Consider the following 71,670-nt stretch of genomic DNA (forward strand, 5'->3'; position numbering starts at 1 on the left):
AATTAGCTGGTCAAAACCAAGGCAACTTTACTGCCTGGAAGCACTAAAAGTAAGTCAATGGAAGTCCTAATGTTCCAGATGAGCTATTTTACCTCTGAAGGCTGTGGGCCATGCAGGGCAATCATTAACATTCCTGGGTGACAAGTCGACAAATGCAGAATTGACAAATTCCAGCCTCCAGCCTTGGTTTTGCATGCCAAGAGGTGACATTCACATGGGAGCAAGGAGGAGCGGAGTCTTTAAGCTTTGGGATGTGACCCCCCTGTGGAAAGTCAGGGCTCCCAATGGCTCCCAGTTATAAGATGGAGCAGCGCCTGAGCATCTCTAGCCTGCACGTGGGTCATCCACACAGGCTCTATTCTGGAGGGAACCAAGGACCACTCTGTGTCAGAGGCTGTGAGTGGCAGCTCTTGGCGATGCTTTCTAAAAAGCATCACCCCCAGGTGTGATGCAACTCTGCAGTGAGGACAGGACCGCCTCCTCTCTGCTCCAAGGCCAAGGGTCCCTGGGAGAGTGTGGGGCTGGGGGTGCTCCCAGCTCCTGTGGGCTGTTTGGAACAGGTGATGTGGCACAGAGCAGTCTGGTGGCAAAGCAGTGATGCCAAAGTCCCTCTGACTGGTCACTGAAACACTGCTGCCACCTGTTTAAAAGTAGAGTTTAAGGGAGCCAGATGCTTTTGTGGGCCTGTGAACAGAGCAGGATCCCTGTGGGGATGTCTAGGAGAAAATGTGGGGAAGAGGATGGGAAGAGGCAGGAAGGGATGGGGAGGGAAAGTAAAAGAGGGAGGAGAGAAGAGAACATGATCGAAACAGGAGGGTAAGGGAAAGAATAGGGGTGAGAGAAGGAGGCAAAGGGAGACAGAAGTTTGTTTGGGCTTTGGGTTGTTGGGTTTTTTTTTCCCCCTTGCTGGACTTGATAAAACCTCTTTTTGAAGCTGCCTCTCTCTCAGCAGTGAGGTGCCAGAGAGGTTAGATTATGGGGAAGAGAGAAATGTCAGTGTGAGCTCTGGGTACTCTTCACCAGTCCTCCTCTCCTTTTCCTCCTGCCCCAGGAAAAATTCATGGCCAGAGCTGGAGTGGTTCTGCACACCCCTTTACCCCCAGCATTGCAGTTTGCTTGGCTGACCCTCATACAGATCATGACTCCCCCACCCTTCTTCTCCCCATTGGCTTCGTGCTCACCCTTGCTGGGCATTTCTGAGAGCAGAGAGAATCTGAAACACATTGCAGAGGGAGGCCAGTGCAGACATCTTGCAAGAGATGCAGAGCCTGGACATGTGTTATGGACAAATCTTCTATCCCACCACTGGGCTGGGGGCTGTTGAGGTGGTGTTGAGGATGCAGGGCTCCTCTTCTCTCTGGACTGTGATGAGCTGGCATCCCATTTTGGTTTGTCTCATCAGCAGAAAATCTGGATGCCTCTCCAGAGCTCATCTGAACCCACTCAGTTATCTTGCCTGATAAAATTTTTGTCTGAAATTAGTCTGATGAGACGGCTTAACTGACATCCTGGGAGACTCACACTTCCCTTTCATCACCCCTCCATATGAAAGCTCCGGCTGCAGCAGAGCAAACATAACGTGCACCTCTCTCCCTGGCTGACCATTTCTAGGAGCAGGAAAGAAATTCATTCTCTGGCCTAATGGGTCCTTTGCCCCTTGGGCTAGGGTTGCCAGCAAAAAGGGGAATTAGGTCCAGGTTTTCGATGCCCATCATAAGCCATAGCACCAACAGGAACATGAGAAATGACTGGCCCATATCTCACTGGGCACTGTAGTAAAAGCTTTTTGCCACTAACTGTGTGAACTGCAGGTGAAAGGCTCCCAAGCCTTGTCACCCCAGTCTGTTTAACACTTTGACCCAGGGAAGAAATAGTTGAACTTCAGCTAAACAGAGATCTATCTCTGTACTGTGCCCATTTCTTACTGCAGTCACACTGGTAGGTTTCCAGCCAAGATACAGAGCTCATAAATTACTGAGACATCAATAAATGACTCAATGATTTTGGAGTGACTAAAATGAAACATATCTTATTTATGTTAATGAAAATGACTGACATCCCCAGTGCCTGTCATCTTGAAGAATCACTAACTGCTTTGCAGACTACGTACACAGCGATCATTCAGCCATAGCTGAAATGCAGTTACCTCTGGGGTGGAGTGTGACAGATGCTTAATAAAGTCTGGAAACCCAGCAAAGACATGTACAGAAGGAAGCAAAAATAACACTTTGCATGGAAACCAGTAGGGAGAATTTGAGGTAGCCAGTGTGTAACAACAAACTGGAATCTGATGAGATTCTAAGCTTCTTTTTGAGCAGTGCCTGGCACTGAAATCCCAGGATTTTGCTGTTGGGAAGTTGGAGAGTGCACTCCATCACCCCTGGGGGTGGAGTGTCTGCTTGTGAGGAGTTGCATGCTTACTTTATGCGTGTAATGATGGCAGCTTTGCATTCAAATGAAGCTGAATAAATAGCAGTTTGCCCATGTAAAATGCTTGGTTTGTACAGGCAGCTCAGCAATTGCAAATGCCGGTGCAGGATAGGGCATGCAGAAATGCATGTGCCTCTGGGCTCTGTTTCTGCAAACCTGAATGAGCTGTCATGAGCAGGCACTTGGCTTTCCATGTCATTCAAAGCCAGTATGTTGCATATCTTCCCTGTCTGCTCTTACTCAAAGCTGTGAAGCAAAGTGATAGAAAACTAAAAGCTTTACCAAGTAATTTGAGATGTTTATTGGTTTGCTTTCAAGTCACCTCTATGAGCACCACCTTAGTAAAGCTGTAGATTATTGCAAGGTTAAACAAAGGATGATGCTTGGTACTTGTGGGTGAATCGCATTGTAGGTGCTGGGGTGGAAAGCCTTCTCAATTTCGCAGTCCTGCCATTTAAGGCAATGCAGAGCTCTTCATATGAGGTCAGTTACGCCCCTAATTACAAAGGAGAGAGAGGTTCAGGAGGTGTAAATGACTGCAGCACTGTCCAAATAAAGGCAGATTGGCCATTTTACACCAGCAGAGTGTGGCTGGGGGATGCAGGGGTCGAAGGAGCAGAACCAGGACACCAATTTGAGAACTTCAGGGATAAATGGGAATTCATGCAGGGAGGTAGAAGGGTCTCCTCTGTGCCTGCTGCTGGGGACTCCAACATGCGGGTCACTGTGGACAAGAGGCTGCATTTCACCCCTCAGCAGACCACTGGCACAACCTATTTTCTCCAGCCATGCCCACCAGTGCCAGGACATACTCCCTCTGGAGTAAGGCAAAAAACTACCCCACCTTGTCCTCTCCCAGAAAAATGGATAAGGGAAACAGCTGTGGGTGTGTAATGTCCTTTTGATTCTGTGAGCAAAGAAATGGCTGTTCCCCCAACACCATGCTGAGTCAAGGGAAAGCCCACCAGTGCTAAGCTAGGCACCTTCCCAACGAGAGAGATGCAACCATTTCCCCAGAAACAACTTGCTGACTGCAGCATACACTCTGGATGGATACATACAGTTGCTTTAAAGCAAGCTCCCTCCTTCTTGTATGTTAATGCCTTTTGCTCAGCAGATGCCCTCTGGAGCATGCAGTATACTGAAGGGTGCAGACTGCGATTCAAATAATAGGGGTGTAAGTGTGTGTGTAATAGACCTAGCGTGCTTGCATTCCTAGCTGCATGTTGTGTCCGTGGCCAGCCCCTAAACCATTTCCCCCTCCCCGACACATAGGTACACATTGCTGCGTAGTTATAGACTCCCAAGCATGGCTGCACTCTGTTGGGACAACGCCTGCAGAGCAAGTTCAGAGGGGTCTGTGATGCAGAACTGGCAGAGCTGCAAGTCAGGAGAGGGAAAAGGAGAGAAAGGAAGGGGAGGAGAGTTGCGAGAGAGGCCATCCTACCCCAGCTGCAGTCCTCAGCCATTTCTTGATTTGTAGCCCAGGCAACGCACAGGCTTCACCTTACACATGTTTATCACCTCTATTTATTAGTCTGCCCAAAATTATTGCAGGGAAGACAACTGGGCACTGCTAATAATTAAGACAGCCAAATGAAGGTAGCAATAAGAGGCAGGGGAGCAGGGGGAGAGAAATGTCAATCCAACGAGCGGAGTGCCAGGGTCTCTTAGGCACACTATCTTGCCCCATCACCCCATCTCCTTGCAAACACCCATTAAGAGTCAACCTGCTGTCTGTTTTCTGACTCAAAGCTGAACAGCTTTAGCTCTGCAGGTATTGCGGTGGGAAAAGATGCGCTTGCCAAATTTTTGGCTGTGTAAGTGTCCTGGAATCCCTCCCTCCCCACCCCTGTCATACTGGCAGCCTGAGAGCTGGGGGCAGCATCCTGGCTGCATCGTGTTGCCACATCTATGAGTTAGATAGCACTGAAATTTTAGTGCAGAGGAACCCTGACACCTGAAAAGCACCCTGAAACTCAGTCTGTGCTGGGTCAAACACAGCCACCTGGCACATCACATCCCGGCTTAAAGTAAAATGCAGCGAGGTGGCCCAAGCACTTTAGACTGTAAAGATCAAATTGCCTAATGAGGGGTGTGAATGAGATAAGAAGGAAGATGACAATTATGGGTCTATAAACTTCAGTAAATAAGGGCTTAAATGGATCTACTGCCATCAGTCAGGAATTAGATGAACTCCTGTCTCCCCCCTTCCCAGATGCTTTCATTTTCCCCCATGCAAGGTGGAGGGCTGCCCCACAAATCATTCCTGGAGGGCTGTAGTTTCTAGATAATGCCTGGCTTGGAGAGGCTCAATAAAGAATAGCAGAAAAGCCTTCTCCTTTTGGCCAAAGGAGTAAGGATTGCTTTCAGTAACAGTGCTTTCATACTCATTTACTCCTGATTTACACTACTGTTCAGGAAAGCAGAACTGCAATGTGAGCACTGGTTCCAGTGCCGACTGCATTTGCAAGGGAGGGACTGAGCATGGTCTGCTTGCTCTGCTGTCAGAAACCTTCTTCTCTGCTCCTTTCACCCAAATCAGCAGGGTGCTGTTGGTTGCCTTTTGAGGGGACCACAGGAGCAATCCTCCTCAGCCAGAGACTAAGTGTTTAGCTGCTGCATCTAAGCTATAGAGCTAATGTTCCTATTGCATGTAGCTTATAGGGGCCAGGTAAGTATTGCTAGACTGTCCTTGCTAGGCTGTGAGATCTGTGTTTTCTGCAGCACCTGAAGGTGTCTAGTCAAGGGGGGCCCTTGCTTTGCATCTCTTGCTCACACTTGGGATTTAGGTCTGCAAGCTTTTCCTGCTGTTCAGACATTAACTCACTGAAAAGCCTGGAGAAGGCAGCAAGGCAGGTGGCGAGGGGAAGAGATTTGTGCTGGAGTCAGAGGATAATATATATTTTAAGACCATAGGGAAGCTGTAGGGCATATGACCTTTAGTAATCTCCCTGCTTTCAGGCTCCTTTCCTCCCCATTGAGAGCCTCTCTCAACTGTTCCCCAGGGGATTTCAAGCATTGCTATTATATATAATTGCACAAAAAAGGAGAATGCTCTGGCCCATGAAAGGAATAAGAGGGATAAACTAATTAATTCCAGGCCACAGAAGTGGAAAAGAAAGCAAATACTCGGCAATTAATCAGGGGCAGCTGAGCCCTTCTCTCCTATCAGATATGGCGGGAAGTGCTAATTGCAGAAGATAAGCCACACAGTGGGATGCGTGAAGCTGCCTTCTGAACTGGGGAAAAAAATAAAGCATTCAGCTGGCAGTACACAGAGGAGAAGGAGGGGGGGCAGTGGGTACCCTCCGTCACCGCAAGCCGTAGTGCGGGAGCTGCATGTTGTAAGGGGTCTGGGCCGCTCAAAGGGATTTGGGAAGGGCTGGGGAGCCAAGGTAGTAGGCATTTGGATGGGGGATTTGACTGTGAAATTGTCCACCTCTCCATGCTTCACTCCTCTCATCTGTGAAGTGGGATTTATGGTTCTTTCCCTGAGCTGGCTGTGGCCAGGGAGCGTGTGATGCTGAGCAGAGCTCATGGGAACCCTCATAAATCCCCTAGTACAGCTGGCTCCAGTAAGTGGCTGCGAGGCCAGCAGGGATGCTGTGGCTCGTGGGACGGGTAGCGTGGTAGTGGGTTTGGTAGGGTTGCTTGAGGCACGCAGCTGCACTTGGGCAAGCATCAGGCTAGCTGCTGTTGCTTGCATTTGGCTTCTGGCTGAGGGACTTGTGGGGGGATTTTCTGAGGTCTTTAACCACTTAAAAATGCAGACAGTTGGTGCAGAGGACAGTTAGGTTTAGAGGTGCCTAATTTAAAGGGGTTGATAGCATTAGAACTTGGTAAATTCTTGTTATGCTCTTCCCTGGATCTGGAGAGGCCTTCATATCTGGGGAAAACCAGGATGCTGTACTCATTTGGAAGACTGGGAAAAGCCTTTTAGCACCTGATCCCTTCTCACTTGTGCCTTTCCTCACTGTCATCATGCTTGAGCCTGACCACTCTGCCCCTGATGGAGAACATAGGTTGCCTCCTCAGATGCAGGGGTTGAGCAAGCACATACAAAGGGGTCAGTGGCTCTTTTGGGCAAAGGCTGTGGTGTGGAACCTCTGTATGCAGGGACTCTAGAGGCTTTCTAGCTCCATCTTTTCCTACCTGAATGCCAAATGATCAGAAACAGCCCCAGCACTTCACTTGGAGGTCTGCACACAATCCTCACCTCTTTGATGTTCCTCACTCAGTGCTCAGAGCCCGATTATGGAGAGACGAACAGGCATCATCACTTTGTTCCTCTGAGAATGCAAAGAAAAGTGCAGCACCCTAAATGTTATGGGTTGTTGTTGGTTTTCTTCTTCCAAGTGCTCAGATCCCCTGGGGACAGATCTTTTACATTAGACCTGGAGGGGATTGATTACCGAGTTGTTATGCATGCTTTATTCCTGCCAGAGCCCATGAAAGTTGCACACGTGCAGTAGTGCCTGTGATGGCAGAAGGCACTGTGGAAAACTACATGTATAAACCCCCCTGATGGGAGTGTAAATCTGGAATAACTCCCTTTTAGCTTCAGTAGCCACAGATTTACATCTGTGCTAAGAGTAGCTTGGCCCTCCCCTACAATTCAAGGCATATCTTCTGTGCAGATAAGCTTCCTACTTGGGCAGCATGTTTCTGCCTCTTGCTTGGGGAACTAGGAGGGTCAGCGCTGCTTGGGGCAGCTTTTCTGCCCTGCTACTGTCTGTGCCCGTGCACAGAATCAAATGTGATCTGGCAGCTGCTGCAGCAGCCCTTGTATTTTGCTGTCCCATCCCTCCTAGGATTTCAACACATTTGCATTCCTCCTGCTCTGAGGATGAACTGCAGGCTTCTTCTCCAGCAAACCTTCATTTAGGGGAGCAGAATTCATCAATATTTCATGCTGAAGGGGGAGAGGAATATGTATATGTGCATATATACTTAGAGAAGGAAAAGGTTAGTGCAGTGAAAAGAAGCAGATAAAGCTGAGGAAGGAAGGAGGGAGGGTTAGAGGATCTGTTCCATCATTTATTTGACCTCTCTTTGGTTATGCATAATCCTAGGGAAGGAAAAATCCATGTGGCATTGAAGAATCCCTGTTTAATCGTTCTTTTATTTGTAGACATCAGTGCTGGCAGTAATTTCATGATAGCCAGGCAGAGACTGCAGATCGAGATAGGGGAAGGGAGAAGGAGAGACAGAACAAATGACATGGAGAGAACAAGAGGCAGCGTGAGTGAGTAAAACACGTGCGCACATGGACTGGGGGGATTTTCAGCAGCAAGACTCCTTCCACTAAAGCCCCTGCAGCCCTTACTCAGCATAATGTGGCCAGTCGAGTGAATACTATGCTTTTAAAAGTCTCTGGCAGCTCTTTCATTAAAAGCTTGACCGCAAGGCTGGGTTATAAATAATTTGATATTAAACACACACGTCAAAGAAAAGGGTGGGGAGGGAGGGAGATTGTTTTCAAGCCACAGAATAATTATTCGGGTGTATAATTTTAGCTCCAAGCTTCTTGGGGATGAAGAGGCAGCACAGGGCGGGGGACTGGTGAAGAGTAATGGTTTCAATATCAGGCAAGGCTGCGTTGGTGCTGGCTGCAGCACAAGGTGGGGCTGCCAGCTGGCTGAGGTGCTCCCATGTACTTCACGGGCAGAGGCTCTGCTGCCCACGTTTTACAGGATGGGCTCAGAAACAAGTGCCTGGGCTTTCAGTCACTGCCACAGAACATCTGTTTGTGTTGTGTACCTGTACCTACCCCGAATGCACATACACACAGAGGGTTCACACCTGGGTCTAGCTTGCGCGCGCACACACACCCCCCCCCCCCCCCCTACATGCTGCAGATGCTAAAGGAGACTCTTCCAGCCAGGCATGCTGATGCCCAGGGCTGTGCATCACAAAAGGGGTTTCTGTGGGGTCCAATGTAGCCTGTGCATGAGGACAGCTACCTACTGCAGTTGCTTTAGTTTGAGCCACTGAGGCTGTTGCACCCTGTCTCCTGTGTCCCAGGCACACTCACTCACCCACAGGCTTGTTTACAGAGGTTCCTTCATGGGGCACTGGCCTGTCCCCTGGCTGCAGCCCTACAGCACACACATGTGCTCACGTGTGTGCACAGATGTGCCTCCCTCTCCCTCCCTGGTCTGGACTCTGCATACAGGCTCTTCTCTGCTCATGCCATCCCTTGCAGCCCTGGCTCCATGCTTGTTTCAGCACTGCCTCGTGTCCCAGTGCTGAGCTTTTCCTCAGCTGGGCTCAGTCCAAACTCTCATGACAGCAAGAGCCAGAAGCCTCAGCCCTGGAGCAGGGTCCAAAACCCCTTCCAGCCTGGGCAAGCTGTGGTTTGGGTGACGTCCCCTGGAGATGGGACCAAACTGCCTTGTGCTTGGTCATAGCTGGGGACCAGGCTCCCTTTGGGCTGTTGGTGCTCACTGCCTTGTCCCTAATGCACATAAAACATGGGCACAGAATGGCCTGGCCCCCAGAACACCCTGTGCAGACCTGCACCTCGGTTCATGCCGCTCATGAGCCTCAGCTCAGACCAGTGGATCCCCATCTCTAGGTACCTCAGCTGTCTCATTTCAGGCCTGGAGAGTTTGAAAGTTCTCCTACAACTAACTCTTATTGGTTGTACTGGGGACTGGCCACATCACCCAGCAGGAGAGGACAGCCCTTGGTTTGACCTGGAGATCTCTCAGCCATGTTACCATGAGGCTCTGTCCCACCTCAGCCCTGGGATGGAGCTGCTTTGTCTGTGCAGATTCCTCTTTGTATCTTGCCACCACGGTAGCTGAGCCCTGGAGAAGGACAGGCTACAAGGGTTAAAAATATCTCTTTGGAGCCAGATCTGCAGTACGGGACTGTGAGGAAGGAGACAGGCATCTAGGGCTGTAAGCAGCCTTTCGAACCTGGGTGGAGGAGGGAGGAAACTGTGGGATTTGCAGCGAACCTCCGTACTGGCGTGCTCCAGAGGGTTTCGCTGCACCTGCGTGCAGGGAGCAGATTGCCCGTCATCAACCCTGCAGGGAGCCCAGCCATCTCACTGACCCACATTCCTGTCCCCACAGGATGGGCTTGCTGGAGTACGGCCCATATGGGGCCTTTCCTTCAGTTGGCCTGGTGCAACATCGTGCCTCCTTGGTGCTGCGTGGGGCTTCTTGTGGGGGACAGCACTCGCCTGTGTGCTGTCCGCTGCCTCCCAGCTGTTCCCAGCAGCTGGCTGTCTCCTGCACTGCCCGAAGCGCTGGGTGCACGGTTACCTTAGAAACTGCTTTTTCTCTTCTTCCTACTGCTGTGTGCAAGTTAAATAGTGGGTAGCAGGAGGCATGCAGGCTTCTGCCTCCAACTGAAGAAAAGACCCAACACTCTGCAGAGTGGTCTTATCCCTCCCTGTGAAGGGGCTCCTGGCTCTGCAGACTGTGTGAAAAGCCCTGGGTTTCTGCCATAGTTTGGCCAAGTGACAATGTGGAGAGGGAGGATGGGCTAAGAGTCTTTGGGGTGATTGATACCGTTGTGGATGCTTTTGTTTCTAAGGCAAGTATTTCTAGCCTGGGGCAGGCATTTTTAACTAAATTTGGATTAACTGAATAAACACACTACACAATGTTAAATAAACCTGACTCTGATACTTTCTGCAACATGGAAACACTTTCTTCCCTTGTCTGAAGGCTCCTAGTCTAGAAGAATGGGATGGGAAGGAGTCAGATTTGCTCTCTAGGTGGCATTTGGAAATCTGGGGCTAGGTAAGGTATTCAGTCTTTATCACCTTGGAGCAGCCAGTTTCTTAAACCCTGGGGTAGTGGCAACAGTGGCAACAGGTCTCCCTCTGAAGTAGGCTGGTGGATCTCAGGTTGGTTTCCAGGCAGAAAGAATGGGACCATATCAAACTACCATTTAATACCTGAATGCAGTCTTAGCAGGAGATCAGGGAATGAAAAGCTGTGAGCACTTGATCAATATTCCTCACTAGTTTTAAACAGGAGTCACCTTAGTCTTTTTAGAAAATGGATGAATAAGCAGAAAGATCTCAAGTCCATCATGTGCTATACTGACGTTCTTATTCCATACCAAGGTTTAAAACAAATGTTTATTTACTACCAATTTTTCATTTTTTCACTGGCTCATTCACCCATGGGATTGGGAATAGGCGTCTATGGATTCTGGGAAGCTGCAGGAAGAGTGGGCTGTTGTCATTTTGCAGAGCACCTCTTGATGCCTGTGGTAGGCAAACTGGAGGGAGGGGAGCCCAGTGCTGGGGAATGGCTTTTTCTCAGATGCTCTGTGAATACCGCAGAGCTGTTTGTTTGTTTCAGGTTGGGATTTTATGTTTGCTTTGTGGGTGTTTTTCCCCCCAACCCCCTTGAGCAGATTTCAGCTTCTCCATCTTAGCTGCGTGTGGCTTCAATTACACTGAGCGTTTGTGTGGCTCAGTGTGCAGGGAAAGGCTCCGGATCATTACTGTGAGATGTGTTTGATCTCCTCTCGCCTTCCCATTTGAAATGGAAATAGCTGCTCTTGTCAGCTCCTCAGGTCCCCAAGTAATCGTCCCACCAGTTCCTCCGGCAGCCTCCCTCCCCATCTGCCACTCGGGAAAGCTAATGACCAGCCTACTCCACCTCAGCAAGAGGCTTTTTTCCCTTTCTCCCAGGGTCATTTTGATCCAAATCTGATAATTTCTTGTTCTTCCCATTGCCAGCGAGCTCCTCGTTTCAGCGATCCCCTCTTTTGCCCTCCTTCTGCCCCTCAGGGCTCACTTAGCTTTGGCACTCCTCGGAGCAGAAACACAATTTCCTTCCTTTAGGTTGTGACTCCTCCTCAGGGCTGAGTGAAGAAGTAAGAGATCACCTGGAAGTTCACTCCCCCATCCTTTTACTCAGGTCTTCCTTTCCCTGGCATGACTGGTTGAAGGTGGTGGTTGGTTGGTCATCCTCTTCTCTGCCTTTTTGTCTCCCAGCCAGAAACTGGCACCCAGCAGGCACAATTATTGTATTCCTCTAGCTCAGGAGCATGGAGAAAGTGTGTTTCTGTGTCAATCTCTCCCCCTCAGGCAACCTTTCAAAAAAAGCCTCCTGCCACAACTGCAAGCCAGGTAAAGAGCAGGGAATGGGTTTGGGGGGCATGGAAGGAAAGCTCGATTTCTCCCATTAACATTTTTAAAATATTTAATTGCCACAGCATTTGAAAATGTCTAATGCAAAAAGGACCCTTGGCATGGGAGACCAGCAGCTGGGGCACAGGCACCCCGCAGCCTGTCCCCAGCTCCGCAGCAGGTCCCTGTGGAGGGTTTCCTTGGGCATCAGTGCGGGGGAGCAGCAAAAGCTCTGCCTCAGGCACGGGAGCAGAGAGACCCTGGCTGCCACAACCCGGCAGCCCCGTATTCACCTCCACAGAACATAATTAACGCTGCTCATGAACGCTCTCTTATCTGAAACATGGAAGAAAAATGAGCTGCAGGGAAGGGAGATGGGAGAGGGGAAAAAAATCAAAAAGGGAAAAAATCTCTCTCCCTGTTTTTTGTTTGGCAGTGTAGCAAAGCAGCAGATGGGCAGCCAGCATCCCGTGGTCCTGGCAGGTCCAGCCCGGCCGCCCCATGCTGCATCCCGAGCACTTGCTCACAGCCAGGCAGGGTCAGGCCCCCCGCTACCCCTTAGGGGCTTGGAGAGCACGCTGCTGCTCAGCGAAGCAGGTCGGGACTGATGCCTTCTTCCTGCTGGGAGGCCCTGGCTGCATGCAGCATCCTCCTCCTTGTGTGGGAGACCATCCCTCCCTCCTTCTCCTCTCAGGACAGCCCCCTCTCTCCTAGGAGAGGAGCTCTCCTTTTCTCCAGAAATGGGTGTGTTCGCCTGCCTGAAGGACACGTAAGGATCTGCACACTGCAGTGTCGTTTCACATGCAAGATGCTTTCCTGCTCAGGAGGCACACCATCTTTTCTGACTTTCTGGTGTAACTGCGTTGTTGAACACAAGGCCCCACCAGCCATTTCTAGCAAACAAATAGTTTGTCTACTTTTTGAAAGAGTATGGTCATTTTGCTTCCTTTCCCATGGCTTTGCATACTTCCTCTTTGTGGTTCCCCCAAAGCAGGCGGTTCCTCCTCCAGTGGCAGCGTGGGGGTGCTGGTCCTTTCCTCTCCAGCACGCCCGCTGCGGGATGGGGATGAGCACCAGGATGGCTGAGCCCCAGCACGTGGGGATGTAGCACTGTGCACCCTTCCGAGATGTTGCGAGCCAGTGAGCACATCGTCCCCCCACCCGCTCGCTGTCTCAGGCTTCTCAGCTGAATTCACAGGAGCCTGCTGTGGGCTGCCCCTCCAGACCAAACCAAACCTGATAATTGATGCAGTAATCCTCTGGATTCCCTCATTAACAGCTGCTAATGGCTGGCGTGTTAGCAATGAGCACTGCGAGCAGGACCAATTCAATTAAGCCTCTAATAAACCCATTGTAAATGGCAATAACCGCGGAGTTCAAAGGCAGGATTACAGAAACTCTTCGAAATGGCTTGTGACAGCAGACGGGTGTGCGACTTGCTCTGATTAATTGACTGCAATGGGCTGAATGGCTTTCTCGGAAACCCTTTGCACTGGCTGGCTGGTGATAAGGCTGGGTAGGCCACCTGAGGAAGGAGGCAGGCGAGGCTGTGATTCCTGCACAAGCTCCACGTGCTCCCATCCTATCTCCAAGCGAGGCAGCAAAACAGGGTCAGGCTCTAGTGTACCCAACGCTCTGGACTTGCAGCCATGGGCCCAAATGCATTGGCCCAAGTCTAGTGCCTTTATCTTCCCATCTCAATGTCCGCACAGCATGTCCATGGTGACCTCCGTCAGTCCCTTCCCCTCCTTCCCAAGGCTTCACCCCCCTTTGCCGGTGCAGCGAGGCTCAGCGCTCGCTGGCAGCTCCCTTGCTACAGCTGGGCAGTCACGGATAGCAGATAGCAGAGGTGACTCTGTGAATTATTCAAGAGCACATCGTGGTTTCCTTGCACACTTAATTTGAAATGATTTGGCAGGTGATTTCTATAGATAATTCGTGACCTGTCACTCATCCAGAAAGACTTTGCAGTGAGCAAGGCTAGGCAGAAGGGTTTCATTGAAAACTTCTTCATCTCGACAGTTGTGAGTTTTGTTTCTTTGTTGTTTTGCTAATCTCTGGATAACAGTTGAATTGATTTTGTGAAAATCCTTTTGAGAGGATGTGGGAAAAGAAAACTTCAATATGAAAAGATTTAATTTCAGAAAATGCTAGAATTGCATTTGAAAATAGTATTTTTGATTAGAGAGTCTTCTTCACTTCTTTTTTCACATTATTTTATGATGTGAAGTTTACATGTGCTGACATCATCAGAGCATATTTTAAAGCTATAAAAGGTAACATAAAACTGGAAAATTAGATCAAAATGAAATATGAGAACTGAAAACATAATTTTGAAATGTTTAAATAATTGAAACATTACCAAGTTCTATTTCTTGAGAAACACTGGCATATTAATTTCCATTTCTAATTGTTGTAATTAATTTCATTCAGCGTTTGAGCTGATTAGACTGGACAGGTAGGTCACACAATAGGTCTTTGTTCTCTTGTTGGATATGTGTAATTCCTGGAATCAAGTTTCTCATGCAAATCCTGACTATAGAGCCTGAAATCTCTCTTCTCACATCTCCTGGAGGACTCATTTAAATGTTGCTGCTTTTGCAAACACACTCACGAGTGAACTCATTTCCTAGAAACCAGGTGAAAAATGACCATAGATTGGGTACTAACATGCAAAATGATTTTATAATTGAAGTGAATGTTTCCAGCTGATTACTTCTTGCCTTTAATTTTTTTTTTTCATGCTCCCTTTGGTTCTACAATCTCATGGTTCTACAGCCTCCAGACTTTGCAACACCTTGCAGATACACCTTGAATGAACCAAGAGCCAGAGCTCAGCCGAACACAGAGGCAGCCCAGGGCCACATGCATCGCAGAGCTCCCAGCTTGTGCCCAGGCAATCCCTTGGCTCACAGCCATGTTGGCTGAAGCAGAAGGTCAGAAGATGCAAGGGTTTAACAGTAGGGTTTGCCCAGCCATGCCCAAGGGTGAGTCAGGCAGGAGCTGTTAGCAATAAAGAAGAGTAGATGGGCTTGGTCTGCAGTCAATCTCAAATGCTTCTGAATCAACTGGACATTCTCCCAGCCCAGGCCAGGGATTGCAGTACCTATATGGTCATGGGATGGGAATGCATCATCATGCAGTTCTCCTTCCAGGCATGATAAAACAGTCATCTTCTGTGGACAATTCCCAGTACCCAGAGGGAGGTAGGAAGAGCTGTTAGCTCTTGGTGATCCTGCTCTGGGTGGGATTTCAAGGTAATGGCTCTCTGACACCTCCTTTGTGTCGCCAGGAGAAGCAGCTATCTACCACTCCATCTGACTCAGCCCAGGAGTAACAGCAGCCTTTTATTCTCTGCTGGTACTGCCCCAAACAGAGATTTTAACGCTCTTGTTAATGCGTGTAAATTTAAATAGATTCCCTAAGAAGCAATGTAAGTTTTCCATAAAAATATGGGGCCTGCACATAGCAAAAGAGAAAGAGAGAAGAAGAAAAGAAGACTGGAAGGAAAGCAAGCTGGTCTAAACCCAGCAGCAGGAACCTCTGCTCCATTTGTCACAAAACTTAAGGATACACTCATGAGAAAGTGAAGCTTGCTCTCTCTCACACATGCTCACACTCTTTCTTTCTCTTTTCCTAACACTCCTATCTTTACTCAGTCATTCTGGCTGCAAGTTTCTTTAAATTATAATTGGATAGTCTTCTAGATTCTGGGGGACCCCTTTGTCAGAGGAATTCCTGTGGATATAGCCCCTATTTGATGAAACTGAGAGTTGAGCAATTTGATGATATTGAGTAAATTAACAGAAGACTGGCTAAAGATATGATTCTCTATTCATAGTAGAAATCCTGTTTTACCAGTAACTATTTTTAAGGAACTCTGTAACCAAATATGTATGCTTGGACATCCACGTTCTTTTATTTTATTCTCTGTCAGATAAGATTCTGAATTTATGAATATTGTGATCTGTGTGTGCCTCACTGGGAATTTGGACCTTAGCCTGTGTGCTCGCTGCCCTTGACCTTGGAGATTCCACACGTGTAGGCACCATTTGAACTAACTTCTGCAAATCTATGTCATTTTTGCACTCTGAGTGTACATGTGGCTGTTAGTCACATACAAAAGCCCTACACGTAACACACGGGAGGCAGGGCTGCAGTGCTAAGCGAAGTTCTCCTTGGGTTGGAAAAGCTCAGCCTGCTGTGTCCACCCCAGAAAGATGGCCTGGGAGCTGCACAAGTGTATCAGAAATCAGGGCAGAACAGATCAGGAGGCCAGGCAGGATGAGGACAAAGCATGGGGAGGCAACTCTTTCTTAAATTATACCCTTGGAGTGCACGTCAGCAGGGACAACACCGAATAACTCCGAGTGGTAACCTTGCCTCTGGGTGCCTGTCACCACCTCCAGTTTCTGTCTTGTCTTTTTTCCCTTTCCCTTCCCCTCACTTCCTGCACCCTTTTGTTCTCTTAATTCTTGCATATGAAGAACACCCCAGCATTCATATGTAAATTGCACCGAGGGCTGCAAGGGGGAGTGCGTCTGAAGGAGAAATACATGCCATCCTCCTCCTGTTGCATTTTCCACTCCCCGGTGGGCTCCTCTCCCGTCTGGGAAAGGAGGCAGGGAGAGCACATGAGCGGGATGGGGAGATCCCACGCGTGGCCTCCTCCTGCAGCTCCTTTGCACCTCTGCCTCCGCGGTCCCCGTTTCTGCAGTGAGCAATTAAAGCTGTCATCTCTTGTAGTGCCCACAGTGCGCTGGGCAGTCAGTCCTGCAGGTACTGCCCTGCACCAGGGTCACCCCAGGTACCAGTCTGTCATAGCCTGGAGCTGCAAGGCTGTCCCATTCCTTTGACACAAATGTGATGGCTGCCATAGTGCCGTTGTTTGTATAGGTCTAAGACAAGTGGAAAAGTCACATACAGACACACACATGGAGTGATTTTTTTTAATTATTTTTTTTCACCCCAGGAAAGGGATTTTCAGGAGAAATCTCCCCCGGGGGACTGGAAACAGAATTTCTTCATGCGTAGGCAGTGTGCTGGCAGGTTTTTGTCACTTTCATTCACTCCCTAGATAGGTTACCAGGGGCTGAGAGCTAGTGCTTCTCTCTTCCCTGTCATCTCTTAGCCAGCTAATCAGCTCCAAAAATCAAAAGATTTCTGTCCTGCAAGTCAATGGAGCAAAGCCATGTAGTCCAGCCTGAAGAAGGCATGGAGATCTACCTGGACAGTTTTCCTATTCCACTGGGTACTGACGCATTTATTCTCACCACACTCCATAGTCCAGATTTAGCTTATTCAGCCATGGCAACCCAGCTGTCTGGGACCTGAGCTGTATTTTCTCCCAGGCTGTGTATGACGTCTCCCTTCTGCTCTGCTCCCCCTCGCCCCTTGTTGAGGAGCAGCCTCTGAATTCGGCACAGGTTCAGGAAGGTTTCACGCCAGCTACTCACCCTTTTAGTCAGTGCTGCCAAGGTTTCTGGGCTAAAATATCAGCGCAGCTGGTTGAAGACACTCGCCTTTCTGAGCGTGAGAGATCACCGTGTAATATGGATGGTGTATTGCTCCATGAGGATGCAAGCACTAGCTCACACCAGAGCACTGCAGGGTTGAGAAGTATGGCAGCATCTGCAAGCCCTGGGCAGACCCAGGGTGGCACAATGGGAAATGCTGGATGATAGCTGGGCTCAGAGCTTGCCAGGGCCAGAGAAGGATGGTGAAGACATGGAGGACTGGAGTGGGATGTGGATAGCCCCTTGCCAGACCGCAGCTTGGTGGCAGACCCTTTACATACTCTGATACCGAGTCCAACGCCACGTCCCCCAAAGGTCAGTGCCATTTGTGCCCCGTGCAGTTTAACCTAACTTCTTTGACAAAACCATGCTGTTCTGTGGTACCCCGGTAACTGGGGCTGCAAAGATCTGGGGACTGCATGCCTAGGATGTGTAATACTGACTCCCATTTGCCTGCTGTTGTCATGTTGCCTTTTTAATGTCAGTTCATTGCACCATCCCATCTTGATACCACCCAGAGACCCTGGAGGAAATGCTTTGGGGTTAGAAGAAGGTTGAAGGGTAAGGGGTGCTGTCAGCACCAGAAATGTTTTGGAAAGCAGCTTGGAGTGGTAGCACAAACATGTTCCTTGGGAAGTGGAAAGACCAGCAACAAAACATTTCAGGCAGTACCTGTTGAAGGGTGTATCATTCACCCATGAGCAGAGGGGAGCTGCTCACATGGATGGATGGGCAGCAAAAAAACCTATAGCTTTACCTGCTGCTGTCACCCACTCAGCACCCTGGTACTGGTAACATTAGGAGGTCTGATGTTGACTGTTAGCAGCTGTTTTGGCTTTCATCATTGCAGTTGCTGGTCACTAACATATGTGATGTTGGTGCCTTCAAGTCAAGGGAGACTGCCCTATTGTGCTTAGCCAGTTCTGGCTCAGAGGCATGCTGCTGGAAAGACAGCAACACTGGCCCCTGGACTGTCTGTGCTTTGGCTGCCAAGGTGACTAACCCTAGTTTGCCTTTCTCCCTGCCCATGCAGACAGGGCCCAAGGAGCCAGCACCCCGTGTTGAGCCTGGGATGGGCTCAGAGGAGCGCCTGGCTTGGCCAGCAATGAAGCCTTTGCTGCAGGATATTGGACTGATGCAAGGGGGATGGCGAGAAGAGCAGTGGAAAGGATGGACAGCAGCAAAGGATTTCATCCTGCAGTGGGGCTGAGATCAGCTTATGGACGAGTGGATGGGTGGATGCAATGCAGAAAAACCCTTTTGTCTGTGGTGCATCTGAGATGGGTGAATGGGAAGGAGCAGTTTTGAAAGGACGTTTCCCTGCAGTGGGGCTAAGCACAGCTCACCTGGCTGGATGCAGGGATAGGGCAGCACTGCCCACAGTTACGCTGAAAGCGAGGGATGGGTGCAGGCTTGCAGGGAGATGTGATTCTCAGCACTGTCAGGTGTATGAAATTGCCATCCGTTAGGGAAGAAGCAGCAGCTTTATGCTTTTGATGTCAGCTACTGATTTACAGTGATTTATATCAACAGCTACAACCTGTATTTACATAATATTCCTCACAGGACTGTCAGGGCTCTGTACAGGAGAGAAAAAAATGGTCTTAGGCTGAAATCATAAGCTCTGCAACCTGGGAGAGCCAGGTTCTTTCCAGGACTCTGCCAAAGCCTTCCTGTATCTATTTAGAAAGGCTGCTTTAGGCTTAGCCCTTCATGCCTGAGTTTCCCCAGCTCTGAAACACAGACAATAATGCTTTTTGTCTTCACACGGAGTGGTGGGTGATGGAAACTTAATGAGATATGCTCCAAAAAAAAAAAAAAAAAGTAGTCCTTTAAGATCTTGCAATAGAAAATGCATGGCTCCTAGAACTAACATCCCTGGGGTGAAAAAGCACACTAAAATCTTTAGTAATCCTGGTTTGCTCTGGGCCTGTCTCCAATGAAGAGACATGCTGTCTCAGACTGGATTAGATGGAAGTGCCCAGACCAGGATGCACTCCTTCAATCACTGCTGTTTGCATGTCCTGATATTTAAGGAAGTAAAAAAGGACATGGTGCAGTCACAACCCCAACAACAAAGATAGGGTTGTCAGGGACCCAGCGTAGCTTTGATTTCTATCCAGAAATAGATGTGCATTCCTAACAGCCCCCTTCTGCCTGTGGAGTATGAATACACCTGTTTCTGTCAGAGCCCAGTGCCTAAGAGGCACTGCTGCTCCATGCAGGACCCCTCACCAATAAACCCAGTGCCTCTGCAAGGCGCCAAAGAGTGGGAAAGGGGCTGGCTGGGTCACAGGGAGGGAAGGTTGCTGTTGCCCGGCCAGGTGATGGAGGGGGGGGGCTTAGTCCATAGTTCATCTGTGTGACTTCCCACTGCGATTGTTTTCCATCTAAATACAGATTCATTTAGTCTTGGTTTTAGATCAGAATCTTCTTCATTTTTTGAATGCATTTGGATTTTCATTACATTTTCTCTCGTGGCTTCAGAAGTCCTGGACTAGTCTAGGCTTTGTTTTATTTTGGGGTGAGGTTTTTTAAGCCTCACTGAATAAACTAACCAGGTCAGAACATTAAACATGATTTAGTGAAGCAGAACGAGAAGACATTATTTCTTGCTCAAGATGGCCACAGTTGGACTCTCCCTATATAAGCAGGGAAAATGAGTGAGTTTCCTCTACTGTGCCAGGTTGAGAGAGGAATCTCTCTTCTAATTTCAGGATTACAGAGAAAAACCATGGTCAGTAAGAACAGATTTGTCCAGCTCAGCAGATCTCCCTTTATGCCCAGATTCTGCCAGCCCAGAAGAAATTACTTGTCTGAACCAAGCCTCTTAATTATTCCCTTTGTGCAGTTCTGGGAGAAGCATCCCGAGTTTAAGCTACTTGATGGCATTCCAGCCTGCTCCAGCTCTTACACTGGGTAGATAGATAGTGTCTCCAGCCAACAGAGGAAAGGCTGCTGGCTACAGCGAGCAAGCAGATACACGTGCTTTGGCCCACAACTGACTGTGGTGAAGATACAAGAGTGTTATGTGAGGCTGCATTACGATGGTATTCTGGATTGCAGCTCTCTCCCAGGCACAGGGCTATGTGGCTCAGAGCACCATACTGGCTCTGCATCACCAGAGATGCTAAACAGATGAAAGGCCTTTAGTCCATATGGCTTGAAGTTGGCCACAAGTAGGAAAATATTGATTTGTGGTGACAAATGTAATTTCTAAATTAATTGAAGATAGATACCATTCTGCCTCAAGCTGTTCCATTTGCATAAGAATGAGGATATCACCTTAAACAAGAACAAAGAGACCCTTATACATAGTGAACTGTGAAAAAAACAAATTAGCTGGAGGTGGGAGAGCTGAACAGCCACTGACAGGACAAAATTAGCTAGTCTGGATCATAGCTGTTATAAAAACAACAGAGAGAAATGAAAACAGACCTTTTAAGAAAATACGGATTTTTCTCAGGAAAATACACTCATGAAGTACATAGCGCTACGTTTCACTTGATTGATAAATGACCTAATAAAACATGCAGCAGTATCTGCCATTAGCTAACTCTGTCCAGTTCTTGGTGCAGCCATAATGCACACACAGTAATTTGCAGAACACTTTAACATCATCTAGCAAAGATGTTCCTATCTCCAGTTTCTTCCATAGGTCTATTTATGCACATTGAAATGTTTATGTCTATGCAAGATGCAGGTTTGAAAGTATCATCCCTGGCCTGTTGCCTGCATAACTTATAATCAGCTATAGGCGTCTGATTTGGCAAATCTTACTATGGGGTGCTGTACATACACCCCTCTGGGCTATAGCTTTGCTTTACCGATTCCCAGCTGACAACAACAGGCGTGGGTAGATGCAGTTCTGACCTCCACGGAGCAGTGACACAACCTGCAGACATCCCTGGGTGCACGTGCCCGCCCTGCAGCCAGGCCTGAGTGGGCGAAGCTCCCTTGCCCGCTAGTAAATCCACAACCAGCATAATTCAGGAGCAAGCTTTTCTAGCTGCGTCCATATGCTGCAGCCTCCCTTAGCAACACTTTCCTTGAACAATCGCTTGAACACATGCTCAGCATGATTAGTGGATGCGCTTGTCTCATGTACGGTCTCACAGGAGGTCTTTGGCAGACCTAGGAGTTGGACACAAGTGTCTGGGAACAGACCCGAATTCAGGGCTCTGGCTGGGTGGTGTGTCACTTAAGCAGACCAAGGTGGCTGCTAGTAGCAGAGCTTAGGAGCTGCTGCTTTCCAGCTCTGCACACAGCTCTTCCTCCAGCTTCCTTTCTGCATGCACACACACACACAGAGCCTCTCACTTCATGTCTAAACTCTGATAAAACTATTCCTGGCTGCCGAACGGGCAAATTTCACACAGATGGGGGAAGGTAAAAAAAAAAAAAATCCTTATATTTTTTCATGGCAAATGTTTGCTCAGCTCTTCTTCTGACTATGACTAAGAATATTTCATACTCAAATAATCCATCACACTTAATGCTGTTAACTTTTCAATACCAACTGTACAACCCACAGAGTATACAAAAACCCCTTCTGGGATTCTTTATCATCATAGCAACAACTATAGAAGGTATTTGTCCTCCTGGTGAAAGGCATTTAAATCATGTGATCATCTAAACTCCTTCCAGCCCTTTTCAGGCCATGGAAGATAAAACTGATTCACAGGTGAGACAAATCCTCATTGTTTCTCCCTTTATGCATTTCTTCTTGAGAGTTTCTTCGTAGAAATAGGTTGGTGTTATTAACCATCTCAGAGAGGTAGGAGGTATAAAGGGAAGCAGTAGGTGACCCGTCAGCTAATGTCCTTCTGAAACCATCTTGCTCTGGAGTTTGCTCATTGCTGCAGTCTCTTACAGCCCCGTGCCCTGAGCTGGGGGCAGCCGCTGCCTCTGGAGCTGTGCTTGGCACCGGGCGGTGCTCTGGGCACCGGTGGCTGTGCTGAGGGCTGCTCGGGGCTTGGGGGGAGAGGAAGGCTGCTGCTGGGCACGTGGTGGCTGCAGAAACTGCTGATGCTGGTGGCTACCTGTTTTTCTTCCCAAGTCCTGTGATCTGCTGCTGTTACTGTGTGCATGCTCGCTGCCTAACCTGCTCCTGGGCTGGGGAAACAAATCATGGGTTACACAAATTATTTGGCTACGCCAGTTTATTTCAGAAGAGCTGTGCTAGGGAGTGCCAATGATGCTGCTCTGCTGGCAGGTCTGGAGCGTGGTGATTTCTTGGTCTCCCTGAGCTGTATCCAGAGAAGTGTGTCCACCTGCAGCCTTTGGGTGCCTACGGGGGTAACTGTGGTTTCACTCCACCCCTGGGCACACAGATTTGTCTGGTTGAGACTGGTACTGCTATATGTGAGCGCCCAGGCCTTGTTGTGAGTGACAGAACTTGCACATGAGAAACTAGGGGAGTGTGTGGGTAGTTAGCAGGTGGACACGCCATGCTCTGGCTGTGCTGGTAACAAAAGCTGAGCTTACCCAGTTTAAAGACCTAAAGAGGGAGAACGTTAAGCTGAATGGAGTTTCAGGATTTTCGTAAGTGCAAATACTCCTGGGATATGCAGCTGATGTACGGCTCATCGCTGCCAACTGCAGCGATTCATGCCGCAGATCCTATACGCAGGAAATCCAGACATTTCTTGAACGCCAAAAACCTGCTGTGCCTTTACTACAAATCTGAGTGCAAATCCTGAATCCACAGCCTTACCTCAAAAAAGGGCATTTCACTAGCACAATCTCTTCCAAGGACTGACTTCTAGATTGACCTTAAATAGATTTAAATAAATATTTGGGATTGAAACAGTCCTGAGGAAGGCTGGCTGCCTGACAGGGCAAGCAGGAGCCGAATCTCTACTGCCATGGGCCACCACTGCCGTTTTCCTTCTGAGTGGAGCCCGACAAGGCAGCGCCGGTTCCCTCACGGCTGAGGCAGGGGCAAGCAAATGAGCATGGGACCAATCCGCACAGGGAAGCAGTCCCTCACCCAGGCGCTGCCTCGCTGCTCTCAGGTCACTCCTCGGACGTCTACAGGAGGCTCTCGGCTGCTTTACATGCTGCTCTCCTGAGCAGAGAGGATTGTGATCGGACCTGTGAGACTTGCTCAGGAAGGAGTCGCACCAAGCTGACTCTCGTGTCGTTTGAGGACATTACGCTCCCTGATTTAAAAGTGTCCTGCAACTCTCATATATAAATCTGGCTGTGATGCCCACGGGTACAATTTATCCATAGGCTCCAGCCTGATTCTTGCTGTGAGCAGTCTCTTCAGGCCTGACTTACCAGCAGATCCTCAGCTGAAGGTGAGGTGGGTCACTCTGGCCATCAAGGCTGTGTGGGCTCCAGTCAGACCCTGAAGGGAAGGCAGTTTTGGCTGGGTCCTGGGTGGTGACTCAGCACAAGGGAGGGGGTGTAGGGAGCAACGCCTTTAATCATATTCTGAATCTATATGTCGTTTGGCATAACCAAAACTGCAAGGTCTTCTCCTTGAGCTGCTGAATGCCTAGAGTTAACCTGGGCTTTCAAATTGCAGGTTGCGTGTTTAGTGCAAGCACTGGGAGCAGCAGGACTTAAACTATCCAAATTGTTAAATGCATACCATTAGGTAAATGTTATGAAGAATGCTGCAGGCCACCCAAGTGACTATGATTTTAGGGCATTGACAATTAAACTGTTGCAAGTTTAAAATGTTCTCTCAGTCTTAGAATAAAAAGGGAGATGTTATTCGGTAGCCCTTTCTGTAGAAGGTGTGTTAAGGTCCAGCTCTTTACGTCAGTAAAGGTAAAGGCCTAAGTAAAGACATTTTCAGGATCCTGTTGTGTTAAACATTTTTCTCGTCCTGCATAAAAGATGACCCTTTTCACTCTCCTGCTTCCTCAGAGCAAGTATAAAAGCTGCCGTCTCAGGTGCCCGCTGCAGGGGATGGGGAAAAAGTCACGGAACAGGAACCAGAACAGCTGATACAAATTACCTTTCAAATTGGAGCAAATGCTCCCAGAAATGTCACCTATTAAAAGATCCACTAATAAGTTCCTGCTGCAGCCCAAATAGCTCAACTGAAAAAAAATAAAAATATGCTGGTAGTCTTCAGGCCCAGGTTTTTTGTGAGCTTTGCAATCTGAGGGTTGTCAGTTTTGTACTTAGCACAATTGATGACGCTCTGGGTAATATTTATTACAAAAACCTGCTGGATCCCCTTGAAAACCTGGACCTTTAAGAACAGAGAACAGACATGTGACTCTTTCCCCTTGCCAAATCAAAGATGAGAACCACAGCAGATAGCCAGACACCACTGGATGCCAGGGATGGGGGGTGCTTTGCTGATTCTTCACCCAGTGATTTGGTATATGTTAATTTGAAAAATGCAGTAAGCCTCCCAATGCACTGGAGCCTGAAAGAGCAGTATGGTTTTGATGAGGTCACGCTTAACACTCTGTATGTTATTCCTACAGCTTCCAAGATGAACATCCCTTGGCTGCAAAAGCTCTAAAATAAGTATCGTTTGACTGCATCCTAATGGATAGATTTCATTTTCTTTGAGTGAATCCTGATCACTTTTCAAAGACATGTGTGTAATCACTGTGAAACCTACAATTTTGGTAATTATAAATATTGGCTATTTTAAGGTTTATGGAGTCTTCCTGTCACACATTTCTTGTTTTCCCAGTTAACTCCTGATAGTACCAGCTGTGAAGTTGGAAGGTCTGTACCTTCCTGGCATGGGTAAGGATCTTATTGGTAAAAAGTCATTTTAGCTATGGAAAAAGCCTGTCAAAGAAGGACTAACTGGTAGAACAGAACTCTGTAATTAGTAGGTTCTTCGAGCTAATGATAGTGAGACCAAGTCCTAAATTGGAGGCTGTAGGGTCGAAAGGCCACTTGAGTCTGGCTGGTTGACAGGATTATGTCTATTTGTGCAACTCCTGATTGTAGCTATAGTTGAGTCTCTTTTAAACTTCTGGGCATCTGCCTCCAGACTCAGAGCAGCTGCTGCTGTGGCTAATGCTGAATCAGACATGGCTGAATGAGGTCTATCTACAATAGCCTGGCAAGAGCAAATCAGGTATTCCCGGTCAAGCCCTCAAAGAGTCTTTGTAAATTAGTACAGTTAGCAGCAGGCTTACCAGTAAGATGCTAGACAAAGAGTGATGTGGCAATGCCAATTGTATCGTAACAGAAAGTAGCAAGTCCAGGTAGGTGTGCAATGAAATTCAACATCTCTACACAAAGGGTTTGCAGTTTGGTTGGGGTGTGATAGCAATCTGTATCAATCATCATAATTTTCTGTCTGCCCATGTCATACTTGGCACAGATCCCAGCTCTGGAGGGCTGGTGGCCTACGGCTGCTGATGGAGGAGGGCTTGCTGTTGGGGTTAGACTGTCACCCACGTAGCCTAGTTTAAAATTAGTAAGGATGTTTCTGCATGGGTGGCAGTTGCACCTGTATGTTGCAGTGCAGATGTGTCTGTAATCAGGAAAGGGTTGGAGGGAGATGTTTTTTTTCTCCTGTTGAGTAGGAGGGTAAGGTGAATGGTTGTTTGAACACAGTTAAAAGCTTTATGTGTGGGTGAATTGCTGATGGTGTTTATTGTAAGGCATTCCACCTGGGGGAGGAGTAGGACAGCAGAGACTCTTCTGTCTCTCTCCAAGCACCACGCAACAGAAACACTGGCAGCAGATGAATGCTTCTGTACCTCTGGCTTGCTACCCTCTCTGACACATATTCTGTACAGGAGCAGCATTGATGCAGACTCTTACAGAGCCACACAGGAGGCCTTCTGCCACCGCACCCCATATTCCATGTGAACTGAGAGCCATATTTCAGATGACTTGCAAACAGGGTTAATGCAAGCGGCTCTAGTCTTTTCTGACACCAGAGCCACCAAGTAACATAAACAAGATGAGTTAAGACCTAAATCTACCTATGCCATGAAAAAAAATTGTGTTGTTTACTCAGCACTGTATGCAGAACATGCATCTTGACGCTCTGCTGTTTGTGCTTTAACGGCTGGATAAAATTGGGCTTCCCCTGCAGGAGGGTGACCACTTGCCTTACTGATGTGTATGGACAACAGGTGGCCACTGGCACTCCATTGCTCTCTAAAGCTTTTGTTCTAGCTTTTTGACAATCTGTTGCACAGGTAGTTGACTTTCCTGGGGTGCTTCCTGGGACCATCACCAAGCTACCTCACCTGTAATTCCTGAGTTGAGTTATTCTCAAGCTACCACTCAAGGAGGGCTTGGTTGGCCTGTAGCCAATCTGCCAGTCCTGTAAGGGTGCCTTGGTTATCTTAGCATGGCACATCCTGGAGGGCAGCATGCGGTAGCAGGAGACATCCCATGCCATCCTGGGGATGAGAACTGGGTTTGTACTCCTGGCCAGGGAAGAGAATTTTGACTTGCCATCTGGGGAGAAGCAATTGTTTGCCACCACTTTTCCCTCCAGTTCCTCTCCAATACAGGAACAAATAATTTGTTCTCCCTCTCTGTAGTGTTGCTTCTGCCAGGGGCAGCATAAAAGGGAAATAACAGGGTATACGGAGCCAAGAGGCAGCGGAGCGTCTGTGCTGTGCCAGACAAACCAACCCAGTGCAATATATTAGGGGAGGGCTAGAGCCAAGAGCTCTAATTCACAGTAGCTGTGATGCACCATATCTCCAAAGGCTTGTACAAAGCCTCCCCTTCCTCGGCTCAGCCCTCTTCTGCGAACAAAGTAAAACTCGCAGGGCTCTCAATATTCCCTGTGCATATTTCTTGGGGAGCGTAGTTCTTGCTGTGAACATTAAGCCTCAAAGTTGGCTGAATGCAGGATAGAGAGCAAGGTCATGGCCCTTCTGCTCCCCCTCCCCTGACATTCTCGCTTGACTGAAACAGTGGAGCTAGATGCTAATAAATCAGCAATCGGCCATGCCCTTCTGAATAATCTTCTGTTCCCCTAAATTATCTCTTCCATCTAATATTGGTGATTTCATATAATTAATGCTAGAGAAGGGAAGGCTTGAGATTCATGGCCTATAGGAACGCAAGCTCTTGCTATGCAAGTTTCCCCTGCGTCTGAAAGAACTCTGCCTTAAGTAATTGTTGCCCTGATTTTAGGATTACTGCTGGAATAAGTTAAAACAGACAAACCGAGTTGCCTGATGCATGGCAGAGGGGGCTGGAGCCATGAGGTCTTTGCTTTTGCCTCACTGCGCTGATAACATTTTACACAGGCAAACTGTGCACTAATCCCAGAGCAGCTGGAAATCTCGCAGGGAAGGACACTGCCTGCCACTCCTGTATAATGGAGATGGAGCGTTTAGACACACGCAGGCTTACATAATTTTCCTGACTAAGTGACTTCCTCTTTGATAATGTATAAATCAGATGTACCTTAAACTGCTGTCCTGTTTTCCTGAAAGCCTGGGCAAAGCTGTACAAGCTGGGAATAATGATCCCTTAATAAATGAGGGAACTTAACTTCCCAGGCAGGGGGGAAATGGTGCAGGGGACATTCTCATGAAAGGCACAGAGAAAGCCTTAAGCAAAGGCTTAACTGATATCCCTGATATTGGTTTTGGTTACATTGTGGTCTTCAGGTGGAGGAAGAGGATGTTTTGGAGGGGATGATTTCTGCCCTGCTAACTTGGAGGCGAGGAGCATATGTGTGTCTAGGGAGTGGGAAGCAGCCGTACTTGCTGAGCCATGGCATAGTGACAATCTTTCTGGCCCCTTCAGTGAATATCGGCTGGTTTCTGTCAAAATGCTCGTTACTCTAAAAGGATGGGTTTGAAATCTGTCGGTGTATGGATTTGGGGAAACGTTAACTGGTGTGATGAACATCTGGCCCAATGACACATAGACAGAGATGCTACAGTTTCCTACACAATACCCGTGCAGACGTGGTCATACTTTATTCGAAGGTGGTTGTGTTCAAGAGCCAGTAATGAGTCCATAGATGTCACGAGTTTCATTTGTAAAATGTGTTACCAGAAGTTATAAAAAGGCTGCAAATTGAAGCCATGCTGCTGCATTTGTTGAGCTGCTTTGGGAAAAGGGCAGCTGTCACCAGCTTCCTGAACTCATCTCCAGCATGGAAACAGTGACTGCTGGCAAAGGTGGTGGCTTTTCTCTTTCTTCTGTCTCCCCTGTTTTGCCTCTGCCTGTAGTGTTAATTCCCAGTGAGAAAGGCAAAGGGATCTTTTGACCTGCGTTTTCTCTGTCTTATTTTGGAAGGCTCATTGTGTCTGTTTCGGATCTTGCTCAGACGTAAACTGTTTGTTTATCTCTTCACAGACGTAAAACATGGGGCTTTATAGATGTAGAATCAGTTCTTTACAACTCCTTGGGCAGAAGGTTTAATCCTCTCTTAAGGGTAAGGAAAGGCACACAGACAGAGCTTCAATGACTGACTGGAGGCCTAATTATGGGTAGGGAATAATCTTGAGATTAAAAATAAGGTTTGAATTCAGCCCCTTAATGAACGCTCCTAGATCTCGCTGCCTCATTTTATGCAGATGTACAAGCAGCATATGTTTTACACAACAGACTCATCATGTTGACTCATCGGAAGGAACAGAAAAGGGAGTGTTTCTGTATTACCCACTATCTGCCTTTTGTGATGCACTTTCCCTGTCTCTGTACCTTAAACGCCCTCCTCACTGTGGTCTTGAAGTGTGCGTGCGTTCATGAAGCACAGGCTTCCTTGCCAGATGGAAGTCAATGCAATCTCACTTCAAAGGAAGGGGTAAAGGTGGACAGTGAAGGAGGGGATCTTGGCAGGAGGGAGACGGTTGTGGAATCTGCCCCCCTGCCGTAGGAATGGCACAGATGGGGAGCTCCGTCTGCCAGCGCCTGGACTGTGTGTTCTGGGGGGAGAAGGAAGCCTATAAATGAGTCTCTCTTTTTCTTTTTCTCTCTATTTTAACACATATTTATTTGTTCTTCCCTCTCTTCCCCCTCGTCCCTCCCTTCCGTCAGCTGCAAAACTAATGGCATTATGTCAAAATCTGTTAATGCATCTGCTGTGCAGGTTCAGGTTATCAAAAGTATTAGCTAATCCAGTCTGCGAACACCTGGGGAACATATGTCTGCCATCACACAAAAGACTCTGGGTGGCAGGGAAAGTTAATAAATCTAATTGGTTATGAAGCAGTGTTAGGCATTGAATAATACCACCTTGGAATTCTTCCAGTGTCCCCAAAGCTGTTGCATGGATTTGCTCTGTGCATGGACCATGACCCTAAGGGAGCCTAGGAAAGACTTGCTTTGGGTTTGCCAAGTCTCAGATATTGATGGTTGATGGCATTAGTATGAAGTTCTTGCTCTGTTACTGCACTCTATTCTCTCTAATGACTCCAGTGGTGATGGCAATGAGTGACTTTCCCCAGCCCATGGATGTTTTGAAATTGGTAGTGGGCATGCTTTGTGTTTCTCCCAGTAAGACTATATACTGCTTTTGAGGCTTTTGCTACCAGTGGCAGAACCCTTGCTGTTTCTCTGGGTAGCAGACGCTAACTGTGTCTCCAGTGGAAACCCTTTCCTCCCTCCTCCCCTAAGAAATGAACTATAATTATCCAGGCTGAAGGTAGGAGGATTCATGAGGTAGAAACCAAAGACGGAGGTGTTTTTAGCAAATCGATAGATTTCTGAAGGGTTGAATAGCACAGTGAGAGCTGTTGAAGGACTGGCAGAGAGGATCAACAGCATGAATCCATCCAGCATGAGGCACAGCCACCTGCATTGACTCAGCCTCCTGGCTGCTGCTAGAAAATCTGAACAGGAGGAGTTAAAAAGCCATCCTAAAGCTGTCTCTCCTGTGGAGAGTCAGATACGGTGGCTGAAAATCTGCTCTCTGCTAGACTGCACTGTAGACCAAGTTTTTATTGTTTTCTGACCTCAGTGAACCATGGCTGCCTCAGGGAAAAGGGGAATGTAAGCAGCATGAGGACGAAGCCCTCCCAGGGAAACTGTGAAACAGCAGTCAGGAAGAAGCAGCTGTCCTGTGCTGCTGAACAGGGTATCCTACTGCTTTAACTCATCTGCTGCTTCTGGATCACATGGCTGAGCTCACTTTCCCAATCTGCAGCAAGTTGGGACTTCCCTGCTAGGTCCTCCTACATGTCCTGGGTGGTTGAGTCACAGGTCAGTGGCTGGTTCCTCTTTGTGGTCCCAAGCATCTTGTCTCAGTCTAATGATCTAAGGGGAGATGCTGAAGAATCTTTGCTTTCTCCATAGACTGGAGAGAGATGGCAACACTTCCATCCCCAGCTTTGGCTCTCCACCAAGCCTGGTAGCAGAGGGACCAACCCCAGCAGGCTCAGTCCCATACCTGGCTGCCCTAGCAATGATGCACAAGGAGGCAGTGCTGGCTGATGCCCGGTGTGCTGCTGCCAAGGGACGCCATGGGTGAATCGTGATGCATGGGTTACCGTGATGAGGTGCCTGAGGATCTAGTTGACCTCATTGGAGATCCAGTTCCAGGAAGGATGTGCTTTTCTCTGTCCCTCTCATAGGATGTGAGTGCTACTGACAGAAGTTTCCACAGGCCCTCCGATGCCTGACAGGGTTTCAAAAGACAGAAATGGGGCAAGTGGGAAGGTCACAGGCCTTGGGTCTGAGTGGGAAGAGGTGGAAGATCTCCAGGGTGCCTGTCAAGACAGCTCCAGTGAGTAGGAAGCTGATCTTGATTGGGAAGTCTCCACTGAGGAGGTTCCTGCTGTGACACTCCCTGCTTCTGTGGATAAGCTAAAAACACTGCCCCTGGATCCAGACTGGTTTTGAGGCTTGCTGTTATCATCCCTTTGGTGGCTGTAGCATCAACATCCGTGTGTGTTAGGCAATTCCCCACTGAAGGGGCACTTAGTCCTCAGGAAACAGTACTTCATGGTCTTCTCCAGAGTCAAGACTCACTTGCTTCTACTCTTGCCAGAGCTTATCAGCACCCTGCAACCATAACTGCTCCTATCCCTTCTCTCAGCACTGGCTTGGATGCTGGGGACGTCTCTGTGCCACCTGGCAACCCCTCCTGCGGTCCCAGTGCTCCCAGTCTCTTCGTCAGGCTGGGCACGTCAGGCTCTGCTCCCCCGGGTAGTTTTGTTCCTTGCCCACCTGAGTGCTGATGCTATGGTAAAAATAACTCTGCACGGAAATGAGAGCACTGATTGGGATTTAAATAAAATTTACATAAAACTCTGCCTTGAGTACTAATTAATTAAGTGTTAAAAGCCCCCAAAAAAGCAGGAGGGGGGACTTGTTTGCCTTGCCAACCAGGGGGAAGCTATTAGGAATCATAGAATCATTTAGGTTGGAAGGGACATCAAGTCCAACTGTAAACCTAACACTGCCAAGTCCACCACTAAACCATGTCCCTAAGCACCACGTCTACGCGACTTCTAAATACCTCCAGGGATGGTGACTCAACCGCTTCCCTGGGCAGCCTGTTCCAGGGCTTGATAACCCTTCCAGCGAAGACATTTTTCCTAATATCCAATCTAAACCTCCCCTGGTGCAACTTCAGGCCCTTTCCCCTTGTCCTGTCGCTTGCTACTTGGGAAAAGAGCCCGACACCCCCCCCCCCCGCTACAACCTCCTTTCAGGCAGTTGCAGAGAGCGATAAGGTCTCCTCCCAAAAGCCTCCTTTCCTCCAGGCTAAACAGCCCCAGTTCCCTCAGCCACTCCTCACAGGGCCTGTTCTCTAGACCCTTCAGCAGCTGCGTTGCTCTTCTTTGAATGCACTCCAGCACCTCAAGGTCTTTCTTGCAGTGAGGGGCCCAAAACTGAATATTCGAGGTGCGGCCTCACCAGTGCCCAGTACAGGGGGACAATCACTGCCCTAGCCCTGCTGGCCACGCCATTTCTGATACAAGGAGGGAGAGGTGAAGACTTTCAGTGGCCTAACTGAAGTACCACGCTCCAGCTGACTGGCGTGGTGGGAGATTTGCTGCTGGCAAGCAGGAGAGAGGCTCGCTTTTGCTGTGACAGGGCAGTGTGCTTCCAGCCGCACTCGGTGTTGTCTCTAGGCCTCCCTCTCGCCTGGGTAGTGCTCAGCCCCGTGCAGGACAGCTGTTTAGCTCCTGGTCTTGTCCACTACCCAGGGCAGTAGGAGGCAAGTGAAACAAGAGGGAGAGGGGCTCTGTTAGTACTTGCGTGTGCTCCGTGGTAGCCCCTCAAGGCAACTTTTCCCCATCTATTACAAATATTACTAGGGAAAGCTCTGCCGCTTGTGGTAACACTCGTTAATTAAGCAATGAGATGTACCAGTCTGGGTGACACCACCAATTAACTTGTTCCTCATATTGTCTATGTAATTTAATCTATCTAGGATTTTATAGAATGCTTATGGCCATGGAGAGGCTGAGGGTAGGGAGGCCTTTAAATTTTACTGCAGTTTATAGTGCTGAGTCCCTTGGCCACGGCTAGAAAATGGGTCATGTAAATGGACAAGCAGGGACATTCAATTGCTTGAGCCATTTGAAATGGGATTGAACCAGCTTGCTGTGTCAGAGAGAACACTTGGCTTTCCCTGGGCGTGGACCGGACTCCTCATGCCCCAGCAGGTCCTCAGTGAATTTCAATGGGCTGGGATACGAGGCTTCTCCACTCAGCAGCTCCGTGCTGCACAAAGCAAAAAGTCCTTCTGTGTGCTTAGAGATAGGGCTGGGCAGGATACTGGTCACAGTTGGTGAGAGCCTCCCCTTTGGGGGTAGCTGGCAGAATTCAAACAGACTGGGTTTTCTGCTTTCAGGATCTTCCAGTTTGGAGGATCACAGAGCAATTTCGATCTCGATGGGTGTCCTGATGGAGGCTGCCTGCCAGGTCAGGCTCGCAGTCTGTCTGGTTCCCAGCCACTCTGGGAAATGTCCTTGTCTCCTCCTCAGCCCACTTGAGCGGCAAATCACCTTCCACTTGCACAGAGACAGGCTTCCTTGGTCTATTGGCAGCCCACCGGTTGGCCTGCCCAAAGCTAGGAAGACATATCCTCCTGTGAAAATTGAGGGTTTGTTCCAAAGTGGGACACCCCCCTCCCCCACCATAATTACAAATATTTAAATCCTCTCCAGAATGGAGTTTCCTCGCCTTGCCCAGCTGTACTCCCAAAGAGTGCAACAGGCTGCTGTGCAAATCTGAAGGTGAGTCAAAAACCTCTCCCTGCTCTGCTTTGAAGTCCAATCTCTTTTAGCTTTTTTTTTTTTTCATTTTTCAGAGAGGTCTGGAGCTCACAAAATCCACAGGCAGTGGAGAATACCCTTCTTATGCCACTGATTTTTCTCCACAGCTGATCATTAAGTACATAGGATCTGCAATAAGCCTTGATCTATCCCAGCCTTGGCATACACTACACACCTTGAGATGACAACAAATCCCCAAATGGGAGTACTTTCTCATCCTCCCCACTTCACCTCCCAAACCCAACCATTTAGACTCCACAAATATTTTGCTCAAATTCTCTTTTTCAGCATTTCTCCCTGTATACATCTGTGCTCCCAAATATTTTGAAACTTCTGTTGTCTCTGGCACTGAGCTGTACCTTTGTGACTTGTTTTTGTGTATATAACCAAGGCAGATCTGCCCTGATCGATGCATGGATGTGGAGCTTTCAAGGAAAATAAAGTGGGTATCCACCCTACGTTGGACATGTAGTAGATCACCTGTGCTTGAGACACTGCAGTTCTGGAAAAGATGTGACCAGAGACCCTCATGCTTTTTCCAGTGCTACAGAGGTTAATTCTAGTTCCTCTGCCAAATTCCAGGTGAGGTTGTTACATGCTGTTTATCTAATCTTTTATTTGCAAAAGCATTTGGCTATTGGTATGTTGTTTGGGATTTTTACCAGAATGTTAACGGTCAAAGGCCTGGGGAGCAAAGTCTAACAATCCAGATTAGGGTCCTGCAGTGCTGGGTGCTGTCCAAAGATGGGAGAAACCAGCTGGAGACAGACGTGGCGTTCTCTTCCCCTGCCCCAATTCTTACCACATTTTGACGTATTTAAATTGCAACTTCAGGCTGAGTGAGAGCACAGTTAGCATAGCAGGCTACATATTCTTTTGAAAAATATAATTCTTCCTGGAATCTCAGGTGCGCTTGGCTTTCATTTTCAGGTTACGTATTGTACCCTCCAAGTGAAGTGTAAAAGCAGAGCTGCTCTGTTGTGCATGGATATTGAGGAGCCCACAGTGCCTGTTGTTCCAGGATGAGTTTGCTCCCTTTCCAGCGTCCAACATATCTTTGTGCTACAATGCACAACACCCTGCCAGCCTGTGTAGTGCTGCTGCCATCCTACCGGTCACTGCTTCAGGGCTGGAGACACCGTTTGCAAAATGCTTTTGGGATGAATTTGTGTGGACTCCAGGGCTGTGGATGCCACAAAGGGAACATCTCTCTGCAACTGGACTACATGTGTTCTGTAACCAAGGTGGGGATGACTGAAAGCAGCTGCATCTGCATGCAATATGCTGATTTTAAAGTGTTGAAAACATGTTTAGCCGTCTGGGTCTTTGGCAAGGTATCCAGACCAGCTCCAGGTACTCAATTTTTCTCTAACACAGTCTTCACCACAGATATGTTTGAACCCCACTCAGCAGTATATTATGTTAGAAGCTTCATAAGTGTACATGTAACTAAATAGGGGATTTCTGAAGAGAGGAAATAACTTTGAAATATGAGTACTTAACTCTCCATTGCATTGTCTTATCAAATGGTTTCGGAAGGAAACTCAATCTCTGTTTGTTTTCGTTATATTTATCTTGTGTCAGGCTTATAGCTCAATGTTTCTGCAATTGTTAGGACTTAGAAAGGCTTTACTCCCTCCCATCTTCTGAATTTTGTTTCTTTTTCACTTTTCTCTACATCACTGGAGACAGTCATAGCTCAGGACAGGATGCAGATCGCAGAGCAGTCGTAGAGCTTCAGATAACTTTGATGTGTCCTGCTCACATGCTTAAGACATTTGCTGAGCTTATTAATTTTTCTGCTAGATGTCTGAACCCTTTTTAGCCCTTCTCTGAGGGAGGAGGGATGCTGCCTCCTAGGATCACCTGGGAATTCTGTTTAACAAATTCCCTTTTAATGCAGACATCCACAACAATGACAGCACTTACACTCTGTCTAACCTCTTCCAATGCCACATTACAATGGTGGCATACTATGGGTCTTAAGTTTGTAACAGTTTGTTGTAAGCATCTGTAGCCCCTAAACTGAGGATCTCTTGTATGGCTGCCTGTGATGACCAGGCAGCAATCTCAGTGCCACGACTGGTCTGATTTATTCTCGCTCTACAGAGCGGGACACCTGCCCAAAGCTCCTCATACGCTGGCAGATGTTAGGATGGTCAGGATAAGATCAGTTCTGCATTGCCATAGTTCCCAGGAGAGCTTAGCCTTAAATGTAATTACCTCAGCCTTTTCATGCATATCCTCTGTTTGCTAATGTTACCCCTTCTCCTTACCTAGAGAAAATCCAGAGATTTTCTCTCAGTGATGGTGAACAGAGAGAGTGGCCGGTGGAGCAGTAAAGACTCACTGCCTCCAAAATAGTTGCATTTTATTTGAGCCATTTCAGCCACCTCCTGTTATTCTAGTGATCACAAGGGAGCTAACTTGTTCTCAACTTTATTAAAATCTTCAAAACCACTTTATGTTCCTGGGTGCTGCTGTTTTTAATTTATTTTGCTTGTAAATCTAAGCTCTTTTATTCATGTGTGTTCTACTACATGTCTTCCAGGTTAATCGGCATTTTAAGTAAGATCTTCTAAATTTTTTTTAGGGATTACTACTGCAAAGGAAGAAAGAAATCACTTTCCCATACATGTGATAAATTCAGAGCCCAGTATTCAGAGCGCAGTTCTTCCAGAACTAAAAATGGTCACTGTATTTTGGGGACAAAACCATAGATTCAGGTTGGAAGAAACTCAGGAGGTCATTTAGACCTTGCTCAAGCAGTGTTAGTGATCTGACTTACCCCACCTCGCTGTCTTACATACACTGTAACCTTAACTCTGACGCTAGCTGTCCAGCACTGAAGGAAAAAAAACACAAAGCCCACAACATTATATGTCATTTTGAAGCATAGCCGCAAACACTAACTTTTTTCTTTCCTACAATATAAGCAATCTCTTCTGCTAACAGTAAACCACAACATCCCCATCTGATAGCACAATTCCTTAGGACTCTGTTGCACGTAACTGCCACTGGTTTCAGTCCAGACCTGCTTCTGTATTTTGAGTTGTTAGGAATTGCTGGAGGCTGAGCACAGTGAGCACAGAGGGATTGCGTGCAGCACATGGCAGCTCTGGTGAGGTGGTGCAGACATCGATGTGAGACTCTAGTTAAGGCTTTAGGACCCAAATCCAACACAAGTAAATTTGGCCCAGATGTCCTGATATTTTAGGCACCTACCCTAAGGGGTGAAGGAATAAAACCATCTTTCCTGAAGTGAGTGGTCTCACCTCTGCGTTGCCATGGATGTGCCAAGGGAGACCCCGGAGGGCAGCTCCAGCTATTGGATGGGGTCTAGGTCTAGAAAGAAGCTGTGGTGATCTCAGTCCTGTTCTCGGCTTTTGTGCGTGCAGGCTAAGTCCCGCAGTCCTTGGGAGAAGATTTACAACGGTATGTAGGTACCTGACAGGGGTCATACTCGGATCTTCAGAAACTCCCAGGCACCCAAGTACATCAGTAAATCTGTACCTCATTCAGTCCCTCACAGCCAGATCCTGAATTTATCTGTAAGGAGAAGCTACTGGATGCTCAGTGGGCCACCACTCCGGGGAACGGGGCTCTGCTTGAGCCTGGGGGAGCTGAATGGCAAACGGCAGAAATGATGCAGTGCTGGGAAACTGAATTCACCAGAAACCTTTCCCAGCCTCGCTAGCAAGCTGTCTCCCTCTGCAGCTTTCCAACCAGGTAACCATCTTCAAATAGACATCGTTAAAAAAAGAAAAAAAAATCAACCTGTCAGATTTTTTTTTACTTTACTGAATTTCCCCCACACACTTCCTAATTACTATAGTCCAGATTTGACAGTGGTCAGTCAAGAGACAGGTTTTCTACACACCCACATTTCTCTTGGTGACTGAAGTCCTGTTGACGAACTCTCTGTACCAGGTTACTGTGCAGTCAGAACATGCTTCTTACAGATATAAGAATTACCAATGAGTGAAATAGCTTTTCTTCAGCTAAATATGCCATGCATTTAAAATGTCTGTCCTCTATGATAGGATCTTCCAGGCATAGTGTTGGAAGGTGTGTGGGCTGGGACTATGCCTTAGCCAGAGATATTGTAGAGATCTAACAGAAACATTGAGAGTGGAATGGATGGGCATGAACAGCACCAGAGGACATGGCAGAAGGACAGGAATGGCAGCTGTTGATGACACCTAAGCTAGAAGATTATCAAGATCACAGCACATCTTGCAGCTTCTCAAAACACCCAGATTGGGAATAAAGCAAAAGACAGACTGAAGCCATTAAGAGTTAAGATAAAGGACAAGCCTGGAGCCATTAAAGACATCCAGGTAAGGAGACTAAAGAGAATGAGTAAATCAGCAATGTTTCCTAATACTTCTGAGAGCTGGAACAGGGCAGGGAGACAAAAGATCACAACCACTGTGAACCCTTAAAGTGAGGAAAAGCCAGATCCAAAACCAGCCTGTAGTCACCTGGTTAAGAGGAACTCTAGAGATGTGATGACTCATTAGCTTGTGTCCCTTAACCCCCTATCTTTGCAAGGAGTCCTAGCTGGAGCACACAGACGTACACCTGTTGGTGCCTGAGAACATGTGGGCATGAAAGAATGAGTGTGAATGAAATCAGTGGTTTAGAATAAAACCAACTCCCTCGATAAGGTGTCTCATTGAACTCTGCTGCATTAGTTGAGATTTGTGCAACAGCAGAGCACTCTAGTTCCTAGCAAAGGAGTCAAAGTGTGATAAACCCTAAAAGATGATGTTCTGCATGAGGAATATGGAAAATTTACACGCAGCCCTGTGAAGGTAGGTGTGTGCTCCAAAGCCTGTGTTTAAATTAATTCTTAAAGCTCCTCAATTTGACATTGCTTTCCTCTCCATACAGAATGTAACTGAAGGAGGGATAATTTTCTCTCCTCCTCTGCTTCTTTCTTTCTCTACCACCTGTTCCCACATATGATGTTTTCTGTCACCAAAGACTATACATACTATGTTGAATGAGCAAGCCCTGATGCATGGCTGTAGTCCTGAGGCAAAGGTGTGTTGGGAATATTAAGAAGACAGGCTGTGAATAAGGGGAGAGAAACTCTACAGATTATATATGTTCTTCCTCGTCTTCCTTTCTCTGTAAACTCTGGCTCTAACTCATGTGTGAGCTGCAAGACAGCTGTCAGACTGAGCACTGCTTATTAAATACATCTAGTGAGGAAATGAGGGTTGAGCTAGTCAATAAGGAAAAGCAAAGCCTTCATTCCAGTTGGCAGATGGCTGCTGGCTGGACCCAATGCTTATCTTTCCAAGGAGACTGGAAGTGACTGCAATTTTATCCTCCCCTCTGTCTCCAAGCACCTCAGGGTGCTCGGATAACATGAGTGTCTGAAGTCCCCACGCACTTTTTCCCCCATCCCATTTTCTCTGAGAGAATGGGGGCACACGCTTGTCACTTGAATGCAAAATGGCTTCTTTATTCCTTCTGCTCAGGCACACCCCTGCTGACTTCAGGCACGAGTCCTGCTGTGCAAGGCTACGGCTGTAGGTAACACTGGAGCAGTTTTGTGGCTGTATAAAGGAGTCAGTGCTAAGAGGGTGCCTGGATCCTGCCTGCCCGCTGTGTACACTGAGGTGTGACTGGGTCAGAGGCGGGGGGTGGCTGGTGCTTGCTGGGACTGGATGGCTGCAGGTTTTCATTTGTGTGATATGTCTCTGTACAGGCTGGGCTTCTATGAAGGCACACCTGCTGTGCATGATACAGGTGTGACATAAAATGTAATGACCCACCGGGTCAGAGCAATGGTCCCCATGCCCAGCTCTCAGTGTCCTGTGGTGCCAGTAGGAGATGGTATTTTGGAAGAGTGCCGAAGCCTGGTTGCTCTCAGCAGTGCCTTCCGTGCGTACCCCACCAGCACCATGGCATTTGGTAAACAGCAGTTCTGCTTTCACCTTATCCACTGCCTTGGTGAATCTGTAAAGCTTCCTAACATCCGCCTCTCCAAAGCAAAGACCCCAGCCGTTTTGGCCTCTCCTCCCAAGGTGGCTGTTCCATCCCCCTGGCCACTTCAGTTGCTCTTCTCCATGCCTTCTCTGACTCCACTCTGCCCTCCTGGGGAGCAGGGATCAGAACTGCCCACCGTTCCCCAGAGCTGAGTGCACCCGGGTTTTATGTGGTGGCAAAATGATACAAAGGAAGACGACTGTATGGTGACATCCTGTTCCACTCAGGAGTCATCAACTTCAGCCAGCGCCAACTTTGACCCCTCTTCCATCCATTCCTTCTTGTTCTGCAAACGTGGGGACAGCTTAGCTCAAAGCTCAGGCTCCCTTCCAAGCAATGCAGTGAAGGGAAGACCAAGGGAAATGCAGCCACCTCTGGGTAGGACACTACCGCAGCAGAGCAGGTAGAAGAGTATGATGACCCAGGGAGGAGTGAAGGTGAGGGCTACTACTGATAGAATTGGCTTGGGGGAATTTTGAGGCAGGCTAACTGCCTGAGTTAGCAGTTGTCTGGTGGAGAGCCTCTCCTAAACCAGTCTGGTGGTATGTCCATCAGCCAGTATTTCTGATGACCTTGCTGAAAGGTCTGCTATGAGGCAGAGGAGCAAGAATGAAGGAAGAAGGAAGGACTTCCCTGCCTCTTTTCCTGAGTGTGAAATGCTGAAGTTCTAGATAGCTTTGCATTTTAGTGGAGAAGAACAACTAGGAGAGAAAGCAAAGAAAACACAGGTGGTGTCTGGGGACAGAATAACATAGCAGTGACTTACAATATCTAAAACTGAAATGTCCCTGCACAAGGGCCCTGGTCTGTTTAAAGAAATAATTGTAGCATTTAGAAACTGCATATATTCTCCAGCAGTTGCTAACTGGACCATGGCAGGACTTCAGAGCATCACTTTCTGCTCATAACATGGCTTCTAGCACAGTCAGTGCAGACTTTTGCCATTTCATTCAACATCTCTCAGGTGGGAAAATGGGAGAAAGGGGGCAGCCTGTGCCCTACTACTGTGCGACTCTGGCTTCGGGAAACTTCCTTGGGTCCTGGCGGCACTGCGTGTGCCAGTTGGATGCTCTGGGGGAGATGGCAGCAGGAGAGGGCACCACTAGCCAGGGGAGGGGTTCTCAGCTGGTTGAGCGTAGCACAGGCACTTCTGGGGGGCTGTGGGACAGCAGGACTAAGGCATCCTGTCCTCAGCTCCTGAGGTATGGCTGGGGCAAATGCATGTTGTGTGGGAGGCCAGAATATTTCTCAGGATGGTGAAACAGCCTAGAAAACATATTTGCCCATTTTCATCCTGGTCCTTTTGCTGAACTCGGCTCCGCAGCAGAGACGAGTAACTTGGGCCTTCTGAGTCTTAGTGTCATCAGCTAAAAAATGGGGCTAATATCAAGCTTACCTACTTTCCAGTGAGTCGCAGCTAATTAGAGTTAGCGTTAGTTAATGTTTGCACAGCTCTGGGATGTGAAAATGGCAATATCATGCTAAGTATTACTCCTGGTGCCTAGACAAAGTGATTCTTCATAACCAGAGCAGTCAATTAAATTAGCTGAAAGTGAAGAGATGCAGCAATGAGGAAGGCGGAGGAGATATACAAACATAATACTGTATGCATGATAGCCTGCAGCTGCAGAGGGCAGGGAAGGCTCTGCTCCTGCTACTTAGGGACCCAGAAAGAGAGGTCTCTGTGTAGGAGGGCAGACATTCCCCAACAGCTTTGGGTTGCTGCTGTAGCAGTCCACTGACTGAGGAAGGGAAGGGTTAGTTCCTGACAAATTTATGGGATAGAGGGCTCTGCTCAAGTCTCACATGGCCCTCGCTCATATTCTGTCGAGGATGCTGATTCTCTGTAAGGTCTACAGGACAAAGCTGAGCAGCGCTCCCCCGAGAGTGAAGGCCAGCTCTGCCTCATGTCTGTCAGCCAGCACCATCCCCGGTGGGGAACAAGGAAGACTCTTCACCGGGGGCAGTACAGGGCAGTGTTTCACCGGCCACAGGGCAGGGCAGATCTGGGCATAACACAGCCTGGTAGGTACACTGTCTCCAGCACGAGATCCATTTCACCCATGCTAGCTGTGGGCAAGAAGCAGACACTCAGAGAGAGCATGGGAGAAGCAGGATGGGAACAGAGCCGGCTCTGTTCCCAGCAAGACACTGTTCTGAAGGGGAAAAGAAAATAGTGGGACTTGGTTGAAACCCAAAAGGGGGATTCAGAAGTGTGTGATGCCATTTCCCGAACCTGGATTTTGTCCAAGACACTTGGATCGATAGCCTGGTTTTTGGCGATTGATCCGGAATGACTATCCATGTCAGGACCTTGGCTTGCAGCCTCTTTCAAGAGCCGTCCCCAGCCACACAGAGGTCCGACTGCCTGTAGGGGCACAATCCACCAGGGAGGCAGAGGGAGGATTGCCATGCTCTGAATCACCAGTGCCGTTTCTTACAGCTCTCCAGTGCTCATCTACATATTAGCTGAGGACTTGGCTACAGCTCCTGGCCAGCTTCCATACTCTGCAGTTGCATTCTGCTGCCTTGAAATCCCCCTCCTCACACACAGGGACATGCGTACCCCATGGTTTCAGAGGGATACAGAAGCTGTCACTGCTTTCCATCCAAAACTCCTGCACAGTGGTGGAGCTGGCTCATCCTTCCCAGGAACAGGCTCCATTTCAGTGCCATGAGACATGAATTATGTGTCTGGAAAGGTTATAAAAACTCTTTGTGACCCTTTGGAAGGAAAATGAAATCTTGAGATGAAAAGTGGTATTAAAATGTCACCCGGTTTGACTGCTGGCGCAATCAGGGCCTGTGGCTTTGACTAGGGAGAGGTATACTCGTGATGCTGTAAGGCAAAGATTGCTGACACTAAGCATATTCCATTTATGAAGTCATAAAGGTGTCTGTACCAGGTAACTGATTTAGGATTTTGTTCCTCCTTCCTCCTCCTCCTCTCCTTGTCCTGTGGTTTTTCTTCAGCCTCCTCCTCCTCCCCACACTACCTCTTCTCCTCCCAGAGAAGCCAAGTATCTCCTGCCATCAGAATGATTATTCTCCCCTGTATTAGAATGAATGATTAGTCTTTGTCTAGTTGCCTCCATAATTAAATGCTGCATGAAAAAATATTCTTGTAAGTAATGAAGGCGGTTGCTCCCTGTGGGGCTGTTGGGAGCGTGGTACAGCTCTCCATCGGCTCACGGGCAGGGAGGTGGGTGTCCTGCGTGGAGACGCATCCACACCCAGCCCCTGACACACGTACCACGCGTGCAAGGTGCCATGCTTGTAGCTGGGGCACGGACTTCGCCAAGACGGATGTGTGCACGTGATGATCTCTTTGCATTCATTTTTGGGCTGCTACAGCTATCCCAGCTGATGTGTGTATGCACAGGGGCACACACTCAGCCCCCCCACCGGGTACCCAGCCCTATGCAGGCTTGTACACTCCTGACCAAAGGCTGAGCCTCTGCATGCCTCCAGCTTGCCTTTCTCATTTCCCTGACTCAGAACCATCAGTCTACTCCTTTCCTGTCTCAGTATACCCCCTAGAAACCCCCCATATTAAGAGGAGGCTCTCTGGGGAAGGCTGGGGTGAGGGGAGATGTGGTGAGTGGAGAAGCGATATTAGACAGCAATGAAGTGTAAAGAACACCCCACCCTTCCTATAAATATCCCAACAGCTCCCCTGCTTCCTAGCAGCACTAATGAGGCTCAACAGGAGCGATAGAGGGCAGACAAAGGAATCACTGATGAACAATCAGAGATGGTGCTAGGCTGGTAATGGGACTAATGAGCTGCTTTGCATAAGATGAGAGGGAGGGAGGAAGAGGAGCAGATGGGCTCTTAGAGGAAAGGCCAGTGGCAGCAGGAGCACTAGGACAAGTGCCCTGCAGCATGGCAGCGCTTGCTGCTGCCTCTCTGCTCCCTCCCTGGCAGGAGGCACTGACCGCACGACAGCCAGCTCTGGGCAGCAATGCCTGAGTGGTGGCTCAGGCACAGCCCGCATCATGGTGTGAACCACAGCTTATCACAACATGCCTCAGCCTGCATGGCAGGTCTTGTATCCTCCTTGTGCATCAGAGAGGTTAATCTAGTCATTTACTGAGGAAAGGGGGACATATACCTTCTGTAACTCCAGTGGCCAAGATGTGGACCTTCAAAGGACAATTCACCCTCCTCTGGGAGATATCCAAGTTAGAGCAGAGGTGTCAGACTCTGAAAGTGTGTTTATCATGGCAGGCTGGATTGATTCTCCACTTGTTTGTCTTCTGGGTGCGCACCAGGTGTGACCAGGCAGATACCCTGGGGAGTTATTATCCTGCTTTGAAGGGGATTAACATCTTGTTCCCTGCCTTTTGCCAGTAGGAACTAAGGTCCAGCTGTAGGCGAGAACCTCAGGTTTCACAGGGAGTTGGCAGCTGTGATACGGTTGAAGAAGGCACGTGCAGGAGAAAAAGCAAGAGACAGAGGCGTGCACTGCAGGAGAGATGCTAGTCCATGCCTCAGTCAGACAAATATAGGCAAGGGGAGAGTCTAAGCCCAGCCCTCACCACTAAAGTTTGACAAAGATTTTATGACTTAAAAACCAGGGTGGCCTGGTACACTCTGGCAATGCATGGTGGGTACACAAAGAGGATTTCCCAGCTTGAGAATATGACACAGGCAAACCACATTTGGGTCACTTTTCCTTGGCACATTAGTACCACTTCTACTATGACTGCTAATGTGAGACCGGAGAGACTATGGTGCCCTGTTTGGCCTCTTACACCTGACTGCTGATCCTTCCAGCACTGCTGGGTGAGAGCAGGAATACCATCTCTGCCACCCTATTTCAGTCCTTGACCTCTCTTCTGAGGCAATGAAAAAAGCTATGATCTCTATTGCAATCCGGACAAGCATCTGCTAATAGATGGCCTGAGGTCCATTGATGCATTTCCCTTTCACAGAAGCTACCCGAACAGCCAGAAGATGGTGACGACCGTGCAGTAAGAGCAGCAGGTTAGAAAGGCTGCAGCATTGCTCTCGTCTGAATTCAGAAGCAGATGCTATAAATTATCTTGCAAATGGAGCTGTAGGAATGATTTTCTGCCTCGCCTCCATAATTTGTTGGCACTTTATCTAGGTGCACAGCTGTGGGTGGGGTGTCCTCGCAGGAGGGAGAAGGCACTGAGCTCTCTGCCCACTTATTAGCTTGTACTGGGAGAGATGATTAGGGGCTGGGTGCAGCTCCTCTAGCAGAGAGGAGCTGATGAAAACCTTTTTTCCCCTAGGGCAGGCTGTGTGCAAGGCTGTACACTGACTCCCACTCCTGATATGGTCTTCAGTATAGGCAACATCTCTAGCATGAGATGGACCTAGAGAACCAGTTCTGCATTCAGAGCAGTCTGTGGGCTATGTAAAGGCACCAAATAGTCGGTGGTCCCTGTGCTTCTCTAACTTTTGCAGGGAAAGGGGGTAATGGAAAAGGATAATTTAGTACTGGGCAGAAGAAAATTACAGTGCTATGTTGACTTGAAGCCAGCCAGTTGGGATGCCCTCGGTGTTGGGCCAGGAGAGACTCCGTTCCCTGGGGATGTTCACAGGGAAGCCGTGCTCCCACCCTCCTCAGCCCTTTTCCAGCTGCTGCTTCCCCCCCCTCCAGAGTCCTACATGTTGAACTCCAACATGTGAACTCCCTGAGTGGGGCCCAAGAGGATGTGATATATCCTGTACCTAAATGTGGAGATCTGAGGTGAGCTGTAAGGCAGAGCATTTACAGGACCTTTGTGTTGCTTGTGGGATATTCAATCCTGTTGCATTGGTTAAGTCTGCATGCCTTGAGTCCTGCACTCTGTGTCTTGCTCTGAGTGTCCCTGTGTCACTGCCCTGCCTCCAAGGGCTACTGAAAATGCTTCTCCAGGATCAACTTCTGGCAGCTTTGCATAGTTGCAGAGAAGCCCTGCAGGTTTTCTCTGACTCTGCATGGAGAATACTGCAAAGAAAAGAAATAAAAAGACATGGTTGGCTCAAAATCCACAATCCGTCTTTTCAAATGCCCACAATGCTGTTCTGATGCCTGATCAGAGAAAGAAATCTGCCTCTTTGGTAATGATGTGATGAGTAATGTCATGTTGTCCTTAATGACTGTAGTGATACAAGGCTAATGGAGGCCAGAGCCTTGTGCACATGCAGATGTAGATGTGTAGATTTTGTGTGTCCCAAGAGAAATCCATGATAGGCGACTGGGGTGGAGCATGAAAACAGGATGGACAAGATGCCACATGAGTTTTGCTGTTATGGTTTGTCACTGCTATGCTGGTGGTGGTGGCTGGGCTGAGTGAGTGGCACTTGACTAGGTGGGACGAAAGAAGGGCTGGAGGCCAGCCTGTAGCACTAAGAAGGGAAAGCTTTGCAATGCAAAACTGCAGAGAACGATGGGATGCTATCTATGGCCATCAGTCTCTGTCCGGTCTGCTTTCTGTAACTGCTTTGCCAACTTCAGGCTGTGATTGGCATTTACTGCCAGCTCCTTCCCTAGAGAAAGGAAAGGGTACTGCTGTGTGGGCCCTAACACCTAGGTACATTTTCCCCTTCAGGATCCAGAGGTGCTAAGATTGCTCATTTGGAGCACAGTTTTGTAACCTGTTCGCCTGCTGCTGATGCTGGCACCGGTACCTGAGAGCACATGTACTTGTTTTCTTTAGCTATTGGCACACTTCAGGCTCCGCTTGCCTCCTCCCCACATTTCCTTTCCCAAAAGCTAGTCAGACAGAGGCAAAAAGAAGAGAAAGGACACCAGATAGACCTGCCCAATAGAAAATTTTCCCAACATGTCCTTTCAGGGTCTGGCCCTTAAAATACAGGAGAGGGTGGTTGTTGCTGCCCTAATGACTATACTGCAGCTAATCAGTGTAGAGATATCTTCCTTTCAGCTGGTAAATGCTCTCCTGCTTCCTCTATGTAATATGCTATTATGGCTGAAGGATACTGGGTTATTTTGTTTTGTTTAGTTGGTGCTGTTTCTAGTTTGGGAAGAAAAGGTCTTTGCTTTGAGGGCAGAGGAGTGTCTGTCACGTTCCCATGGCCATGGAGCTACTGTGCTGCCTGTATTTATTCCATCCGTACAATTATGTTGGGTCTCAACAGCTGAGCTGCATCTGCTGAATTCTTCAACTGGAGATACTACTCTGGAGATGTTTGTATCATTAGACATTTGGATGGAGGTCAGGATCTGTAGGTTCAACCACTTCTATAACAAACTCCCAGCGCAACTTTAGACAAGGTGTTTTAACCTCTTACACCTCACCCCTGCCTCCCATCTGCAAAATACAGATATCTAAATCTTTCTTTTACCCACTTGGATTTTAAGCTCTTTGGAGCAAAGTTGGTTTGGGTTTTTTTGGTTTTTTTTACAACATGCATAGTAGTCTCTCTTTGGGCTTCTGATCATCACCATACCATAGACAGATAGTTTCAGTTAGTATTAAAGCTGATCATTTTTAGTAAGTGATGATCTAATGATGCTTTTTGCAAGAAGATGAAAGCTATGCTTGGAGTCCTGTTCTGGTTCTTATATCAGTATCATCTGTATCTCTTAAGTTCTGTCTCCTGTTTCATATTCCCTTTTTCTCTTGAATTCTTTCATGCTGTGCTGCTGTGGCAAAACAGCTGCTATGGAGCACCTCAGCCTTGACATATATGTATACGGGCAATGGGAGGAGACAGATGGGAACAAAAAGTCCTCTTATCTTGGAAGAGAACTGCAAATTTGTAATCCAAAATCTGCAGTCAAGAAGGATTTTAACTCTTAAGTTTCTATTGAAACCTCAGACCGTATTCATATACCGAAGAAGCATGGTGGAAGGGCAAAAAACCACAATACACCCAAACCTTCGCAGGCATTTGGCCTATGACAATCACCTACATGTGTCCAGGAGCTCACTCTCTATCATCTATGGAGACACCCATTTCTGGGAACTATGTAACATCTGAGCTCTTACATACATCAAGTAGAATATTTACAAATGCACCCAGTTGAGGGAAGGGGTCTCTGTGATTATCTTTCACTGCACTGGCATCCCTAACAGCGAAAGTCCTCTTTCTTTGGTAGATTGCTCCAGCAGAAACACCATAGGACCCGTTGCCATGGAAACAAAGCATTTTCCTGTTCATATTTCAATAATGTATTGAAGGTTTTCAGGGCCTTTCCCCCTTTTTCTTCTCCTTGGCCTTTCAGCATTTACTGTGCATCATATGCTATAAGTGCAATGCTCTTATTCGTCAAAACCCAGACAAAAAACAACCCACAAAATTGTTCTTCCATCTCAACTGACTCTCTCTGCCATCCTTCCCTCTTATTCCTTGTCTCTGTCATATGATGGCTTAGGCTTACTATAGCAATCAAACTCAGAAACAGCAATTTGCTTTGTGTGATACAAAGTTCCTTCGCCTGTGCCCAAAGGCTCTCCCCAAGGGTGAGGGAGAAGCTCTGCTGCTGCAGACCTGTCTTGCAGATGAAGTTTTCCCCTGTTACACAATGCAGTTGACTGTCTTTTGGGGTATTGGGGGCGAGAAGGCAGGAGGTGTAAGGATTTCTACTCATGGGAAGAAAGTGGTGAAATGTGCTTTCACAGCAATGATTTCCATCTCTGCAGTTTCAATGCCTTACAGCCTCTGCTGTGAAACCTACAACCCCAGCCTGCTTGCTTCATTGCATAGACCTGGGTGCACCTGCTTATTAGAGTCTCGGTTGCTGAATAGCACAACAGATGAAAGAAGAGATCTAGGAGCAATTAAGCACTGAGCTTTAGAGGTGGTCCTAACTATGCTATGCAGCTGCCTGTTTCCTTGCATTCCTCTAACAAGCCCTGCAGTTCCCTCTAAACAATGCATGTCCCACTGCAGCTCCTCCCTTATAGCCCACAGATGACTCCCGGCTTGTGAAAACCTTTGTGAAAAGCCAAGAGAAGGGTCTTATGTCAGTGGTCATCATGGTACACATCCCCTCAGCATTCATGGGCTGCACTTCAGATAAACATTATTATAAGCACATCCCCTAGCCACTGCTTCCCTCCACCCTTTATTTGCCTCTCCACAAGCACAGCTTTGGGTACCTTTGCTCTTACCTGCTAAGCTGACTACAAAGGATGTGGTGTGTTTGGGTTCTGTTTCTTCTGAGTGTGTGGGGATAACTGTCAGCCCTAGAGGGCAAACTGTTTTCTAGAAGATTAAAAAAAGAAAACGCAATTTATTTGAATACAACAGGGGTTTGGACAGCACTGAAGGCATCCTCTGACCCATCAAAAGAATAAGCTAGGACATCAAAAAGCACTAGAGAATGCACAGGGTTACTGCATTTACCTGCCAAGAACAAGAACAGGAGCTGGATCTCATAGCTGAGATACTGAGACAGGATGACAAGAGAGCAGATAAACTATGACCAGTCTTAATGGGTGTTGGGCCCGCTGCAGAGAGAAAAATAAAAGGAGGGGTTTCCTATGATTCAAATTGCTTCTCTTGGGTAGTGTGGGACCACATGCCCTAAACCAGTCATCAACCATCATCACTAACTCCCCATCATCTACAGTAATTGGCCCGCTCCAGGAGAAGGGTCAGAGGGGAACATTGCCAGAGCCTGATGTGTGCACTGCTGGAAGGCTTAAGACTGCAATAACACGATATACACGTGTGACTGCCTCCCAGGCAGATTAGTCTCTGCTGTGTTCTTATCTGTGCTCTCAAAGGAGTCAGGCTGAGCTAAGTTATTATTTGGTTAGGAGACCCGTAACCTGGGCTAGAAGAAGGTTTTGATGGATTCACCATTAGCAAAATTCCCACAGAGTTCATGGAAAACGTTGTTTGCAAGTCAAAGGTGTGCATTTGGCTGTGGGAGGTGCCCTCTTTCTGGGGAGCAGAACCACAACCCTGAGCACTTGAGGTCGTGGAAGGCTTTGCTCCCCAGGTCCAAATGACACAGGGAGGCAAAAGTGCTAAACTGCACTCTGAGTTCACAGCCTAACAATAGAATTGTCCACCACCAAGGAAGGTGCTTGAGACTAAACCGTTATGTAATTGCACTGTAAACTCATAATTATTGTGTTTCCTTCCAAAGACGCAGGGCTGAACAGAGTGTCTTTTACTTTGTAGCAATTACTGATAACAAATGGCTTAGTTAAAGCTTAGTAAGGATACTTTTGGTCAAAGCCTCTATTTTTCCAGCGTTGACTAGAACTTAATATTTTTGGCCACAGCCCAAAGAGGTGACATTTCGAATTATGAATAAAACTAGCATAGCAACTTGCAGTGAGGACAACTAAGATCTACATTTCCTGTAATTCCTTCTGTTGTCTGCTGTTTTTTCTCATGATCTGGACCATCTCAGTTTGGTTAAACAGACAAATAAAAAGGCAAAGGCTTGCTGCTACAGTTTTGCCTAGTGCCTTGCACAAGAGCTGTTGGGGACCGCTGCTGGGGGCTGAGGTGTGGGGCCCCACCAGCAGAGATAAGACTACTGCTGAGATGAGATGAGCAGAGATGGACTGCACAGAGCTGGGAGGGTGGTCCTACGGGAAATCTAACCATCACGCTAGTGCCAGTCACAGTTGGTGGCACTGGGGCTTAAATCCCCATCATCAGGGTTATCCAAGAGTGATCAGTGCCAGCAGGAAAAGGGGAGCAGTTTAAGCAGATGGGATATCTCTAATCTTCCTAGTAGTTGTGTTTGTGCATTGGTGCCATGAGGGCAAATAATCTGGACATCTAAATCCCTTGTCTACACTTGGAGTGTATCCAAATGGATGTCAAAGTAAACAATCACAAATCCTGGCTTGGACTGTCTACCCTTGAGGCCCCCAGCGATGTCGCCAGGCTGGGTGGTTGTGGACTATGGTCCCTGCCAAATGTACACAAGGTTTACTCTGAATGTGTCCTTTGGAGCTGAGCAGCCTTCCTGGCACGGCTTTTAGGAGCCAACCCCTGCGCTGGCACCTGAGCCAGTCTGCAGCCTCGTCTTGCAGTGGAAAGGGGCTCTGGGGCTGATAAAGAGCAGGAATTTGGGACAGCTGGGAGCGCGTGGGTGGCAACCTCTCCCAGCAGATTTTGTGTGCACCCCGTTTTCCCCAGGCGAGGGTCTGTGCTCTGCAGACGGCAGCAACGCGGGGCTGCGGGGGCTTGGCTGGGCTCTCCGTGGCCCGCTGCTGTACTGGCGTGCCGTGAGGCTGTGCTCCAGGGCTGCCTGGCTTCGAGGGTCTAAATCAGCAGAGCTGTGTGGCATGGGCTAGGAGGCCAGTCTGCTTTCTGGGCAAGAGGGAGGCTGCCTGTGAGTGCGGTTTGATTGCGGTAGAAGCAGACAGCGGACGTGCCTCTGCCCACCAAACCGGAGTCCCAGTTAGAGGCACATCCTCCAGCCACCCCCCCCCCAATTCAGCGCTGCTGGCCCCTTTCATCCCAGAGCCCGTAGCCGTCACACTGCTGTCTCAGAGCTTAAATGTTTCCTGCTTCCCTACCTGTCCAGAGGCGGCTTCCTATCCCCCCTGCAGACCAGCCCCAGCCCACCTCGCTTCTGCACCCCCTCACCAGCCCCTCCTGACTCCTTCAGAGCTGCCCACCTGACATGTGAAGTCTGCCACAACCCCCCAGTGCCTTTTTTTTTCAAACGTGTCCCAATTTCCTTCATTCTTGTCAGTGACAATTACTGCTGGTTAGTGTGGCTGCTCCAGCTGCCCCCAGTCTGCCTCCCCAAGGGAATGATAGCTCCAGTGCATCCTGCAGATGTGCAAACAGCTGGATGCAGGAAGCGCTTGCCAAAATTCCTCCTCTGGATGAATCAAAGACCACAGAAAAAGACGTGTCTAGGGAGGACTTGACCTATGTTAGTCCTATTGTTGTTGACTTCTGCTAGGGGTACAGTAACTTTGTCTTACTATTTTTTCTAACTCTATCATGCCTTTGTTCAAAAAAATTAAGGGTTTGGGTGGAGGAGACCGAACTAATTGGCCACTTGGGCCAAGTGTGGGAAAAGCTCTTGGAATTTTGAAAGAGTTAATTTTGGACACAGCTAAAGATTTGATTTGGGTGATTTTGGAATAGGACTTAAAAATACTGAAAAATACAAGTATTGTTTCTAAAAAAGTGACCTTGCTAAAAACAAGAAAAATAGGAACATCTTTTCAGAGTGATTAAATAACTCCAAACTGAAAGAGAGGTCAGTTTGGAAAGAATGAAAGGGGTCAGGTTGGATCCAGCATAAACTACTTTGCTTAAAATTTGCTTAAAAATACTGTTTCAGGTTGAATCTTATTGGAGGCTATATAAAAATGAATAAATGTCTCCCCAGCTCTACTTTACACAACAGTGAGAAATGCTAGAGGTGGACTTGCACATTTTGGAATGGAGGCAACCCTATTTTTGTACGGTACAGAAAGAAAGAGACAGTCACGGCACAGAAGAATGCACAAACTCTAAAGAAAAGAACAGAGGGAAAAAGAAATACAGCGGGAAAGGATATATCCTGTCAGCAAAAAGGAAGCCTTGGTAATATGTATTTGTTTTATGGTGATACGTTTCATTAATGGCTTTTTAAACACTCCTTGGTCTTGTTTAAACACCAGTTTTATACAGTTTTAGCTAAATCGGTTTACAAAACAATTGAATTAAGTCAGGCAATCTCTTAGAGTACAGACACCTGTATTGTAAGTGTTTATATTGGCTTAGCTTATGTCAGTAAATCATCTTCCTTCCCTGCCTGGCTTCTTCCCACAGCAGCTGTTTGATTGCATTGCAGGTGGCTTTGCCTCCCTCTCTCCCTCTGGAATTTGACCCCATCCCCCTGCAGCAGAAGAGCAGCGGGCTGGGAGAAGGACAGGCTGAACGCAGGCCTGTCTCCCCGGTGGACTTTTCAGAAGGTGGGTCCTGAGGAGGAAAAAGAGGCAGAGGGAAGGGCTAGCGGCTTTGCAGATGCAATGCCTGCGTTAGCTCAGAGATGCAACATGCAGCGGACTGCAGTGGAACGCTGGCTCTCCCAACAGCCATTTTAGTCGCAGGAGTTCAGACCTAAGCAAAAAAGAAGTTTGGTTTTTTTCAGAAAGTAAGCAGTGCACGTGAAGATGCCACTTCTTCATGTTTTGTCCCCATGCTGGCTAATTTCTCCCTGCCCCAAAATGTTCTGTGAAAATGTCTTTTTGCCCAGGTCACAATGATGCTGTTGTTATACCGTTGCCTTTGACTCATGCTGAAGCAGGATTCCTTGCTGACTTCTGCAGCATGTGCCCCTTTCAAACCAGCCTCTGTTGGTCGACATCCCTGACAGTTTTGCACATTCCTGGAGTTTACTTGTCCCTGCACGTTAGCAGGCGGCATTTCAGCCTCGACCTATGGCTGATGTGCAAGGAGGAAGAGAGATGGCAGCCACGGTCCATGGTGGAGCCACGCGGTACCCAGCACCCATCCTGGAGGATCAGCTGCCTTGCACTCAGCGTGTCTTCTGGTGCCTCAGCTGAGGGTGCTGCGCATAGCTGGGCATCTGCAGGAGATATCACTGTGAGGAAAAATAGAGAGTGGATCTTTCCTGTGGTACGACAAGCACACCCGTTAGAAAACACTTACGTAGGCCTTCAATCAGGAATGAGGAACGTGTTGTGCTCCTAAGCAGTGTCTGGGTGTCCTGGTTTCAGCTGGGATAGAGTTAATTGTCTTCCTAGTAGCTGGTACAGTGCTATGTTTTTGAGTTAGGTATGAGAAGAATGTTGATAACACACTGATGTTTTCAGTTGTTGCTAAGAAATGTTTAGTCTAAAGTCAAGGATTTTTCAGCTTCTGATGCCCAGCCAGCGAGAAGGCTGGAGGGGCACAAGAAGTTGTGAGGGGACACAGCCAGGACAGCTGACCCAAACTGGCCAACAGGGTATTCCATACCATGTGACGTCATGCCCAGTATATAAACTGGGGGGGGGATCGCCACTCGGGAACTAACTGGGTGTCGGTTGGCAGGTGGTGAGCAATTGCATTGTGCATCACTTGCATATTCCAATCCTTTTATTATTACTATTGTCATTTTATTCATGTTATCATTATTAGTTTCTTCTTTTCTGTTCTATTAAACCGTTCTTATCTCAACTCACAAGTTTTACTTCTTTTCCCGATTTTCTCCCCCATCCCACTGGGTGGGGGGGTAAGTGAGTGAGCAGCTGCGTGGTGCTCAGTTGCTGGCTGGGGTTAAACCATGACACTGGGTAAAGTTATTCTTGCAACGTTAATTTTGTAGTGCCCTGCTGTAGGTGTCCCCAGCGGTGCAGGAGCAGTGTCCCAGAATGGACCAGCATGAACTGGTGCCGTCAGACCCATTGGCCCCTCAGGACTCGGCGGGACCCTGGGGTGGGCGTGGGGGAGAAGGACCCTCCCGGGTCTCTCCTGCGGGAGACCGGCCGGCCAGCCAGCAAGCAGCCGAGGGGCAGGGGCAGCAGGACCCGCCAGAAGCCTCTCTGCCCGAAGGTCAGCCAGAAGGCACCCGGGGTAGCGAGGAATGGGGGCCAGCACACACAGGGGCCCCCCGCCAGGCACCTCTCGCTGCGACAAGAGCTGTGCGAGGCGGGGGGCTGCCCTCACAGCCGCCCCGGGGCCGGAGCGGGGCTGGGTGGTGGGGCCGCTGGGAGCTGCCGCCCCTCCGGCTGCCAGAGCCCCCCGCTGCGCTTCCCCTTTGGGGCTGCGTCTGCGGGGCCCCGCAGCTGCCCGGCCCCTTGCCGCCCTCCCTCGCCTGGCAGCATAGCTCCTGTCACTTTATTAATTTCTGCTTCACACTTCCTCTCACCTCGCCTCCCCGCTGCAGCCGTCCAAGATGCTCACTCTCGCTAGGGCATCCTTCCCAATCTGGTACATATCAAGCTAAATGAGGCATAATTAGGAATAATTATGACATGACAAGGTCTGGAATGAGAAGCAGATGGGGCTTCCCCCAGGATGCTCCAGGTTGGATTTCAGGGAGGAGGAGACGGGGACAGAGCGGGGGACATGGCAGTCTTTCATGGTTTCCTACCTCTCGTCACCTCCACTGGCAGGGGCTGGAGACAACGTCCTGGCCAGCAACGCGCTGCAGTGAGACCAGCGCGTGAGGTCTGTGCTGTGAGACGCCTGTCTTGGTCACTGTGGCTACTCTGTAGTGGCTTTACAAGTCACTCATTCTGAGTTAGAAGAGAGAAGCAGCACTTGTGTTTGGCCATGTGTGCTATCCCTCTGACTCTTCCTTCTATGCAACATTAGTCCTAATTTTACAGTAATGTGTAAAGCTTTTCTCTAGGAGGAGGTAGAAGAGGGAGAAGTGAGGAGTGTTGGCTCTTTGGTCCAGACAGAAGACTCTGGTGATGAACTGCAGAGGCTGGGAAGGCATTTTCACCCATCCTTCGTGCTCCTTCTGAAGGACACTCAGCTGCTCTGTGTTGTATGGAGGGCTGTGCATGGGCAGCGGTGCTGGAGAGGTGCTGGGCACCACTAGGAAGAGGGATATTTAAGGGAAACCTCAGCCTTTGGCTTTTCTGGGAAGAAGGTCCTTGGAAAGGGGGTAAGAGGGAGGCCCTTGCTTGTGATGTTTCTGGCACATTTATTTGCCTTGATGCCTGTACAGGGATGGGAGGGGACATGGGCTTTGACTGGAGATGTCTGGCGCAATGTATCCACATGGCTGTGTTGTGGAAAGGTAAGGGTAAGAGTGAGAGTTGTCATGTGAGCATCCATTTCTCATTAAAAACTGATGTCATCCACAAGAAAATCCAGGACTAAGGGAACCAATAACCACTTTCTTTTCCCATTACAATAATATAAGAAGTTGGAAGGCTTTACCGCTGGCATTTTGTCACTCTTGCATATCTGGGTACATCCCTCTGGGGAGAGAGCCAAACCTTACCACACAGGAGGTGGTGATGGCACAGGGTGGACTTCAACGCCGACTAAAGCGCTGCATTTATGTGCCTCTTTAGCTACCTTGCTGTCTGGAGGCCAGACTAGCCCAAGTCTCAGATCAGTTTGTTGGGAGTCAGGACGGGTGGCAATACGGGAGCATTGTGCTGCTCTCACCTTCACCTGCCCGCTGCCCTCCGACTCCCCAGCCATGCCCCTGAGGCAATACCTGGCAAGCAGAACAACTGGTTTTCTTTCACCCCTTGCTATACAACCTTGGCTGCAGGGAGAGCATCCAGAGGGAGTAGTTGCTTCCCTTTCCTCCAAGATAAATCTTGCTGGTTGCTGAGAGGCATTTTGCACTTAGTTTTTCAAGCAGCCATTCTTTAAGCTGATCCTGCCTCTAGTTACCAAAATTATAGACTTGCTGTTCCCAGCAAAAAGCCTTTCTCCTACAAAATGAAGGCAAAGCAAGATTTTCTTCAGAATGTTACAGGAAATGGATGTGGGCACCCAGGAGTACTCAGGAGCTGCAGGCTAGTTCTGCTTGGACATACGGTCATCCCATGTCTGCTTCTGTTCAGCTAGCGTTGCTTGTGACATCTTCAGTACCCCATGTGGTTGAATTCAGCCTGCTGACCACTACTCTCGCCATCTTGGGGTAGATTAGCTGGCATCAGGTCTTCTTGCTTGTTGCAAGGTTTCTGCCATGTCTCATATGTAAGTGAACTGCCTGGTTCAACAGTGGACTTGCAGAATAATTCCTCCTAAGGAGCTGCCTCTGCACTGTGATAGTGCTGGCTGTAGGTTTTTAGTTTGCTGGGGCTTGGAAGCTCTGGCTTTGCCAAAGTCAATGGCTTCTTGACATTTTTCCTAGTGAGTGGGAATGAAAAGCAGTATTTCTGATTTTTCCTCTGCAGGGAATTTTCAAAATGAAACTGAAGAATCACTTCTGGAAAATCAGTCTTGTCATCTCAGAGTTCTTTAAAAGTGCCATGCTGTTAACATCTTTTCATGCCAGAACAGTTGAAATATCTATTATTCTTACTTCATTTTCAAAACCACTAAAGGGAGGATTTTTCTTAGTATCTCCTGAAACCCCTTTTCTAGAATAGCTGCTTCTGTTCCTTTTATTGCAAAATATTTTAGCACACTGATAGAAAGGGAGGGTGGGTTCATCTTGTTCAACTTTACTCATAGAAAAGTTAAGCATTTAAGCACAGCTTGTTGTTTGGGGTCCTTTCACAGTCAGGGAGAGAAACGTGAATCAACATCATGCTCCAGTGAAGTCATGCTGTAACTTGAGCAAGAAGAGATATACCTCCATCTCACAGAGCACTGAGCAAGTAGTACTGCACACTTCTTGTTTGTTTTGTGACCAGACCCACTGAATTGCCCGCTGGATGTTTCTGTTTCTTCCCTTTTGCTATAGAGGGAACCCAAATGATTAGTTTTGCCCAGATGTCTAATTGTTAGATAGCTAAAATTAGTATGATGAACGTTACCCCACAGGCCTAGTTCAAATTTGAAAATGGGAATTAGATATTTATGTCATTTGGACATTTTTGAAAATGTCCTCACTGGTAAACACGATCATCAGTACCCTCTTGTGAGAGACTGGACCCAGGACTGGTGAAATCTTTCTCGTCTCTCTCTCTCTTTCCTTTTTCGTAATCCCTACACCTTGTCCCTTTAGACATAAACCGTTGACCAAGTCTGGGACTGGGAGTGGATCCAGCTGCCCCTGGGCTCCTCTCCGAGAAGGAGTCTAGAAAGCAAGGGGGTCTTCTCTGAACCTCAGGACTCAACAGGAGGGCTCTCCTTATTGTCTTCCCTGAACTGATCCAAAAATAAGCAAGGCCTGTAGTATATGTTTGGTGATGTAGGGTTAGCACATGTTACAGAGTTTGCTGACAGTTTCATGCCAATTTTTGTTGTAAGCATACCAATTTTGGTGGTGAGCGTGCCAATTCTTGTTGTGAGCAAATAAAAATTGAGTTTAGTGAGTTAAAGGATCCCTGGCGTCATTTTCACCTTAATCCCAACCTGGGAATCAGCAAACCTGAGTCATTGTCCTGAGAAATTGGGATGTGACACCCTCTGTACCCCTTGAGTATGTGTAACTGAAGCTGGGTTACTTCTGGAGATATTGCTTGGCTGCTTGGAGAGATATTGCTCATAAGCATAATGCTGTTGTTTGCTTATACACTGTGACACATGCTGTGTTCACACACACTGATTGTGCCCCCCTCAGGCATCCTAGATAGCACTTTTTCTGTGATAGCATCTTTCATCATGTCCAGTTTTAAGAACAATCTTCATCAGCAAGACAAACTGGGGAACATTTTATGCTAGAATCATTCTAAGAATAGAAATCTGCTGGATATCCATGCAAGATGCCTCCTGGGTTTATTGCCTTGTGGGCTCTTGGATCCTTTCTTGGAAGTATAGGTAGACACTCTCTTTGAAGCAGATCAAACTAGAAGACTCCTCTGTGCTGGCTGTTTCATGTAGCCCCACAGGTTATAGACTTGCAGCAGTACATGTACCTTGAACTTGCCCAGTGCTGGGTTCTGGCAAGCTTTCCAGCTGAGTTTACTACAGTTTGTAGTAACTGAGACAGAGTGGGGATAATCCACATGAACGGTGTTTATGGAATGGAAATAATCTCACCTTCCCTAGACTGCTGGACACCTGAGGGTCAGCATCTGTAATTTAGATACCAAATCAGGTTTAGAAAAGATACTTGTGCCTAAGGTTGGCTTCTCATGTGATCTAGAGATGCCCCCAGGTAGGTTAGTTAAAGAAGGCTGATGAGGTGGTCTACATTTCTTAGAAACTTTTTTTTTTCCTTTTTTTTTTTAAAATAAAGGCTTTGATCTGCATTTTTAGGTTTCTCGATATTTTTGTAGATATGATCTACTCTCATCTCTATCATTCCAGCTCCAGTTTGAAAAACCCAACTTAGCATAAGCAAACATCTATTGTAGTTCCTCTTGGTTCTGGGTGGGACTTGCTTCTAAGATGGAGAGGTGGTGGGGCAGCTCAGTCCAGATGATAGGAATTATTGTCTTTGCTGTTGTCTCAGTTTATGCACTGCAGGCTGACCCTGGTGAACAATAGCTAATGCAAGCTACCTCCCCTTTCTCTGTGTCTTCACATTCTGGCACTTACCAGCTGATACAGGGATATGGCTCTGCCTGGAAAAGTTGGGAGGAAGCACAGCATTAACCATTCACTAATCAGATATTGTAAAGACTCCTGGTTACTGACCAATCCTACAGTGGTTTTGTTCTGTCTTCATCACCCTCAGTCATAGCAGCTGGTAAGATGTGCACCAGTAAGGATATTTGCTGCTCAGCATGAGGCTGAGTTTCACCTTGAGACCTCAGTTCTGTCAGCAGTTTAAAGATTAAATGCCACCTCTCTAAGTGAGTGTCAGAATCACCACAAAAATCACTGAGAGGTAAGAGACATAATCCCTTAGGAGCATCTCATTGATCCTCTCATGGTTCCCAAGCAGCGTATAGTCCTGAATGCATGACTGTCCATTTCTCCAGATTAGTTGATTTAGTTACACATCCCTTGGCCTTGTTGGGGGGAAATTTGTATCCTTGGAAAGAAGCAAAAGTCAAATAAAAGCAACTCCAAACCATACCAAACAGCATTACTCACTGCAGTGCAGGTGTCTCCTGGGACTGGAAACCAACTATTTCTGGTGGTCCTGCTGAAACCAGCCCAATTCCACTGTCTTCAGTGGAACAGTGCGTGCTATGCAGCTTGGTTATTGCTGCTGGCATCCAGCATGGGGTCTAAAAGCTGCTGTGCTGGAGAAAGATCTTTCTTTATGCCTTTACCCAGATTCAGAGGGTCTAGGACCACATCCCCCCAGCCAGCTGGTGAAGGGCTGTGTCTATGTGCAGCGCCCTTGAGAACTGTTGACAGATGCCCTGCATATTGCATGAATGATGCCTTCCCAAGGAAACATTCTCTTTTCTTTGCTTCTCCCCTCCCCCTTCCTTCCTCTCCGTGTTTTCTGAAGTGTCTGGCATTTTCTGATATTCACTCTGTGAAGATGAAAGGTGGCTTCTCCTGCATGTGAAGGCAGAGAGACAGCAGTCATATTACCGGGGCAGCGTTCATGGGCATTTTCTCCAAAAAAACTCTTGAGAAATATTTTTCCTCCTGTTTTTTTTCTTTTCTTGCATAGGAGGAAATGCAATGAATGGGGAGACTTGCCTGGTATTTAGCATACACAGGCGTTTTGATATGAATTAAGAAGTCGACTTCAGCTGATCGTTTCTCACACATGCCCAGGGCCCTCTGGTGGTCACTGAAGATTCTAAATTTCCATTTTCCGAGTTTTAGCCAAAAGTATATGGCCATTTGTAAGGCTTATTTTGTGTGTGCGTGCGTTTTTTTAAGGGGAAGGTTTCCAAATGTTGTTGTAACATTTTCTTTTCATTATTTTCCCACACATTTTCACCAGTTCTGTCTATTAAAAATGATATTGTTCTGTTGCCCAGTAATGTTTACTTGGAAAATTGGCTTGGCCTGAGAAGTGCCATATTTACTCTGCAGGCAATGGAAGCTGTTGCTGTGCAGTTAAAGAAAATTCAGGAAGTGTTTTGGAGTTGGAATTAATTTCAAATTAGCAGGTACTGAAACTTTGATTTTGCCATAACATTTCCTTTTAAACCTCCAGCTTAGAAGCCAATTTTTAACTATTCTCCAAGGGTGGCTAACTCTGTGAAGGAGAACAGGGAAAGTGGTGGAAGAAGGGGAGAGGAAGGACACATGAGGAGTCAACACAGGGTGCTGCTGCATTTTCTAGATATCACCCTTCCTTCAGCCTTCTCTTCTTAAGCACTTTAGCTGAAGCAGCACCACTGGCTGACTGGTTACCCCAGACTCTTAAAAACATAAGGTTGGCCATGCTTGGTTAGACCGGAGGGACATCTTTTCTGGTGTCATGCCCCTAAGAAACATCATGATCAGAAGGTGGTTCTCCCAGGTTAGACTCATATCTTGCAATCCAGGTGTGCTGATCCCTGTAATATCAAACTATGGAGCAGCTCTCTGTCTGGATCTGAAACCCAAACCTTCCTTTTTGTGTTGTTGTTGTTGTCAGACTTTGACCCTCCCACAGTCTACAGGACATGATGGAGGTCATCTCTGCAGATCTATCTAGAGAACAGGAGCTGCTCTCCTTTAAGAAATCACAGGATACAGTCAATTATGATGTAAACACTCAACTCAAGACGTCTGTCATGCAGGGTCCCTCACCCGTGTGTTCCTGGGACATCCCAGTGCAGACCAATACAGGACCTCTGGAAGAGACTGCCGCCTTCCGAATGAGTGGGGCTGTGATTTGCATGCTGGGCTGGCCAGTGAAAGGCTGCTAGCAGTGGAAATCCAGCAGGGAACAATAAGATATTTCCTTTTTTGCCAGCTGCGGAAGGAAACAGGTGCCCCTTGAGAGGAAGAGGCAAGGGTCAGCTTGGAAGGAAGGAAACTGACTTACAGCAGGAAAAGAGTAAATACTACTTGAGAGAGCACATATGATCTTTTTGGTATCCAACATGCAGTAAGCTTTTGTGTGTGTGTTTATGTGCATGCATACCTGGGGGAACTTAAAAACCTATTCCGAGAAGGCTCAGATAAACCTATGCCTTTTAACCTTTGGCAGCCATGGAGTCCCTTTGGGGTGCTGGCAGTGAGCTCATTGCTCGGTGGCTGCAGGACGGATGATGAATGATGTGATGTGTCCGAGGCCAGCCAAGGAGCAGCCAGAGGGGAGACCTGCTGCAGAGCTGGGGCCAACCTGCTGCTGCCGCTCCTGCCATCATGCTGAGAACTGTAGCAGATTGGGATTGCTTGCTTTCTGGGTAAGCACCACCCCAATCTGACTACTAAAATGCTGCCTGTTTGCACACAAGTGGGTAAAAGAATTATTGCGGTCACTTATGAAATATCGCTCTGGCAGCACTGAGTGTGTGAAGAAGCAGCCAGGGGGGCAGACAGTTTGTATAAATTTTCTTATGACATGGGTTAAGTCTTCATCTTGTTGCTGAGCTGAGTGGAAGCTGTAGGGGTGAGGAGGAGGTCTGGGAGCCAGGCTGTTCTCAGACCGCTGTCCTGATTGTACTCTAAGTAATCTCTCAGCCACAATTCTCTCTTGCATTGAGTAGCAATAATAGCCATTACTTGCCCTTCCAGGTTGCTGAGAAAATTGAATAGTTAATCAATTTGAAGATGGTATGATATTGCAAATCAGGCAGATCTGGGCCTGATCTACTTTTGGTGGAGAGATCTGGGTGATACAGTAGGTGACATTAGGATGCTATCTGTGACATAGTGCAGAGGTGATGGACTTGATGGCCCTTCTTGATGGGCCAATAATTTGCATCAAGCAAGAGTCTTAGCTCCCTTCTTATCACAGGCTCATTAACATTTTCACAATGATATGGCTCAGTTTGAACCTATGACCTTGCTTTTCTTTAGTCTCCTAAGGCAGCCCCCGATACATGCTAAAAAAAAAAAGATTCTCTCTTTTCCAATCTCAGAGAGAATAAAAATCAAATCCCTACAGAACGAAGTACCTCAAAGTGCTACAGAGCAGTAGGAAGCCAAGTCAAGCCATTGGACAACATGAGAGCTTTGAAAGCCCGGATTAAATTGCCAACTCACTGAACGACCCTCCTGAAGAGAAGAGATGTCACCTCTCACTCAGAGGTGGAAACTCGTCCTCCTCAGTGCATGCATGCACATGTGCGGGAGGCAGACAAGGAGGGGGAGGAACACAGCTGGTGTAGCACTGCAGACTCCTATCAGGAGCAGAGTGCACTGGGGTAAGCAATTTGCAGCAGCTGAGATGGTCTGTGCTGGCTTATGAGATGCAGAGGAGGTCTGTCCAAGTCCTCTAGCAGGTAACTAGCTTACCCGACTGTCCATTCTTTGTTATATTCTCTCAGACAGCAGCTGGCTGTTCTTCCCCATCCTGGTCATCTTTTAGATTTCTGGGGTGGTAAGGGACACAGGAGGAAAGAGAGGTTATTTTGCTCCAGAGAAATAATAGGATTGTATTGTTGCTTTTGACATTGGGGGGGGGGGGGGGGGGGGGGGAAGTTGTTCAGAACTCCTTCTAAAATAGAAACAATCTTGGGCTCCTCTGTTGTCTGGAATTAGGGGCTAGTGTACCACTGAGTTGTTCCATTGGAGTCTGCAGAAGTACTGTGATTTACATCCTATAGGCAAATGGCCTTATATTTGGAGATTGTAGCCTCATCCCCAGAATGTTTGTTCCTTTTCCATGAACCAACACTTCAGGATCCAACTCAAGAAAAAAGCTCCATTCCCTCCCTCTTTCCCCCCCCATAGCCAGGCATGATCACATTTTCTCACATACCCCCTGATGAGAAGAGCTGGGTACCTACCTCCAAAGTGGTCTCTGTCCCCTTAGCTCTGCTCTCTTCTTCCAGCTGCTGTGGGGCCGAGGGCTGCCAGCCCAGCTCCCACCAGGCAGACAGAGCCTCTCTGTGTTCAATAAACTATGCAATAGCCTTAAGCCATTATGCCGTGGCTGCCACTCTTATCTTGTGACATTGAGGTCAACACTTACTGTATTCACATATGTGGCTCTGTAGGTCAATGCATATCAGCCCAGGAGGAACTTTTCCACTAACATTATTGGGAACTGGCGGAAAGTGGTACTTTCACCTGGAGGACTGGGAGGAATTGCTTTTTGTAATCTGCTTCCCTCCTGCTGCCACACAGAGTTGAGGGAGGAGGGAGGGCCCTCTTCCATCTCAGCAAGGACAGCACGAGAATTTGGTCTATGTATCTTTTAGGGCGGTTGCTTTCCTGATGTTTTTCTGACAAAGCTCTTAATTCCTTTTATTGATGTAATAATTGATCTCCTGGCAGTGCAGCCTGAGATACCGCTAAGCATTTCCAATGGGCTCCAATTAAATAGCATACAATTCCTCCATTCAGCTGTGAAAACACCTCCCTAGTATTATTCTGTGGATGAGATCAGGATGAGGTAGGCTACCTCTGGTTTGTCTGTAGCACTTCAGAGGAAAGCAGAGCATCCCACAGGACATTGTTTAGGGATAACCTTCCTGGAGGGATACTTTCTGCTTAATCCCTGCCACCTAGAAGCTGTTTTTTATGTCCTGCGATAAACACAAAGCTCCTAAAAATTCCCATCCATTGCAAAACACATGAATCCTGCTCTACATTTTGCTAAATTCTTAACCTGAATGACATCTTCCAACAATAAGTTGCACAAGTTATTTAGATGCCATGTGGAAAGCCTTTCACTGTACCCACCTCTGTTGTAATTGAATGCCCTTCCATTTCCTGCACAAGGCAGTCATTTTGCCTTCTTCCTTTGATATTTTTATCTATTGCAGCCCTCACTTATTTATTCCCTCTTGAAACCGAGCAAAGCCAATCATTCTCATCTCTCTTTATGCCACGGTCTCTTTACTGGGTTTTTACCCCTCTGTTTCTGGTTCGGTTTCTGTGATGTCTTTCTTGATATCCTGGTCCCACTGAAGTTAGAGGCAAAATGAGTGGATGGCTTTGTTAGCACCTGGGTTTCACTTCAAAAGCGGGGAGGGAGAGTGCTGTTTCAAGTGAAGGTGCATCACAGTTTTGTCTTCTGTATTTTGCATCCTATTATGTACATTTAAAATCAGCACACCCGCCTATGCAAGTTACTGATGCTACCAGGTATTCGGGTTATTCCATACTCTTAGAGGAAGAATTGCCTAAGTGCTATGATAACTTTAATTGCTTGTCAAGACATTTGCAAAAATTTAAAAGTAGCTGCTGTTTGCCATCCAGAAAGTGCACTCAGGTTCTCTAGGATGAATTATGCTGGAAGAAGTGAATTTGTCATCCTTATAAAAATTATCAGCTTGCGTTACTTTCCATAAAGATAATGATTTCAACTCAGCTAAGTGATTTCTATGTTTTAGCCCTGAAGTCCTTCATGCTCTCCAAAGAGTTAAATCTATCACATGCTTGGCATTGGCCTCAGTGATTTTACAAGGATGAAAACTGGTATTTAGTATTGTTAGCTTTTTCTTAAAGGATAGGAGTCTTTGCTGTGGGTACCTAGGTCTGTATTTAATTGAGGGAGAAAATGCTTCAAAAGGTATGGTTGGCTTCAGCTCTGTGATGTCTGAGACACGGAAGAATGAATCACCAGGGTGGAAGAATTGCTTGCTTTTTTTTTTTTCCCTCGATAGCCCCGGCATGGTGTCAGGCTGGAACCTGCAAATTTATAGCTTCAGACCAGCTCTGGATATGTAGATGCCACGCGGATTCCCTGTTCGCTTGCAGGTCAGACCGCAGGCCTGGCATGCCGTGTGCGGGCTGCTGTAGATACAGGGGCACAGCTATTCATGAATTCTGAGCTGGTTTTCTGCCCTCTCCCTTGGTTCATCTACAAAACTTCAGGCCTCTTTCCTGGTCGGGAATTCCATCATCGTGAGACCTCAGATACTTGGTCCCTAACAGCTTTGGAGTAAATAAATAATAAAAATGCTGATGAGGACAAAGACAGTAATAAAATGGTCCTGGAAATAGTGAAACCAGAGTCTGAAGGACAAAGATCGATGTGCCTATGAATGGATATGTGTGGGTAGGAGGCTGCTGAGCTCACGACCTGACTGACCAGAATTGCTTCCTTGTCTCTTCTTATTCCCCTCCTGATTGGTATCCATCTGTTGTCTCTTGTCTTAGCATATTAATTTAGGCTTGTAATTGCATCCCATCATCAAAGGGAAATAAAAAGGCTTTTAAAATAAATGAGTGTTGGAATTTAACCCCACCCATAAAGCACTCCAGTCCTCTTGCTATCCCTCAGCTCTGGTCCCCAGTCCCACTGCTGGCTTTGCTGCTCTGCCAGACAGATACACCTCCCTGCATTTCTCACGTCACTTGTCCACGCGCCTACCACGCTGCTCCCGTCCTCCTGGCCCACGTCTCGTGGCACTGGCTGTGCGCTGCCTTCAGGACTCCTGAGCAGAGCTGGGACCTCAGGGGCCTGTGATGTGGTTTTTGTTTATGGAGGTCTCCTAGAGCTGTCAAAGTGCTCCTTTTGAAGGGAAGATGGCAGACAAGGGTTTTCCTTTGCATAGTCAGTGGTTGGACATCTACTGTTCTCCTGCCCTTCTCTCTCTCGGCAGGCTTCTCCCCATTCAGCCTCATGACCTCCCACAACCTGTGCAATAGGCTCCCTCCTGGGATCCTCCCAAGTGCCTTCCCCCTGAGACAAGTGCCCCTCTCAAAGACACTCTCTTTGGTCACTGGCAGGGTTCTCAGGGGGGAAGGAGATGGGAGTTCGTCACCTTTATCCATCCAGGTTTGGTGGAGTTAACCTGTCCTGTGAGCAACTTCCTCATCAATGCGACTCTCTGGGATGGCTTTCACAGCGCTGAGGAAGAGGAGTGCACAGAGAGGAGTGGGCATTTGCCCCTCCACCAAGCTCTCTTGAGGACTTTGGTGATTGCTTTCTCTCAAGGCACCATGCCCTCACAGAGGAGAGGACTGGGTGACTTGCTTGTACTGTGAGGGCTTGAAGAGTCACATTATGCACAGAGGCTCTCAAGTGTTTCACAGAGGCATGAAAGGATGGAGATGCTGGCTCTGGGAGACTTGTTGGTGGGATGAGAGGCTCCAGGCAGTACCCTGATGCTTGAGTCATTTGGACTACACGTGCCCGGAGGTCCTAGAAGGATCTGAGACTCTTGAGATCCCTTACTTCTCGTTGCTTCCAGCTGGGAGTCCTCAGAGTGGGCTCTTCGGTCCAGTCAAGGTTTGTGGCGTTGGCGTTTGGCCCCAGAAGTGCTGCTGGGGGTTGTGTTGTGGCAGGGTAGACCTGTTCTCAGGTACTGGTTCCCTGAAGGGCTTACATTCATACTTAGCTCTGTCATTGTGCTGCAGGATACTCTAGACTGTGATTTATGAAAGCCCTTAAAGCTGTGTTTGAGCACTCCGAATTAGGCTTTCCTACATCACAGAATTACAGTGAGGGGAAAATAATAATTCAGAGTGTATTTGACCCTGTGGGGAAACAGAGCGGGCATGGAGTTGGGCAGGAAAATTAACACAAGGTGCAGAGAGTATTTCTGAGGTGTTCAGATACTGGAAATGCTTCTGTAAAGAAAATCGGGAGTAATGGTTTGGTTGTGGATTACTTTGTGGTTTTCATTACTAATTGTCACAGGGTATTATCGCTGCATTGGAAGAAGGCACCAAAATAACTGTTCGGTATAGAAGATGGAGAATGTCTCAACTTGTAAAAGGTTCAAAAGGTTTCAGTGTGCAGCAGGTGACGGATGAGTGGCAATTAAGGCTATGGTTTCGAGCAGTACATGCTGAAGTGTTCATATTGTTGTTCCACCCAGCATGCTCCCCAGGATGGAGAAGGGCTGGTGTTGGCAGGAGTAAATGGCTTATGTATAGTGCTTATGCAGAAACTGGTTAACTCTATTGCAGCTAGAGTTAGGATTAAAGCTGGGCTAGGTAATGGCTGCATTGCTACCAGGGGTCTGGCAGGGCAAGGGTGAATGTCTTGCACATAGTCCCAGAGCTGTTAGGATATCTGGGCCCAGACTTCTCTCCAAGCAGTTGAGCTATCCCTGAACTTAGTCTGATCCTGTGGCATATCTTGTTCTAACCCCCTACTTCCCGAATAGCTTTCAGTCTTCCACTGCTGATTATCACTCTGCTGTCTTGCTCTGTAGGATCCACAGATAGGCCAGGGCTGTCGGGGCCTGAGCCCTGTGTATGTGGCTGTTGGGAATAAAATGAGAGAATAGCTTGAAGGAGTACTTAAAGCAAACATTTATGCACTGATATCAACAGAGATGAAAGTGCACCAGCTTAAATTAAGCATTAGTTAGAACAACGCGAAGTTAGTGCATCTTGGGGGAAAGAAATGTAGCGCTGGAAAGGCAAGATAACCCTAAAATTGCAGGTACGCACCTTATCAGAGTCTGATTCTGTATGGTCATCATCAACCTCATTAGTACATCTTAATTTTGAATTAGCCTATCATTTACAGAACCAATTATAACTTAAGAAACTGAGGGGGGGGGATAAAGAATTAAATTAAGCTTAAGGATGTACAAATTGTTTAAAAATTGCTGGGTCTGAACCTCCTATCAAGTACAAAGTATTTTATCTCATTTGCCTATTCTTCCTTCTACCCATCTGACAACTACTGAGCTGACAACTACCTTGTTTTTAAAAAAAAGCTAAAGGAGAAGCAAGTGCTGTGGGCAAGACACACAGCTATGTTGTTTGCTGACACATCTCAGGCAGGTGCATGGGCTGACGTGCACACAGGTGGGCTGGCTGCAGGCACGGGCAGAGCGGGACATTTCCTAGGGAGGCAAGCTGCCCAGAGCGGCCCAACGGCGGGATCGGCCGCTGCAGGAGGAGCTGGTACCAGGCACCTGAGCAGTAAGCACTGGCAGTCTCTGCCTGCTCGCGCTGCAGGCAGAGCGGGGCAGCCTGGCTGGTGTGTCTGCCTGGAGCAGATCTGATGGTGTTCGGTCCTTCTGTCTGCCTGGGGGTGTTTGTCCCGGCACCGACTGTTGCTGCCCTGCCCCAGCACAGTGGCAGATCCCGCGTGGTCAGCAGCTTGGGTTTGGTGCTTTCACTGCTGTCACATGGATCTGGTTTCCTGCCGGGGAAGAGAGGTTTTCTGTTTAAAATACAGTATTTCCAGGGTCTTGTCACAGCTAATAGACAAGACCTTTTGTCCTGGGTGTCAACACTAAATTTTGCCTGTGCTGCTGAGCATCTTTGAACTAGCTCTGAACCTGTCTTCACAGGCACACACATGCACCCTTGTACTTATGCAACACCCATTAACAGAAAGAACACTCAGTATAAACACATACACACACAGAGCCATATGGACACATGCTCATTAATTGAAACCAGGCCCATGTACTGAATCTCTTTGTTAGCATCCAAATCCTGGCCAATCTGCCAGTACTTACGAGATGCAAGACTGGATCACTTCCATTGTCTGTCACTTAAAAGCTGAAAATTATTTTGCTGGCCCCTGGCCCTTGTTCCCATATTCTTTGAGAAATAGCATTGACATTTTGTTTGAATGCACATGTGGACGTATTTATATTTTGTGCAGTATATTACATGTAAGCTATAGCTGATGCTTACTCTTATGCAGATGGTTAGCTCAAGACATACAAATAACTTGAGTTGTCAGATCCAGTGGACAGAAACACAGTGAACTCCACAGGAGGGAATTTCTTCTTATAAGTGTACTGTACTCACTGGAAAACAGTCTTTTGATGATAAAAAGACTTAATTTGAGGAACAAAATTGAGTACCCAGGAAATGTCACAATTAAGTTTGGTGTGAGCCTGAATTAATTGCTTTGGCATCCCAAACTATTCACTGATCTTTAAATACAAGAGCACACAGTGTTTCAACACAGGACCATGCCTCACTGAGCAGGCACAGTGGGAGCAACTTTTGGAGAGGTCAGAGCTCGGTAGGAGCAAGCACTGCAGAGCATGAAGCCTTTGCCTTAGTCACTACAGAGACTGGAAAGTTTGAAGAGAATGAGATGGAGGTCCCCAGGCTGGACACAGAGGTATCTTCATGTTAAGGCTGTTAAATGCTGTCAGGACAATTCAGAGGCAGTGCCTGCCTCTGCCACAGCTTTCTGTGTGAAGCTGGGGGGGGGCAGTCAGACCGCTGTGGCCATTTACTAAGTTTGTGTGTGCCACCTTACTCTCTCGTCAAATGAGAAAAGTGTCTTATGTGGCCACATGTAAAGATATCTTAAGATCTCTCTCTAGTGTTTGAGGTCTGGTCCTGTGAGCAGATCGCTGTATTCTGTGCAGTGCTCTGTGGGCAGAAGATGCAGCCACGTCTCATGTCATGAACACGTACATCTCCTTGCCATGACTTGGGTGTATAAAATTCTGCCCTGGAAGCCAGGGTTCCAGGAGCCTCTGTGGTGAGCAGTGCCCAACCTTCAAACAGATCAAACTCTGGCTTTTATTCTTGAGATTTTTCCAAAAGTTTTGGTCTGCCTGTCTCTGCTCAAAGAGACTTCCTTTGGAGGGGGCAGGGGCAGTTGCCCAGTGCAGTGACCAAAAGCGGAGTGAGCAAGCCAAGTTTGGCAAGATCTTTGCCTGGCAAAGGAGGGAGTCCGAGGCGTGGGGACTTGGGAAGTGTGAGCTGGCAGGGAAAGCTTACTTGCAAGCATTTAAAGTCATCCAGTTGAATCCATGCTCTGCACCAATGTTGCAGACCATAATTTTCCCAAGGACTTGGTATTTTAAAACACACTATATGTATTTGATCTGTCTTCCCTCTAAAAGACCATCGGGAAGATTTGCCAGTGATTTACTGTGCCTGTACTGGGGGGAGGCGAAGCAGATCATTAAGCCTCGAATACAGCCTGCCATCTGGACGGGCTCAATGCACAAGAAGGCGTAAAGTTGGGATGCAAATGTGCAGCACTTGGTTCTCAGCCAAGACAGAGCTTGTGCTCAATTGTTTAAAAGCAGATCTTCGTAGACATGAATTATCGTAGAGGAGGAAAGGGGCTGATGGGAGCCCTTGGGATCTGCTTTGCAGAAATCACCACTACAACTGAAACCCATGGGAGCTTGTGCTTTGAGTGCATGGAGATTTCTATACATGGGTTATTGGTGTCTTGATAGTGGCACCTAAGATTAATTGATCCTTTGACATTTATCTTTGTGTTCTTGTGTTTCCCATCCAGAAGGTTCACATTGGTGGGAAGTTTCCTGGTGTTTCTCAGATCAGGAATCCTAACCTGAGGTGACTGGTGGCTTAAGGAGATGCGTGCAACCTTCCTTCTACCTCTGTGTGCAGGCAAGAAGATGAAAACAGCTAGCTGTATTGAGAACATTCCAGTGGGTTGTAGAAGCCCGCTCTTCTCTCTCTGCCTTTACCATGGACTCTGAATGTGATGCTGAGCAAATCACATACACCCAACTTTTCAGTAGTGGCCATGAGCTGTTTCCTTTTGTATGTAGAGGCAGCCAGCCACTGTGGTGGCCAAAATTAATGGTCAGCATCACAGATTTTTAGCTGTGATCTGCCTATGAATCAATTCCCCTGTCTCCAAAATACCTGTGATAATGGTTTGGTTTTGTAGGGGTGACTGTAAGACAAAAGTCCTTTTGAGTTTGGGAACTGCTCAGCAGTGATAATAACAAGGCAAATTGAAAAGCCCAGGAGGGAAGCAGAGTTCTGCTTCCGCAGAGTGCAGTCCGCTGCTGGTGTGCAGATAAATACAGCCACAGAGTGAATAAGGAAGATAGCCTCATTCGCAGAGCACTTCTGTGTGCTGAATGAGGCAGTGGGTCCAGTAGAAAGGGGAAGAATATAGGATCAGTTAATTAAAAGTGTACCTCTATTATTATTTCTGTTTCTGGAGTTTGGTCCTTCTCCACAGTCCATTTGGTATCAAATCAAGGGTGGGTAGGAATAAAATGCTTATTTTTAGAGACTCTTGTGGGGTTGAAACTTACATTTGATATCAAAAGCCATTTCCTGTCCATATTTGAAGTTGGTATCATGCTATTCTGCAGCAGTTGCTAGTGGAAACTGTTGATGTGTTGGTACGCTTCCATTATCCATCACTCTGCTCTGCAGTTCGGGAACTGGAAGGCGTGCAGGTGGCTTCATTTTAATATCTATTTAAAGTGTAAATGGCTGTCTGCAGTGCCCTTTGAAAAGGCAAGGGCTGTTGGAAGCTTTCAACACTGGTGGGAACTAAGAGAGCACATGTGATATAGAGAAGAGTGGCAAATGTGATGTAAGATAATTGCTGATGGCTTTGAGGGTTAAAGCTAAGACATTTGCCCTTTGAGTACCTGTGGGAGCTCTGGAAGGTGGCAGCACTGGGAAGCAAGAGGAAGGCAGTCCCCAAGGAAGCAGTATGGTGGGGGGTGACATGGTGGGGAGTGTCAGCCAGCCCGGCCCTGGAAGGGCTGGGGATCAGATCAGGAGAAGGGTGCTTTTGGTTAAATAATGACAAGTGGTGCCTAAACTGTACCTGTTAATCTCGTTGTGTTGAAGGTGGGAATGCAGATAGTAGCCTTGTTTTGCATATCGGGAACAGTCAGGCATAAAGTTTCGGCAGACCCAGAAGGCAGAGGGAGTATAGTTTCTCTCTCTCATACTAGAAATCTGTCTTCCCGGACCTGCTGGTGGTGACTTTGCAGCCATGATCTCAACCTTTGTAAAATAGGTTATGTGAAACTATGCAAGTTGAGATGAATCCATGCATATGAAGGATGCTGTTATAAACAGAGCAATTCCAAACAGTGAAAGATAAGAGAAGCAAGAGCTCAGGGTCTGTGGCTTCCCATCCATTGCACCTTCTCATAGAGAGAGCACTCTGATGAAAGCAGCGCTCCATCTTTCTTGGATCCCATTAAGATCAATGATTCTGGGGAAAAGAGTAAGGTTACAACACAGGGATGACGATTTGTTCTCTTAGCTCCACCCGGCGTGACACATGCATGGCTGTGCAGTGTTTTCCACCTGAATTGCATCTAGATCTGACTCT

The 71,670-nt window shown here is 47.7% G+C and overlaps 1 long non-coding RNA gene across 1 annotated transcript; it reads left to right on the top strand.

The window, feature by feature from the left end:
• Positions 1-17,282: 17,282 nt before the first annotated feature.
• On the top strand, positions 17,283-37,496 carry LOC121232645. The gene is made up of 4 exons (XR_005931487.1): positions 17,283-17,367; positions 33,599-33,785; positions 34,134-34,447; positions 37,247-37,496. It is a non-coding gene; the product is annotated as an uncharacterized LOC121232645 (long non-coding RNA).
• The last annotated feature ends 34,174 nt before the right edge of the window (positions 37,497-71,670 follow it).

The sequence above is a fragment of the Aquila chrysaetos genome, chromosome 26, assembly GCF_900496995.4.
Source record: "Aquila chrysaetos chrysaetos chromosome 26, bAquChr1.4, whole genome shotgun sequence".
Taxonomy (NCBI): domain Eukaryota; kingdom Metazoa; phylum Chordata; class Aves; order Accipitriformes; family Accipitridae; genus Aquila; species Aquila chrysaetos.